Consider the following 71,754-nt stretch of genomic DNA (forward strand, 5'->3'; position numbering starts at 1 on the left):
AAGTTGTGGAGTCTGGAACATGGGGTTGCTGCTTAGCCTGAGGTGATACGTCTAGAATTGTGGGCAGGTCAGGGGACTGAGTGCAGCAGATGGGGAACAAGCACCTTGAGGAGGGCCCAAGTAGTTGATTAAAGGGGATCACAGGGACCAGTTAGCCTGTGAGCCATATAAATCCTGTACTTCCTGGAACCTGCTAAGGCTTTGGAAGTGGATCACAGTAGTAACCAGCATCAAGCACTGCCACATTTGGCACTAGCAGAAAGTCAGAGGGTGAAGCTGAGATGATCCTCTTGAGAGAGGCCAGTGGGAGGTGACCAAACACTCAACCTTTGCCCTTGGAAGAGACAGTTCCCACAGGGAGGAAATACAGGGCCACCGTCTGGGGAGCCAGAAGTAAAGGTTGGAAATGAGAATGCTAGGATGAAGGAATAGATGTTTTAAGAAAAAGTTAGGAGAACAATCTGAGTAGATATGGACACATTCTTGAGTACCTTAGGTTCTGAGGCTGTCACTGAATTTTTCTAATATTCAAATTACTAGCTCCCTTCACATTTACCTGGGCCTTTTTTAAAGAATGTTAACCACTTTTCATTTGACTCTGGATTCCTCTTAATTTCTATTTCACTTTCCTAGTTCTTTCTGCATCCTAGAGTTCCCTAAACCACAAACTGGTATTCTTAAAATTTGTTTCACATTAAGTAAATTGTTCTCTCATCTGCCAAACCCATTTAAAATAGACTAAATTGCCTCAGAAACCAGACTGCACCTGTGTACAAGGGACCAGACTTTGCTGAAGGGCTCCTGGATTTTATTTTTGCTGGCAGTGTCAGGCCGGCCAGGGTGGTAAGTGGCCAACAGTTGAGATCTTAGGTGATCTAATCCTTGGTAGATGCTAGGGATAATCGACAGATTCTGCACAGAAACTAGCGCTTGCCTGAGAGAGGCTCTGCCAGCCATCAGGTGCTTTACCTAGTAGCTCTGAACTCACAGACCACAGCTTCTGGGCGAGGAACAGTCCTAGTCACTCTACATGTGGTTAGAAGGCTTGTGTGATCAAAGAGTTCAGGTAACCTACATGCTGTATGGAAACACTTCCCAAAACATTGCATAACCTGAAATATAGAGTGAATGATTTTCCAGTAAATACTGACTTCATCAGCACTTTTAAAAAATCAAGTAATGGTATATCTTATAAAATGGGAAAACTAGCAAATGAAACATGAGTTGTTATAAAACCAGGATTTAGTAATGTTTAATTTCAATAATGGTCATACAGGGTACTTTAGATGTGATAGAATAGGGTCATGATAGAATCTGATACAGAATGGAAAAAACTTCTCAGAAACACTGGGCCCTAAGTTGTCTTAGGGTGAACCACGTGAATTTAATGTAGAAAAATGACAATTTCATTTGGTTCAAACATAGATTTGAAACCTTTGTCTTGTCCTTATAAAGTTCAGTTCACAGTATTCCAGTTAAAATTGCACCGTCGGTATATTCCAAAAACTAAAAATGAAAATAAATTTGAGTTGAGGTATTCTTTTATAGTCTTAGTACTTTAGGGAATAAACTCTTCCTAGGTATAAAATCTCAACACTACCCTATTGCCCCTACTAGGAACTAGTTTTCATGCCCTATAGTACTTATGAGAACCTTTAAGTTTTCCATTTATCAAAATGGCTGTAATTGTCTCTAGAATTAACACTGAAAGAGCAATTTTTAGTGATTCTAACTTGTCTTCAAACTACAGTCGTGTCCAAGCAGTGTTCCTACCCCCCCCTTTTTTTAACCTTTGACCACTCAAGATGTGACAGCATTTCTGCTTAGTAACTGGCATATTATTACATGGTACAAACTATCTTAGTGATCTGTCATAGTTTTTCTCTCCTTCTGCACTAATTCAGATTATTTCTCCTAATCAACAACTTACCAAGAACAAAGTTAAAAGATCTGACCTTAGGTAGTGAATTAAGGTGGATGAAGACACAACAGCACTACCAGGAGTGATGGAATATTGCGCAAGTGCAGTGACCAGGGTCCTAGAGAAACCTGATGGTGGTCTGGTACATCACATGGCTTGTTTAACATCACCCTCTTTATAACAACACAGTTCTACCTCCTCTTATTCCATCTTCTTTCCTGTTCAGTGGCTTGAAATCCTCAAGTAACTCATGTTCTGATTCAACAGTATTTCTCTAACTCCTTTCTGTGTTTTACCTTTTATCTTCCAGTGTGCTTTTTTCCCCGGTTGGTACAATAACACACAATTCCAAAGTGCCATCTAATGCACTATGCCACTGAGCACCACAGCCAGTGATTTTAAGTGTACTAAATTATCTTCTGGTTGAAAAGAACATAAGCCGAAGAAATAAATGCCTGTTAACTAAAGGCAACGGTCAAAGAAACTTTTGAATGGGTAGTCGGAAAATGCTTTCAGGCCTGCCTATCAGAGCGGACTGAGAACATTTGCGCTAAGCAGAGCCGTGATGTTATGTGAGCAGTGAGAAGATGCACAACAGCCACGTATTTTAATTAAAATAGAGTTTATTAGCTTTTCTTTTAATATAAACATGAGGAAGAAAAACCACACAAGTTGTAGCATTCTTTTCAAAATAAAACTGCAATCGATACTTGAATCTTCAAGCTCCATAAACAATATTTTTTGAGGTGGTAGACTGTAATATTTTATATCCATTATTTATCATTTATGTCTCTGTCCTTTAAAAATGATGGAACCTGTGGCACTCAATATAATGTGAAGCCTTGCTATAAAGAGAGAAAGTATTTCTAGCCCAGAAATGCTTTGTTTACAGGCAAAATTCCTAGGATTATGTTTGAGAAGGTAGGAGAAAGATTTTACATAGTTGAGAACACTTTTTTTTTTTTAATGTTTCAAGTTTAGGTGACATCATTACCAATTTCCTAAAAGACTGATTACTGGACCTCCCTGTCTTTTAATGGGCTTCCTGGTGGCTAAGTGGTACCCTGTGTTTTAAAAAGCCTGAGGTAAGGGTTCCTAAGATTTACCTTTCCTCAAGTAACAACTTGAAGTGACACACCTACAGCCAGGTTAACACGCAGAACAGAAAAGCTGTTTCATGTCGCTTACTTTCCTGTCACTACTACTAGGGTCCAGTTCCTTTCAGTTTATTACCAAGAACTAATGCTATTGTTCATTATTCCTTTACCAAACCTAGAAAAAAGAAACTTCCGTGTTCAAGCAGATCAACAGCCCAGCCAGGCAAAGGACTATTTTAAAAAGAGGAGGCCAGGTCTATAAAGATACAAGATATCCTCCTGAAGTCTTTGTGCAATTTGAAGCTTTGATACTTGTAGAAATATAAATGCTACAAACTTACAAAACATCACCTGAGAGTTTACTTGAATTTCTTCTAAACTCATTTAGTTTTGTAAATTTTAAACATTAAGCTCTTAATTTTAACCTTTTCTTTCAGCCTATTGTTTGCCATCTTCAAGAGGGACTGAAACAAAAAATTCAAATTAAAAGCTTAACATCTAAGATTTACAAAACTAAATGAGTTTAGAAGAAATTCAAGTAAACTTTCAAGTGACACTTTGCGTCTGTAGCATTTATACTTCTGCGGCAGTGTCCTGGAGTGTCCAAGCACACTGTATTAAAGCTTAAAATTGCACCAAGACTTTTGGGACACCTTCTATTTCACTATCTGCTTATTCCTGGACTAATAGGTTGGCTAGAATTATGAAAATATCCTTTAATACAAGTATTTAACAAAGAGGAAAATCATCAGAAAATGAGAAGCACCATTAGAGTTAACAAGAAACGCAGCTCGGACCCAATAGAGGCAGGTAACAACATACTTTCTCTGCTTGTGATCCCAAACATGCTAATAAGCAGTGCTTGCAAAAAAACTGAATGACAAGTGTTATTCAGCAGCTTTTTGGTTTAAACTGATTGCCAAAAATGACTAGCAGCTTCAATGAAATAGGGAGGAAGAATCCTTCAAAACCTAACAGTGCTACAACAGTCTGTTCCTAAGTGGCTTTATGAGTCGTCAGGAGTCCCGTGTTTGAACGGCAATACTGCATTGATTCTAAAGGAATATGCAGCAATATGGGCGAGAAAAATAGGAAAAAGTAAAAGTTATATAGTTAGTGTCTTTAAAGTCTAAAAATTTAAACTATTAAAAAAACCTCACATAGTTCACAGTTATCGGCCTACACAGTAAGCAAATATCTGTGGGTGGGTTGGGAGCTTTTAGCTTTGGAGTGGTTTTTGTAACTCTGTTTCCATTAAAAAGGACAGAAGAGTGTGTTGCCTTGACAAGGTCCAGTTTTTTCCTATGACCATAACGTTTGCTGTCTGCAAGTCTCTTGAATTCAGTGTCTTTCTTCTAGGTGAAAATACTAACGTTGCTGGTTTCTGAGCAGGAGAGGTGGTATTTCTCCAGTCCTTGTTGCGAGGGGTTCATGATGTTACAGCCCCTCACCTCTCTGTTCATGAGAGGATGGCACTGGAGCGCTGAATACCAATGGAATTATCAGCACTGAAAGACCTTCTCACAGCAACTCTGCCCAAGTCTTTGTATTTGTCTTCACACAGTCTGGAGATGGCCTAAGAAAGTCAATCAGATAGAACATAAGTATAATTGGGGGGGGGGGGGGGGGGGGGAAGTTCCAACCTTAAAGAAAGCAGCATTGATAAGCCACACATCTGCATTCATTTAGGTTGACAGTTGCTGCTACTTTGGATAGCTCATATCTACACTGCTGATTCCCTAAGATAATATTCTTCAAGGGCTATGATGAGATTGCTGGGGCAGGGAGGAACATATTTAAAAACTGGGTTCCCAAAATAGGCCCCATCTAACAGCAATATGATGTTAGCTACATACTAGGTCCTTAAGCATAATGAACACACCTGAGCAAAATCAGTGTTTACCCAGCTATTCAACTTCTATTTAGTCTTCACTATTTACTACACACTGAGAACATTTTAATGAGGTAGGTGTGTGTTGAAGGCAAGAAAGGTCTGGTGATGAAGCACTACAAGGTGCTATTTCACATGCATGTAAATTATTGTAGAAAAATGTCTTATTTCTAAAGTACCAAGGTACCAGAAAAAGTGTCAACTTTATATGTATTCATTTCAGTTGTAAATTTTGCTGTATACCCTCCAGAAACCACAAACTACTTCAAATTACTCTTCAAATCACTACTACAAATTCCTTCATCCCATGTCTGTTACCACTCCCATTAAAAACCCACCTACTTTCTACATCCAGTTTCTGAACCCACATTATAATTTCCAAGTATAGGTCTCACAGGTTAGCCCCTGATGCTTCTGGTCTAATAAACTCATGGGGCTGAACTGTGATACACACAAACACAGACTACAAGCTCAGGCAGTTAAGAGTGGTAAGTAATTATCAATGTACATATGATTAGGGATACAATTATAAGAAATTATTCCTGTATGGTTATATGTAAGTGTGGAGGTTCAAATGGAAAACCATTAAGAACAATTAAATCTGATTTAAAATATTCTGAATTATGGTTACATAAGAGATATCTGTAATTTTTTTTTAAAAAATAATGTGATATCTCTGTCTAACCCATAAAAGACACAGGGAATAAGATGCCAATGGGTTAATAAGCTCTTCAAACTGTTAGTCACTGCGTAGTGTAAGTCAGCCACAGATGCTGGCTTTGGTGGCTGACAGAAAACCCAGTTAGTGAATCCCCAGTCTTACCTCTAGGCTCTGTGCTCTTTCTTTGCTAAGAGGAGCAATTAGAAAACTCAGGTTGTTGTCATCTGCTAAGGAGCAAAGGTCAAAGTAGTATTTGGCATAAACACTGGCGGAAACATTAATATTAAACTGAAGGAGCTCCAGAAAGTGCCTTTCCATCTCATTCCTGGGGGAGGAGAAGACAAAACCAACATAGGACAATTTTAGTCAACTGGGCTATCTTCAGAAACCCCATTCTGTGCCACAACAGCTCTAAATACAGTTTGGAAACAAATAATGGCTCCCCAGCTGGATTAATACACTAATGTTCAAACAAGGTACAGCTCTTTGTGGTTCTTCCTGCGTCCTGGCAGTTGGAGTTTGGGACAAGGGGGGGAGGTTACGGCCCTCTTATGCACCCATGCTGCTGACTCGGGGGCTCATTCTTCAGAGTTCCATTAGTGCAGCTGTGCATTCATGCTCCACGCTCACTCACAAGGCCCCGCTATAGTCACCAGATGAAAGGAATGATGTATGCTGTTTATTAGCTCTGGAGAACTTGCAGACATTTTCACTGATAACAGGAAGGGGCTTACTGAAGTAGAGACACGCCAACAAAAGCAGTAGGCACATCACCACGGCAACAAATGGGGCCATGGAGAGCCACTGCTATTATCTCTGAGGGGAGAAGACTCTTGAGGCAAGAAGGATTCATCTCAGATAAATAAATAAATAAGCTACACTCGATGTGAAAGGGAATCCCCTCCCCCCCGCTCCAGTGCAGGGGACTGTGGCAAAGGGCAGAATGCAAGTTTCTGTTCCTCTTAATCCCAGTAGGACCAGAAGGTGTTCCTGGGACAGGATGGGATACACTTTTTAAGCTATGGGAGGCAGTAGGATTAAGGGGAGACGTCTTGGCTAGACTAAATGCACCTGAGCAATGACCCCGATGGAGCAGTTCCCCCTGTGCTCCGTCCGCCGGCCCTGACTAGGACAGAAGGTGCATAGGCACGCAGGGGGCAAATTCAATGAAGTGGGAAAGTAGGGTCCTGGGAGCAGGTCTTTCCTGTGGGACCATACACAGTCATTAGCTTGTCTAATGTTTAAGTAAATAAAATCAGAGTAAGTCTTACCACTTTCACAGCAATCACTTTAAAGAGTTAATTATATAAAAATGATAAATACCAAGACAAATGAAAGTGACTTATTTTTCAAAATATTTGTTTCCTGGTTTTAAAGTGTTAATATTTTATCCACTGGTAAGTCATCAAATGTTTAATGTTCTCCTGCGTGGAGAGCAGTGTGAGCAGAAATGAGGTTTCTCATTTGCTGAACTTTAAACCTAACTGAACCTACCTCCAAAATTAATTTCCTGTTCATATGGCCGTAAGTCTATAGAAATGTAAATCAGATAATGTTTTGATAATCAGCTAATCAGGACTTAATTTACTACGGGAATAAATGCACTTCACTATCCCTTTTATATTCTCTTCCACTAATACATTTTAATTGTGTGGAAATACAGTACTTCATAGGATTAACATGTCTATTAACAGAGCTTTACTTACTGAAGAAAAAGGCATTAGGACTACAGAATACGCTTCTGTTTTTTTTTTTTTTTTTTTAATGACTAGATGACTGAAGAGCATGCCATTTATAGGTGCAGCAAATTTTCTGAACAGCAGCTGCTCAATATATTCAAACAAGATACATGGATGTTAGAAAACTTTTAAGGAAAAGCTGATAGATGCCAATTTTTCAATTTAGACTCAAAATGAGACCATTACAAATAGCAGCCAACAGCAGGGGGATGAGACAAATATGACTTGAACACTTGGCTGTAATGCTTTCCAGTTTCCAAAGATCATAAACAAAAGCAACCTATTACGAACATAGCTCCTGGTGATTCTGTTGTACACAGAAAAGTGCTGTTTACAATTAGCTTCTTCCTGTAGCTAGACACTGCCATCAGTGCTATTGGGCTCACATCTATGAACATCCACACACTTCCCTGCATGTTCTCTGATGCTGTAACTGGACCCAGAGCCCCCATTAGCTTAGCTGCAGGTTCTGAGAAAATTTCAGCTGCCATCATGGCAGACCTGGTGTTTATGATTACACATTTTCCTTCCTTCAAGGAACCAGTTTAAAGATGGATGATAGTGGTGCTCAATGTCACCTTACTTCTACAAATTCCAAAAGTACTTCTACTTATCTCGAATTATCTGCCGTAACACTAAGGTGGCTACCAGCATTATCACCATGACACTTTTTATCATCAAAGTGGACATTTTCACCAAAAGCCACTTTGACAGCTACCAACAATCACTGGTCCCTTCTCTTAGTCACAAGCTTCTTTGCTTCAGTTGTAAATATGCACTTTGGTAAATCTGAATTAAGAGTCAGGGGCAAAGGTAACAAAAACAAACTCTTGCCACTGCCTGCCATGACCTTGATCGTCCTCTGCTGTTCACTATAATAAAGAGGTGCCCCTTTACGTTTTCCTAAATGCCACCCACAAGGACATTTTTGCTGTCAAGTGAGCACTTCTAGAGTCTGCTGCAAATACCTCTCTGGTTCCTGCTGCCTCCCACCCTCGGGGCCCTTCCCTGCAGCCAGACAGCAAGCCTGATGTTTCACGCCCATGGGAGCATGCCATCTGTGAGGAACCCCCCAAGTTAACTCGAGGCCCCACCAAGTACCGCTGTGGTTGCTGAGTGCCCCGGGTGAGGCCCCACTGACACTTCCTGGGCTTCCTGGGCTACCTGAGACAAAGGAGTTTCCTAACTCAGCAGACCTACTTCTAAACATGGGGAACACTCCTGACAGTGGAGGAGACAGAACACAGAGATCTGAAACCTTTCTATTTGGTCATCTGTACATCATGGTTTCCGTAACAACAGAACCTTAGAGACAACCTCAGATTACAAAAGAAGAAAAGACCTGCAAAAACAAACATACAATGTGTGACTCAAGTTGAAGTTATAACCTCAGTAGTCTGGAGGTGCTAAGACCTCAGCAGTGACCACTTGACTTCCAAGGCCAGACATGTGTCTCTTAAAAACAGACTGGACCTGGTAGACAGCTTTAAGAAAGACACGAAGTTATTTACTGCATCATGTTGTTCTGGTAGTGAGCTTGTAAAATGGCAAAAACCACCAGAAAAGTAATTTCAATTTATCAAGCAGAATATTACAACAGTAACACACCAAGATTTAACTAATGAATGATGGGAAATACAAATGGTTACACTACAGCTAGAGAGAAAGAAGTCTAATTTTATATTTATACCTAATTCAGCTCTCTGCGCAATGTAACCTTTCTTAAAATGTAACATTTCTTAAGCTGTAAACTTCATGGGAGCAAATAAGGTATTGGAAAATGGTTAGACAGTTCACCGTAACCTTACAAACTCACATGTCCTCAACTGTAATGTCCTTTAGGATCTGGGAGTAGTCCACATTCCAAACAGCCTGATCGTCCCAAACCTTGGAGGCAAGAAGAATGGCTCCCAAAACAATTCTTTTCCAGTTAGTGGGGCAAATGTCGATCTCAGCATAAGTTAAAAGCCTTTCTAAGTAAACCTGCAAAAGTAGAGGACTGACCTTTGATTTTAGTTCAGTTTAAGGGCTGTGATAGAATTGTTAGGAATGATAGGTTTCATCTGTTTTTAACATGTCTTTTATTCTTTGGTTCTACAGAGACTTTTGCTCGGCCAGCCAAGGCCAAAGGCCAGGTCACAGTTGTAAGGCAAATATTTCTGTCAGTCTGGTATTTCTACTCTGCCCATGTGAATTTCCAACCCAATTTTGGTCGCAGGAATGAAAGGACATCTCAGCATTCTAAAGACAGGCATTGTGTTATTACCTTCCCACTTGTAAAAGGCAGCACGTATAGCCCAGCATCGATTCAACCGTTCAGTAAATGCTTGAGTGCCTACCGTGTGCAATGTACCTACCATACTGGTGGTGGGTACGTGGCAATTTTACATAAAGCTTGAGTATGTAAAACTCTGGTAAGACTGAGCAGTTCTTTATCTTCTCTTCAGAGGGTGAACTTGAAGGTAATAACTGGTGGTCAAGAGAGCCTCCCAGGTCAAGGAGCCTCCCTGCTGTGCCACGCAGGACAGGCAGCACAAAGCAGCTGTGCTTTACATTTAGTGTCTTTTTAGGGAAGATTCATGCACAAAAAGAGCTTTTTGTTCATATCCCCGATTTTTCACATCTCCATTATTTCATAACTCATTGGTCTTACATATTCTGCAACTTAGTCAATTTGTTTGGTTCTAAGGTGGTTAAGAGCTGCCGGTGTCTGAATCCCTGGGGCTCCTCTAAATCTGCCAGGTAGTTTGTGGGATGACTTCATGGCTTCTTTTATATGTGTCAAATGGCTATTCTATAAAGAACCAGACCAAGTTAACAGCTGAGTAAAGATTAAAGACCTAAGTTGTGATGGTGTTACCTCTGCAGAAGAAAATATATGCCATTTGACAAAAAGAAAAATGTCCCGTTATCAGACTGACAGCTCCGATCTGCCAAAGCTCTCCAAACTCAATTGTGTTTCAAACACGGTTACTGAGATTATATACCCCTAGTGAACTTCTGCCCCCGACTCCCCAGAGAACTCCGCATGCGCCAGTACTCTCTAAGAACGAGTCTCCCACAGGGTCCGCCCTTCTGCTGTATTATGGCACTGACAGAGGCAGTTCAGCCTCAGGGGCAGTCCCTCAGCTTCCTCTCAGCTTCACTAGAGGCAAACCTGGTCTCATTTACACCACTTGCCCTCCTGTCTCAGTGGAAGTGACATCTCTTTCTTTTCCCTGAAGCTAACTCTTCTATGAATGAAGTCAGTCCCACCTCTCATTTCTGCAGAACACTGTTCCCACAATTCATCTCTTCTTGAACAACCCCCCTTTTCTGTCAGAGATTTTCTCCAATGTTCTCTTTCTTACATGTTCTCAGCCCATCCGTCACCACCCCTTAGAACACTTCCTTCAGGAAATGCTCTGACACTGGCTCCTCATGACCCATCCTCTCCTTAGCCCATTTAGTCTGCCCCTGGCCGCCGCTGCCCCGCTGAAACTACTGAGGCATGGTCACTGCTGCCTTCATGACAAACAGCCAGCACTCTTCATCACAGCGCCCCATTCCCCAGGCCTGCCCTCAGAGCTAAGAGACACTGCCACACGCCTGGCTGCCGGGACCAAAGACCTCCACTTGAGTTATCTCACTACCATCTGTTGGGAATTCTTATCTCCACTTTCACTGGTCACCTGCCGGCTCTGCTCTTCTGTCCGACACTTCTGGCTTCTATCACTGCCATTGCCTCCTAACTTCTCTGCTTCCACTGACCGCCAACCACAGTCTGTTCTCCCCAGAGCACCCGGGAGAGCCTCTCAGATTAAGTGCACTTCACGGGCCTGCCCAACATCTGCCAGGGCTCTCCCATCAAACAGGTCACTTCTGTGGCCTGCTAGTTACGAGGCCCTGTGTGAGATGCCATCGTCCTTCTGTGCCCTCATCGCCTGTGCCTTCCCTTATTCCCTACTCTGATCACAGCGGCGCCTTGCTGATCCCTCAGCACAGAACCCGCTCCTGTCTGCGCCTCGTGCTCTGCCCCCCGCCTGTGCTATCAGGCCCCTCATCTTCCTCAGTCCAGCCAGGTCCTGGTTCAGATCTCACCTCTGTAAAGAGGCTCTTCTGGTCTTTCTAGCGTGCATGCGTTAAGTCGCTCAGTCGTGTCTGACTCTGTGACCCCATGGATCCGTCTGGCTCCTCTGTCCATGGGGAATTCTCCAGGCAAGAATACTGCAGTGGGTTGCCACTCCCTTCTCCAGGGGATCTTCCCAAACCAGGGATGGAACCCAAGTCTCCTGCACTGCAGGCAGACTGCTTCCTGTCTGAGCCACCAGGGAAGCCCCTCTAATCTCTCCATCCCTTTACCTTGCTTTCTCTTTCTAGCTTTCACTACTACTTCAAACAGTCATCTTTTTAAAAATACTCATTTTTAAAAGTCTTACACTCTGTGGTACACCCGATACTTACACACACTGTAAATGAACCATACTCCATAAAAACTAGAGAAAAACAAAACCCTTATGTCTGCTATACTTACCTCAGAAAGGCAAGAACTCTCCTCTATGCCCAGCACTGAGAACCGTGACACGGGCAGGCATTTGGTGCCTATGTATGCCCTAAGGAACTCCTTGGCAGCACTCAGCACGTGCACCATGCTCTCCTTCTTCAAGCTCTCCTGGCAGCTCTTCTGATTCTCTCCTGGGTTTCCTACCACTCCGAGTGGCCACTCCTCTGGGGATGTGTCCTGTAAGTGCTGACAGTCCCCACAGATCTATCTTCTCCTCAACTTTTATTTAACGTACTTTCTCTGCATTTGAACAGCTACACGTAATTCCCTGCCTCTTGCTCAGCTTCAGGCTCCAATCCCATACAGTCAAATGACTGCTAGACACGGTCACTGTGCTGTCTCACAGGTCCATCGGGCTTCACTTGTCTACAAAGAAATGCCCCTCTTCCAACCCACATACTCTCTCCTGCCTGCATTTCCCAGCTCTCCACGTCCAGCGCCACTCCTGCCTCTCTCAGGCACATGCGAACTCAGCACTGTAACTGGCTCGCAGCTCCAAGAAAAGGCCTGCGTCTGACCCGGGGCCCACTGAGGGGAAGCCGCCTCTCCTACACTCTGCCTGCAGGGGTGCAGGCAGCGGTGGACGTAGGCCCTCCCTTCAGACCATGCAGCTGACCTTCCCCTGTAGGTTTGCTATAGGGAGGAGTTAGGCAATCCCAACTACCTCTCAGCTGAATATGATATATTATTCAAATGATAAAATCTTACCATAGGAATTCAGTATGGATGACAGAAAGGTCCTCACATAGCTGGAGCTCGGCAGGCTAACCTGAGTAAAGCCTGTCCAAGCACTGCTGACACCCCAGTCCTGGGTACCTTCACACGCAGGCACCAGGGGACAGCAGAGATGGTTAACACTGTTGTCCAAGGTCAGGGAGGAGAAGGCAGTCGGTCTCAATCAAGACACACATCACAACTGCCTAGGCAACACAGCCTGAGACTCAGAAACACACTGAATCTACACCTGCCGTGGGCCAGGAAGTTCAGTGATCGCCTCCATCCTACCACCCAGCACACTTTGCCGGTGTGTACCTGTGTGCACTGTGTGTGCATGCATCCTGAGGTGTGGAAGGAGAAACCAGAAGTCTCTCCTGCTGCCTTTAACATCAACTGTTTTGTGATGAGAAAAGCAATGGCAACATTTTAAATCATGATGATTACTAAAGCTCAAATCTCTATGTTTTAATTCTTTTTGATACATTTCTCTTTAATAAAGTTCTGATGATCATTTCAGGAACCTACTTTCATTTGAAAAACAGGCCCATACCTTTTGTACAAGAAAAAAATTTCTAGAGATGCTTCTATTAAGAGAAAAATATATTACCAAAGTCACTATTGCACATTCAGCAGTCAGCTGGGCGGCACTGAAAAGAGTATGAACAAATCTGTAAATGAATTTGTGTTCAGGATCATGCTTAAAGTACTCCTCCGGAACCCTTTCTCGCTGAAAGAAGAAAAAAACACAATGTTAAGTATCCACTGAAGAAAAATACTTAAAAGTACCCTCAAGATAGCAATCTTCACACGTGGGCCCACGTGCTACTTAAAATAATTTTGACTAGTTGACATATCTTGTAGTCTTTTAAATATAAACAATTGGATCCTAAAGTACCATAGTGATTCAATACTCACTACCATTCATTAAAGAAAAATGCAAGCACAACCTCAGAAAATGTATTTTCACCTTCTTCCCCAAAGAATTCTAACCAAATGCAAACTATTTTTAGGCTCAAAGTCTTGCTGATCATTGTACGTCATCATACTTTTCTGCAGTCAACTATGAAAACACCTTCCCAGTGTCCTGTAACCAGAGACTCTAAGAGTGTGCTCTCTTACACAGCGGTCACCAGTCACATGTGTCTACTGAGCACCTGAAGAAGTGAGTTTTTAAACCCTGTCATTTTAATTAGTTTAAAATTTAAACAGTTTTTAAATTTTCTCCTTAGAGGTCTTAGATGTGTTAGGAAATGTTTATATTGTGTGATGCTATGGAAAATCATCCTTTAAAAAGCTACATTTTCTGTTACTTGGGTATGTTTACTTACCTGCTCATTCGTCATACAAAGCGTAAATTGGTTCTTATCAGTCACACCCCTGACACAACATGCTTTTGGTAAAATTATTTGACATAATATGGGGTGGGGGAAGAAGACTTAAAGGAAGACAATCTTGGCTTTGAGCTGGAGGCAATAATTTTCTTCTAGTGATTAATTTCAAAGCAAATCAACATGAAATAAACACAACTGTAATAAAAGAAAAATACACCTTCAATAAAAGTGACACTTACTGTGAGTGGATGTGATCTCTCATCAAAAATGTCCAAGGACCTATTGGCATCTCTATAAAATAAGAATGTGTATTTTAAAAATTAATTCAGGAGTTACTAGCTTAGTAAAATATCTGCTAAAAGTAGAGAGAGGAGTAGAGGAAGCTTAACCTTAATAAAGCAAACAGTTTTACATATTCTCCTGGATTCTGCCATTAGAAAAGTTTTCTGACCTATTTTATACTCAGCACACCAAGTTGCATGAAATCTCTTCTACAACCAGCCAGAGCTGCCTTTACCCACACAGACCCCTTCTAACAGGCAATGTTCGTAGACCAATACATTTCCACTTCACTAACCTCACAATGGAATATACAAGAACATTTTATAAAGTGGTAGTAGTGGGCAATAAAGTCTTCTAACTTCAATGAATGTAAATATGAGATTCATGATTTTTTCTTGTCTCCACCCCCTTTTGTTCTTCATATTATATTCTTATTGTTTATTTCTTCTTGTCTCTTTTAAATAGTTTGAGTTAAAAATTTTAATTGTCTTTTAAGAGAGACCAGGCTTTTTCTTTTAAATTCCACCACACTACTACACTGTGCCCATTTAAACAGCAGTTCTGCAAATGTGGTCTATAGGCCTCTGGGAATCTCCCCTGGCCCCTCTTCAGAAATCCTGTAAGTCCAAGAGGTCAAAACTTTTTTAAATAAAAATACCAAGACATCACCTGCCTCTACACTGTTTGACACTTAACTATGATTGTATAAAAGCAAAAGTGGGTAAAAATTGCTCATTTCTGAGTGTGAATCAAGGCAGTGGTATGAAACTAAATTAGAAGTCATTCACTTATTCCTGGCCAAATGAATGTAAAAAATCTGCTTCACTTAAGAACATCCATGATGAAAGAGTAAACATTAAGTGTTCTTAAACCTTTACTCTTCTTCCTTATACTCTGAGTAAGCGGAAAGTATGCATTAAGCACTTGTATGGACTGAGATATGGCTGTGCTAAGGGAGAGCACTTGTAACTTACCAGGAACCAAGTCACCTTTTTCCCCCTAGAACATCATATTTAAACCACTTTTTTCATGAAACACCAACTGACAGTCATTTTTTCAAAAATGAACAAAGTGAGCCTGTCACTTCAAAGAAAACTCCAAACTATTTGTTGCCAATGATAAAATTCAAACCATCAAGCTAAAAATATTAGGATTTTTGGAAAATTTGTACCTTCCAGTGTGTTATTTATGGTGAGCTTGATTTATCAATACTTAAAAGACTTTTCCGATAAGACTGGTAGTGATACTAACAAGAGTGAGTTTTTGACACTGTCTGAAGACATGTGAACCAATACTTTGCAAATGACAATATATAATATTATAAAATCATGTACAGATAAAAAGATCCACTCAGTATGCATGACAGATCAATGGGCATTAATTTAACATAGTATCTACCTCAAGTTCACTGATAATGACTTGGAACTCCATCTTAACTAATTTAATAAACTGGCACATGTGGATTTTGGGGACAGGATCAAAGAATATGTCAAATTATCTCAAGGCTTTAAAAATTCACCTCTTCCCAACTATATGTCTGCATGTAGCTGGATTTTCATATTGCTTCTTCAAAGCAAATGACTGAAGACAATGTTGACATGAGAATCAACTGTCTCCTATTAATGAGATACTATCCTCTCCACTATTTTGTTGTGGAAAATGGTTATTTTTCACTAAAAAAATGACTTATGTTAAACACTGGGGTCCCCAGTCAGATGGTGATCTCATCCCTCAGGAGACAGTTCTCCTGTCCTAATGTGGAGAGAAGCAGAACACCTTACTTGCACCTACAGAGCAGAGGCCGGGGTGCTGCTAAATCCTCCGCGACACACAGGGTGGCACCCCACACCAAAGCCTCATCCAGCTCAAACCTTCAGCAGTGCTAAGGAAAGCCTGCTTTAACATACAGTGGGTTTAATTTTTTAAATTTTTAAATTTCAATTTCTAATACAGTAAATATCCATATAAACCACATAAAACTTAAAGAATTAAGAGTCCCAAAATAAAAATAAATGATTCACTTCAATACTGTAATGAAAGCACTCTAACAGTAAAAGCTTACTCTAATACTGTCTATTGTTATTAACACTAAACTTGATACTGTGTAAATTAATTAGCTGGAATAACAAGACAGGTTTTAAAAGAGCTCACCTGTTCTTTATGTGGTAATATATTGCTAAGATCACACTGTGGAGGAAAAAAAAATATTGTAATAATTGGTTTTTATCACATTAGGCCTGAAGACATTTTAAAGGGTTGGCAGAGAGGTAAGACCATCCAGATGCCCAGTGGCCCCCACACCCCCTAATTCAGAGCAGTACCCATAGGTGGTATCCCCCATGTTTTAGGTTCTTTGGCTTTTAGCAAAATTAGGAGACCCAAAATATAGATGTGCTCTTAGAAGACATGTTTGGGTTGATTATTATAATATATAAATTATTATATATTTCCCCGGTCATTTGTCCTTCTATGCACAGAATCTTTCATCCCATACAAGTTACATCATCTATCCACATGGTTAAATTTAAGCCATACAGATTTTGTGTGTGTGGCTTTTTGTTAGGCACTGCATTTCAGTTGATTCAGTTCGGTATTCCCCCTAACACATCTATTTTCCATTATTTCTCTAAAAGTAAGTAATACAAGTGCTCCATATCAAATAAAATGGATTTAAAATCACTTTCACACATAATTATTAGAAAATTTAATAGCAAAATTTTATAGTCACAAAATTGATGATAGGCCTAGTTATCCTGAAATAAGCACTGCTAATAAGGCAGCACAATACAGCACAGTACACTATTAATGACAGGTATTTCCACATTATTTTAAATAAAGTATTAACTAACCAACAGGTACAAGTCCTCAGATAGTTTTTACATTACTATAGCCCTAAGTTATTCACAGATGCTGTGTATTAGGCAATTAAGAGGTTCTCTGGTTAAGTTATTTGCTTCCCTTTGTTCTCAGTATCTAAAATGAAACTCAAAATAATAGAGAGAAGGCAAATCTGAATTTTGTAACTCGTCTATAGAATCTTAGCATTTGCAGAAAGGCCTGTAACACTGTTAGCATCAAAGATGGATACTTCTATAGTGCTTCAAAGTTTCTTCAAATTGATTTTAAAGTCACAGAATTAAAAGTTACATGATAAAAAGGGCAACTGAACCTAATATGATACTTAACCCATTTCACAAATAAGAGAATCAAGGCTTAAAATTGACTTACTCAAGGTCCCACCAATTATCAGAAGTAGTTCTCTTTCTCCTACCCTCAAAGCAGAGAGTGGTTCCCAAGGTCAGCTGCACACTGGATTACCCGGGACGCTTTAAACACTGCCTGGCTTCTGCTTCAAAATGTTCTGATTTAACTGCATTAGGTACGACCTGGGCAACAGGATTGTATTTAAAGCTCCCCAGGTGACTGCAACATGCAGCCAAGTCTAGGAATGACTGAGTCAGGGTTAAGATCAGAATCTCTCAGGATGCTTTTGTCTATGAAATCATGCCTCACACATCATTCCTCAGCTTGTCAAAAGGGGTGTGTGTGTGAGAGAAAGAGACACAGGGACAGAGAGGCAGAAAGACCCACAGACTGTGTCTTGAGGGCAGGGAGGAAAGGTGGAATTCATGTATGTGTTCAGAGACATACATCTTGAAAAAATTGCATAAGTGATTCTAATAAGGCTCACCTACCCCAAATGAAAACTAATCCCATCGTATTTTTCAAAATCATTCCTAAAAGCCAATTTGCCCTATTAATTTTCTCAGTAAACCTTTATTTCATCAATAATGAATGTGAATGGTCATTTTTAAAACTTAATGAGAAAAAAATTTACTGTATTTCCAAACACTAAGACTAGGTTGAGAATAAAAAGCATGAAACCTACTTGTCTGAGCAAGGTTAATCTTTAAAACTACTTCTGAATTATATACTGGAACATCAGGCTCTTTTGAATTCAAAAGAAGCTGTGAGTCTAGCCACAGTGAGAGTAGTTTTTAACCCACAGATTTAGAGTCTTGGCTGAATAAAAACATTCAGTGATTACGAGAGAAGTGCCAAAACTCAGGACTTTAAAGAGCAATGGGGCTCAGTTTTTGTTGAAAAACGATTTGACTGAAACTAATATTATAAGAAAGTTACATTATTATGATTGTGAACTGGTTGTTTTTAATTAAAGTTAGAAGTTACTGATCATTTAAATAGCTAAAAAATAAAAAGCCTTGCACATTAAAAATTAAATTTATAAGCTAATTATATTTTTAAGACAGAAAAGTAAAATTAATGATAAGGATACTAATATTTTCAAGTAGCATTTCCCAAACTGTTCTGGAAAGTCAACATTCATATGCTAAGAAGACATTAGTTAATGTTCCATGGACAACCCCAAGGGAGGTAGGAAGGTCTGCATCCTGTTTGGTTTTTAATTCTCTCTCTTAAATAAACTTGAACATTCCCATGATTAGGGCGTTTTGGACTGTGCATCTCCAATTGTGGACTAGGGGCGTCCAGAAGTTGAGGAATAGTTTTCGTCATCGTAACACTGTTCGTGTCTTCTTAAGTATAAGCCTTGCCACAGCCTTGTTTCTGAAACTTCATTTCTTTTTTTGTTCTCTGCTTTGATTGATACAGTGTGTTAGAGATACACATATATAAACAAAAATTTAAAAAAAACAAAAACAAAAATTAAATGTGTCTATTAAGTTAAAATCTCAGTTGAACAAATTTCATATATGGAGAAATTAAGCTTGAGAGTATGCCCCTTAAAACGGTTTTGATATATTTTCCCCCTCTTTGGTGGAGAGGAAGCAGAAGTAAAATTTCCTACAGAAATATTGCAGGAAAAAAATGCACGGTGGGATAAATCTGACCAAGTCCAGTTAAATTTAACTGCAGATTCACTTCGGTGCCAGTAGGGGACAAGCTGTTCCTTCTTCTAATGGTAGCTTCCAAACTAGTATACATAGTTGTAGGACTCTCCCAACTCATAAAGAAATAATTTTTTTCTAGAAACATACAATAAACAGGTAGGTACCTCTGTTTCTCATTATGTTCAACATTGTCTTAACAATAGAAATGAATCAAATGAGGTTTACATTTTTCCTGGGATTTCTCACTTGCTAACTGACTTTCCCTTCTATCATGTACTCTGTGATTAACATGGAAACTGAAGACTCATATTGAGAGGTTCTTGAAACCAACATAGAGTTGACACCAGTTTCTTAACCTGATCACTGAAAAAGACAAACCAAACGAATGAAATTATGTATGGCGAGGATGCTTTCAGCATGAAGGGGGTCTGCCACTTAGCCTTGGCAAGCTAGCTGTACTCACCATTTTATTGTGGTTCTAAGATTAGGCTGGCTGACTGTGCTGTCATCCAGAAATATGGTTGGGCATGAGCTATACTTTTTAGTAAGCTGCCCTGGAGATACCTGAAGGGGAAGGGAGATAGGAGAAAATGTCACAGTAAGTTAAACCTATAAAAGTGTGTTTTTTCCTTGGTTAAAATGTCAAACGATAAAACATTAAGATTTTCCTTATACTCCATGAACTGCTGAGTGTTGCATCACGTGCAGCTCCATGGGAAACCTCTGTACTCTAACTTCCACAGGCAAGATCTGAGAAATGTGGTATAAACTGCTGCTCTTGAAAAAGGACCCACAAATGAACCTGGAAAGCACCTATTATAAATTGCCTTTATAGTAATGAGAAAGCTTTTAGTAAGACTTCAGTGTTTCTTCCTTAAGCAATGAAATGCAGCAGAGATTTCTATTTCTATTCATTTACTACAATAAAATGCAATGCTTTATATAATATCGATGTGAGAGCATTTCATTGCAGTAAATGAACGCCAACCATAAATGTATTAGTTTGGGAGACAGTGTGAGGAAACAAGCGTTTTTGAATCAGAGGCTGGGCATGCCAGGGCTGCTCTATCACTAGTGACCTGAAGCCCATAGATCTCTTTGAGCCTCAGTTTCCTTATCTAGAGGATGAAAGGGTATAGCTTTAAGATTCTCTCACAGCCAAGAAACAGACAGAGCAGCTCTGAGAATTTCACGGTTAAGTAAGACTGCCACTATATTACACAAGGGAGAGCCTCAGAGAATCCTTTCCACTCATCTCACAGTTTTATTAATTCTACTCTACATGTTATCTGCCACTCATCATGGCACTCTGCTGCCTTGCGCATGCTGCTCTCTGCCTGCAGTGGCTTCTTCCTCCTCCTTGTCCCAGCAAGCTTGACCCCATCGACCTCCAGCAAACCTCAGCCAGCAGCCACACCACCAAACTTCTACCTTTCTGCACACTTACACCTGTTTCACCACCTGTTACATGGTCTCAACAGCTTGCCTGGTATCCCCCTCCTAAGTAAGCAAGCAAGCTCCTCCAGGTGACAGATTCTTACTGCTCCTCCTCCAGCTGCTGAGAACAGAATCTGGGACAAATTAGGAATCAAGAAGCATTTGACCAATTATTTAAGATCAATTACAACTGGAAGGTAAATCATGCTAATGATACACATTCAAACTATCTGCAGTGGTGCTGGGTAGGTGAAAAAGAGCTTTGTCAGACCCTCAGGAGAATAAGCTATCTTTAAAACACTTTAGAAGTATCCATTTATTTGTGAAGAGCCCAAAACACAGCCATAGTCAAATACTAAAACAGCCTGAACTATGTGAGGACAATTCTCTTCCTTTAAGTAAAGGCCAATAATCAAATCCCAGTCACTGTCAGTAGCTCTGAGTAATAGCATTCTTTAATACCACAGAACACAAACAGTTTTAACACTTGGTTTTGTTGGTTTTTGTTTACTAATTCAGATGAGCCTTCCTTCCTTCTATTAAAATAAAGTAGTTTTCACCACGCTGTCACACTCTATCAGTGTCCTCCACAAATGCATCAAAGGTGAAACAAGGAGAAAATCTAGTCAATGTTTTTTTTAAAATACAGAGCATTTAAATAAACATTGCCAGTAGCCAATAATAAGAACTATCCAAATGGGTGTATAAGCCACCGTTTTGCTTGTTTCAGGTATTTTATGGCAAGGCCACTTACTCCTTATTAACAAAAAGTTCAACACATAACATACCCGAAAAGTACCACAATTGGGAAGAATTTCTCCTTCAGGCTAGAAATGATTTAAACTGAAACTCATATATTCCTTAAGCCATCTGGTTAATGTGTAATTTTAGAATCTCGAAAGAGACACAGCATGAAAACTGTTCATTCAAATAGTTATATTCTAAATGAAGTTATCTTTTAAAAGGCCACCACTATTAAGAGTATGACACATTACACACAGTAAAAGTCAGTTCTGACTATAAAATCTATCTATGAGGGGAATAAAAATAGTAAGAAAATGCACCAAAATATAGACTAGTTTGTAGAGCTTTGGCTTTGGGTAACATTTATCTCGTTTTTCTCTATTAAAACTTTTTCTTTATTATGAATTATATCTGTTTATCTTTGGAAATATTAGTGCTGAAACGTTTAACAAGTTTAATCAGACGTAGCCCTACAGACTATGGGTGCTCATTTAGTCTATCAGTAACCTACAGACTACTGGCTAGATCCTACCAAAGAAATAGTGAACACTTCTCCAGGCCCACTCCTGAAGCAATTCAAACTTTTGACATCTACTATTCACTAAAGGATGGCAGAATTAAAGCCTCTGAGCAAAGCCTGGATGTATTAGCTGTCAACAGATTACTTTCCCCTCATCTCACTTTAAAATTTAAGGTAACTGTCCTTTATGATTAAAGCCTTATCATCACTGGCTCAAAACCTCAATAAACTACACTGACAAAGATTAATGATATAAAATGCAAATACAAAAATCAAACAGCAAAACCCACTCACTGATAGTTTAATGTTCAATGAAGAAGAGTATTTACCTTCATTCAGAGCTAAGGACAGAACAGATGGACTTCTACAATCTTTACAAGAAGGGAAAAGGCTTACTTAGTAGACTTCAGGTTTAATGGCAAAGACTAGAAAATCACCATACTGGAAGACTAATAAGTAACAATCCCCCCCAAAACTTATCATTAAAAGTCAAGCACCTGTTGAAATTCTGCCTCCACCCAAGTGAATCTTCCCATCCTGCCTACTGCCTCTGAGTTTAACCCATCAAAAAAATTAAGCTGAAATTCACTTTTTTCTTCCCCTTTCCATAAGCTTTAGATGTGTTTATTAATAATTATTAAGACTTTAACTTAAAATTTTGTAATATTCTATGCATTAGCGTGGGGCTTCCCTGGTGACTCAGTGGGTGAAGAACCCACCTGCCAATGCAAGAGACGCAGGTTTGATCCCTCAATCAGGAAGATCCCCTGAAGAAGGAAATAGCAACCCACTCCAGTATTCTTGCCTGGAAAAGTCCATGAACAGGGGAGCCTGGTGGGATACAGTCCCTGGGGTTGCAAAAGAGTCATGTCTGACTTAGCAACAAAACAACAAGAAGTGCATTAGTGTAAACTACTCCATCCACATTACTGCACATTAATGGACAATGTGGCAGGATGAGTAGTTTGAACAGGATTCTTAATCAAGGCCTTAGTAGAAATGTACAGTATTTTAATTGTAGGTATAATAGAAAGTATTGTCTGAATCAGTATCATTAACTATACTGAATTAAAACTTTTAAACTTAGAATTTACATTCAAAGTATAAATCCAAATTTGAGTGGACCAACCACAAATCTACTTCTTTTCCCACCTTCTTTCAGAGATATCATCTCATTAGAATTAAAAGTATTTTTTTAAAAAAGCTGTACCCAAGACAGGATAAACTGCAGATGATTTTTGATGTTTGAAAGATGAAAAAATGAGATAAAGGAGTAGTAACTGACATGGCATAACAGAGGAAGCACAACCTTGGAACTACAGAGTGACTGGGCCAGGAACAACAAAACCAATCTGTCTTACAGAACCCAAGGCAGGTTCAAAATTCAGAGACGTGGTCGCCAAATCCGTGCAGTGAGGTCTGTCAGTTAGCAAAGTGATGCTTCCAATTAGATCTTAACAGACAGCGAGGGACCATCACATGTTTGAGGGAAACCTCCAAGAAGTCACAGATCAAAGCAGGGAGAAGGAACTGATGGGAATGATAAAAATCCAGGAGCAAATAAAAACTTAAAAAAAAATCTTCAACATCTACAGAAGGATGAGAAATTGCATCAGTGAAAAAAAGAATGAAAGGATGGAAGAGAACTCTAAAAAATAAGGTAGACAAAACAATATATTCAATAGAAGGATTAGAGCAGAGTCAAGGAAACTTCCATGAAGTAGGACAAGAAGACAAAATGGAAAACAGAAGGGGAAAAAAATCTGTGCAGAAATATTGCTCTAAAATTTTCAACATCTAACAGGAATCCAAAAGAAAAAAATAGAAAATACCAAAGCAGCACACAAAAAAATTCACTAGAAGAAAAGATGTTCTGCATGTTTAAATGCCCCAATAGCGTGACAAGGTCTATACCAAACCATGTTATGAAATTTCAAAACCCCACAAAGACAGAGGGTACTACAAGGTTCCACAGGAGGAAGGAATGGAGAAAAGACTAACTTGGTAATATACAATGTATCAAATTCAATAGATTTAAGAGCAGCACTGTAAATGAGAAGACAAGAGGGAAATGTCTCTAAAACTGCAAAAATTAGTTTCGACCTAGAATTTTACACTTTATCAAATAGAAGGAGTTTCACAGAGGCTAGGTCTTTATAAAATTTTTGCTCATGTGCCTTTTTCCAGGAAAATGTGCTCCAGTAAAACAGGACAGAGGGAAACAGAATCTAGGACATACGGGATCCAACATGAGAGAGCAGTGATGTGAGATCCCAGGTGACTTCACACAGATATCCCAGGAAAACAGGCACAGAGCCAGTCCAGGAATCATTAGTATGTAGGGGGTAGGAAGACAAAAGGTTGGCGAAGAGTGTCTCCAAGAAGAAATGGAACAGATGTGGTTTTGTGGATGGTAAATATTTTTGACAGGCATGTGACAAATGTTACAACATTTGGGGGAAAAAACAGCTGTTAGAAAACAGGCAAGTGAATATAGTCAGGAAATTAATTCCACAGAAAAAAAATGAAGAATGTGAAAACAGGGAGACTGGCCAGGGAGCTACTCAACTATGTTGGGCTGTGTGAGATCATGTTTGCTAGAAAAAGCAGAATTGGATTATCCTGAGAAGTGTGGAAGTGCTCAGATTTCATTAATATTGAAGAAAAAGAATGAAAGGTGCGTAAGGAGGTGGCACAGAGAACTATATGGCTCAGCAATGAACAACACTTGCTTAGTCATCATAATGTAAACAGGGATTCCGATTTAATAAAAACTGATGCATGTAAAGGGAACAGAAGGAGGGAAATAAAATCACGGTGGACGAGGAAGTTAAGCTTTCACCTGTTGTGCCAAGAAGTCAATGGACGGTGCTAAAAATTAAATTACCTATTACACTTTTATTACTTTGGTTAAAAACTAAGATAAAAAATTTAAGGCAAAAGAATTTAAGGTAGATCTTTATGCTATAACCATATTATTGAAATTTAACTTAAATGTCAGGACCCTTAAAAAAAGAAAAGGGTACTACTAAGTCAAAAACCTTTCTGAATATACTTGATAATTAGGAACTAGAGATTCAGAAATTTTATAAATAAGAGGTTAATGCTAACAGTATTGGATCCATCATACTTTTTAGGAATCATGGCAGACATGCTTTTAATTAATCAAACTATTGATTTCTTAACTTTTCAACTATTTACTTACATGGTTTAAATGGTTGCTCTTCCTCTTTTCTCGCACTAAGAATAAAAAAAAATTAACTGATGAATTCTAATAAAACTACCATAGAAAAATAAGTCACTAATTATCTGATGGATTACCAATATACACAATGAGTTAAAATTTCATTCTGTTTTTTAAAATAATTTCCAACAAAATATATAATTTAAACCACCCAGCAAAATGAATCCTATAAATAATATCTAAAAACTTAGTTTTACTATTTGACTAATACTAACAGATACTCTGTATTAGGTACAAATCAAAGACTCTCCATTTACAAAAGAAAAGGACAAAGTAAATTAGGCCAGGTGAGATATTTAGCTAATAAAAAAATTTACCAGCTGCACAGTATGTAGTATTTTCTAGTTCTACATGTACTTTCGTCACCAGGATTAACAGATGACAACTCTAAGTTCCAGTTTCTGGTCAAGCACCCGTGTCTCTGGAAGCATCCTGAACCACTTATTGGTCACCTACTCAAACACCCAACTTAAAAAATACAGGTCCTTTACACACTGGAAAGTAATCTATAAATTTTAACATACGTGCTGACCTTACTGAACATACATCGACAGCACATAGAACTGTTTTGCTCCAACAAAGGCCAGAAGAATATAAGCTCAAAGAGGGTCTTAGGCCAAACACTTTCCCATGGCATCACAAGCACGAATTCCTTTAGACTGAGGAGAGACAGGGGCATGGGACAGTGTTTCTTTTACTCTCTCCACCGCCTCTCTACAGTGTGAGCAGCTCATGAGTCTGGAAAAGACTGAGAAATACAGTAATCCTAACTAAAAATAATTGCCTCAAGGCAAAGTACACACACTTTAAGAAAATGCAAACTAGAAATCCCAGGAGCTCCCAGGTTGGAGAACATGTGGTACACTCTGGGCCCTGCCCCCATGCCTGGCCCTCTTCTGTCTGGCTGTTCCTGAGACAGACCCTTGGATAAAAATCAGTAATCTAATGAAAATAAAAGAGGAAAAGAACCCTCTATTTTTTACTGTGCTGCATTACTTCAAATATTATAGAACGTTCACTTCTGGTATTCCTGCTCTCATAAACAACCTAAAAACCTGATCATATATGGCTTTTTAGCAAATAAACTAGGATTTAACATATATTAAGGAAGACAAGCAGGAGTGCAAAAACTTCTGATTCTCATCTTAAAACAAGCAGGACACTGGAAATTTACACAAGGTTTCCCATACTGAGGATAACCTTCTGGAAAATCCCATATGGCAGGCACATTGGTCTGATTACCCTGACCCAGCACTACATCAGGATGAAAGAACTTTGAAGAGCTAAAAGTTCTTATAAGAACTTTTAAAAGAACTTAAAAATTCACATGAATCTGGATGTGAGAGAGGTTCACCCGGTTGAGCACTGTGTAAAATGGTGCCGAAATCACAAGCCTCGACTCCCATACATAACAACTGATTATGCAAACCTAACTGTGACCTAAACCGTGTCATTCATCTTTAACTCATGTGCTCTTGGAGCAAAAGGAAAAGGACAAAGTAGCATGGAAAAACAGACCACAACTAAATCATGTGGCAAGCTGACTGCTGATAAAGAAATAGCAAAGTGTATAAACAGATGGTCTAGGTGTTTCTCCTCATTAAAACAGTGACACCTAAATGAAAAATGTATCATCACATATTAAAACAAAACATCACATATTAAAATATTATCACATATGAAAAAAAAATATTTAAACCATTCTAAGTGCTTTTCTGTATCTTCCTATAATACACAAAACAAAAACAGTTTTCAATCTTTTTCTTAGTGGGGGAAAACACTGTCTTACCGTCCGTTTGAGATTTGCTCAGGAAAATTGTGCTTGCCCTTGGGTGGTCAGAAGGGTTTGATTCCAAAGCTAAGTCTGCACAGGAAAAAGAGAGAAAAAGGTGTGACAATTTAGTTGAGTAGAAAAAGACATGACTTTTAAAACAGCTACACGCTGATTTTAATCAAGTTTAATAGTCTTAAGAAGAGCATTTAGTAATGACAAGAAGGAAACTGTAGTAAAGGCAACAATACAAAAATTCTATTGGGAAACAGAAAAATTGTAGAAAGTCTCCATATATGTGGAATAAAACCAGGGCTATGTCTTAGGCTTTTTTTCTTTTTTAACTTGCACCTAATCTATGCCACTTTTAGGCGAATCATGTATGTGATTCCCCTCCTACGTATTGATTAAAAATTCAGTCACCTCTCTTTAAGCTGATATTACTAGCACATTTCAGGAAGTCTCAAGAAGCAAGTTATGCTGTAGTCAATTACTATCAGATACCAGCTCAATCAATCAAATATGCTATAACCAAATGAGCTGCTTTTGGCAAACGTTCTTCAGACAATCTAATGGCTAATTCCAACTACACTCAACAAACGAACTCATTTAGTTGGCTGCCGTTTATTCATCATGGCAGATTTAAGAGGATTATATAAGAGTTCAATGTTCTGATCCATAGGAACACTTCCAGGATAGTGAGTTTTAACTTTGCCCTCTATTTCCAAAGCTAAACTCTCACTTCTTCCTTTCATGCTGCATGATTAATAGAGGGCTTCAGTAAGAGTACTTCCTGGAGCACATCAAAGGGCTGCTTGAAAAAAATTTTGCCCATACCTACATAAAAAAGGTGGGTCTGCTGGCAGTTCACCTTGCACCAAGGTGGGACAGTCTTCTATTCAGGCAGAAATATCAAGCAAGCACAAGCTGCCATGCTGGACAGTAAGGTTGTTGTTTAAAACAAACGTAAAAGCCCTATGGGTAGTTACTTAGTGAAGTCCACCTCAAACCAATTAAACAATCTTTTAAGAAACTGGACCAAGATTTTTAAAGAGCAACAGTTAAGGCAGCATTTCCCAAACCATATAATAATTGGCCTATTTTTAAAGGGGACTTTGGTGGTCAACGTGATTTACACATTATCGCTGAGAATCAAAAGAATATATACAATTGATATATTAAAAACTAACCATGTGTTCCCCATCCCGTATGGCAAAAACTACTACAATATTGTAAAGTAATTAGCCTCCAACTAATAAAAATAAATGAAAAATAAATAAAAACTAACCAGTCCCACAGTGAATTCTGTCTGACCCAGCATTTCACAAATGTTATCTACCTAGAATCCTTTTCTTCCCCAAAGAATTTTGCATGAACAGTAATTTGGGACTTCCTGGTTTAATGGGAATTTAATTGTTACTGCCAGCACTAGAAATTTACATAGCTAAACCGACTGCTTTGTTCTTCGTGAAAATTCCTTCACTGCATTTGGAGTTTATTAAGCTGTTTTTGGAGAAAATATTCTACTCAACAGTTTTATGTAAAAGACCCATAAAATTATTTTAAAGTTTTTTCCCCCTACATATTTGAAAAGTGGGACACTGGGAAAATAAATTATTTCAGCTATACACAAAGTTGACAGGCACAGACTTTCGACCTAAGGCTTCTGAAAGGATTCATGACTACTTAACTGTACCAGAAAGTAAACAGACTACACTGGAATCTAAAAAATAAGCAGAAATGCTTGCAAAGTAGCCATATGGAATGGTAAAATTTAACAAGAGTCAATGGAAGTCCAGGAAAAATAAGTGTCGGGATCAAAGAGAAGCAAGCTTTAACACACACACACACACCCTGCCAAAGCAGGGTGTGTTACAGGTATGCTGTAAAGCAAGCTTTAACACACACACACACACACACACACACACACACACCCTGCCAAAGCAGGGTGTGTTCCAGGTATGCTATGATGTGCTACTACGGATCTATATACAGAAAGCAAGAAGGCTGGGATAAAAGAAATGACAACATGCAGGAAAACAGTAAACTTGCCCAAGTGATCAGAAAAGAGCTGGCACTCCCCCTACCCTACCCTAGAGGTTTCAAGGGTGGGCACATGACCCAGAACTGACTGATAGATCACAGCTTTCCTGGAACTTCCCAAGAAGCAGAAGAAGGCAGAGCGGTGCCCTAGGACCCTTAGCTAGTCTGGGGCTGCTGGACACTCCTCTTGCCATCATGAGGGGAAAGGCTTTTCAGGAGAGATCAATAGAGGACAGCAGAACTGAGATAGGCTGTGAGGTCATTGAACTCCTGGGTCAAGCACTGCTTAATTTACTCATTCAACTCCAGTTATATAAAAGTCAATATATATATTTTTTAATTTAAGCTATTCTGAGACATTTTCTCAAACTTGCAACTGAAAGAGACCTGGTTAACCAGCAGTACTGATGATCACAATGAAGGTGGGGAAAGGTAAAAGTCACTTGCTCATTCCTTTAACAAATGTCATGAACAAAAATTTGCATGAGCCAAAATGACCCTATTTAAAAATTAACCCACAGACTTACAACCCTTACTTTTAGTTGTTTTCCTTATACATTAGAAAAAGCTCTAATTAGTGTATAATTTATGTCTTCTTGTTACTAACAACCCTTCTACATCTGACTGTTGCATATTTACTGTTTAATGAATACACAACAGCCCATCAAGCATTATTCCTGTGCTGGACTTAGCCAATCCCCTATTGCTGGGGTTTAGGTACTTACAACGTTCTATTCTTTGATGAGGAAACTTTTCATCTATTGTTATACAGCTTTTTAAATAAATAATGGATTTATCTCCTTAGCAAAGATCTTCAAAAGTGGGATGTCTAAGCCAAAAGGTTAGATCATTTTCATGGCTCAAGGTACAGTGCTAAACTGCTTCCTGAAGAAGGTGGGGCCACATTAATGTATAATATTACCAATCATGACAGTTTTAGTTCCGACCCCTGCTCTGTACAGTTGAGAGGCGGGGGGGAAGTCCTACTAATATAAATAAGGAACAGCACTGTAGATCTAATCTGTATTTCTTTCGATTACACAGATTTTACTACTTTCCCATAATTATCAGCATCATTTCCACTTTGGTGAGCTGCCTATCATTCATACATACTAAACATACCAGGGCCTTACTGCTGTCAATTTGCATGAGGTTTTCAGAAAATATTAATCTTCTGTTTACAGCCTATATAACAATTTTCTATACAACTTGCACTTTTTGCCAGTGAAAACTACATCACTATTTTATAATAGACTTGACAGGTAAGCCATTAGACAGTAAACTCATACATACACACAATATTTCTGCACACTCCATTAACTGTTTCGCCAAGAGTCTAAGGAGACGATGAAAAAAATCTACCGTAATCTTCACTGTCACAAAGGTAAGACTGTCAACTCTGAAGCAAAGCATTACCACCCACACTTCCCCTCATCCCCTCTCCCACAAGCACACACAGTAATGTTAGAGGTATTTTGAGAAATTACTGTGCATCTTATATGTGAATTCTTCCTAAAATTACTTCTCTAGAAATCTTTAAGAATGTTTTAACCCAGGAGAAATATTCTTGAGCTTATGATTAGGGGTTATCATTAAAGTTATATTTTAAGACCCATCACTTTTATATTACCAATTTAAATTGCAACTTATTTGACAGCATGATAGACTTATGTGGAAAAAGGATGACTAAAAAAATTTAAGTTCGGGTCTTAATATAAACACTCCCAGGAGGAAACCTGCAAAATACCAGGTCACTGAACATTACTTTTCCTCCAACCTAACATTCTATCAATCATGAGATCCATCTCAATTGCAGATGTTAAAAATATGAAAATAAAGGCAACTTAGGACAAACAAGATGCATTACTGAAGCCTAAAAGTGTTAAAATTATGCTGTCAAACTGTCAATAAATTATTTTTCCCTGTCAAAATATCAGAGAGAGGGTAGTGACCAAGAAATCATCTGACAGGAGGAGACTAATGCCAACATACTGACTTCAGTTCAGTTCAGTTCAGTCGAGTCCGACTCTTTGCGACCCCATGAATTGCAGCATGCCAGGCCTCCCTGTCCATCACCAACTCCCGGAGTCCACCCAAACCCATGTCCATTGTGCCGATGATTCCATCCAACCATCTCATCCTCTGTCGTCCCCTTCTCTGCCTGCCCTCAATCTTTCCCAGCATCAGGGTCTTTTCAAATGAGTCAGCTCTCTGCATCAGGTGGCCAGAGTATTGGAGTTTCACCTTCAACATCAGTCCTTCCAATGAACATCCAGGACTCATCTCCTTTAGGATGGACTGGTTGGATCTCCTTGCAGTTCAAGGGACTCTCAGGAGTCTTCTCCAACACCACAGTTCAAAAGCATCAATTCTTTGGCGCTCAGCTTTCTGTATAGTCCAACTCTCACATCCATACATGACCACTGAAAAACCATGGCCTTGACTAGATGGACCTTTGTTGGCAAAGTAATGTCTCTGCTTTTTAGTATGCTGTCTAGGTTGGTCATAACTTTTCTTCTAAGGAGCAAGCGTCTTTTAATTTCATGGCTGCAATCACCATCCGCAGTGATTTTGGAGTCCAGAAAAATAAAGTCAGCCACTGTTTCCACATCTATTTGCCATGAAGTGATGGGACTGTATGCAATGATCTTAGTTTTCTGAATGTTGAGCTTTAAGCCAACTTTTTCACTCTCCTCTTTCACTTTCACCTGCATCAAGAGGCTCTTTAGTTCTTCTTCACTTAATATATTGCAATTAAACAGGACTGTCAGCATTTTCTGGGCCAACTTCTGGGCTCCAGTTTACTTAAAGGTTTACTCCATTTACTGAACTGCCCTATCACCCCTAGTAGTACAGTATATTAGTTTTACGGCTAACAACACATTTCATGTCTTACAGTCATCCGGTGATTTCATCTGAGTCCACACTTTACACCCTAGCCAAGCGGTTCTTGCCAGCAGATGCTGACCTGGGCTGTCTCACCAGAGGGCACACAGCATGCTCCTGCAACCCCCTCAACTGACCTGCTTCCCCAGTTTCTGACCAACCTGGCTTCCAAACTGCTTCTCAACTTGCCTCTAACTTGGTTCTCAGTCCTGCTTTACCTTAATCCTCAATCAAGTGCTGTAATGATGACCAAGAGATGATATACAGGTAAGTATACCTGGCTTAATGTATTTCTAAAGAGTACTTAGCTCGGGCTTCTTGGACTTTTAAGAACCTTTCTGGGTTGCAAGCTACGGTGATTTCATTTCACATCATACAATGTTACTGTTTTAACTCTTCAAGTTTTATTACTTTAATACCCTAAAAATAAACAATTTTTCTAAAAGGGGCGAGAAAAAAGGTAGTATTTCAAAGCAGAGCACAAAATGACATCAATAAATTTTATCCCTATATGTCATGTATATGGAATTTACAGTCCTGATCTATCAAGGTTTTAAAAATGAGTAAAACCTTGGACAATTCTATACCTCAGAGAAGAATCCCTACACTGCCTAACTCAGAACATGATAAGAATCAAATGAAATTCAAGAGCAATCCATACACTATAGCTTCACTGAGTTACACAAGCCCCTTCACCATGACAAGGCTGCAATCCATGAGGGGATATACTATATAAAGCATAATAAATGACACATCACAGCTTTCACAAATTAACTCAAAAGCCAAAAGTGAACATTTAGCATTTCATAGGAAAATTGATGTCCACTTATCACCCTCAGCCAAATAACATCTTAAATAAATAGTGCTTTGTTGTTGTTCAGTCACTAAGTTGTGTCTGACTTTGCAACTCCATGGACTGCAGCACGCTAGGCTTCCCAGTCCTACACGATTCTGTTTGTGCAAACTCATGTCATTGAGTCAGGCCACCCACTAAAGGAAAGAGGATAAGAGTACCCAAGGGCAAGCATTTCTCCTAGTGTTCTTCCTTTTTCTTCTTTAATAAGCAAATACATATCATTTCTCCTGCTTCTGTCATGGAGATTAGTGTATATTTTCTCCCCATTTTTTTTCAGGTTAACATCCCCTGGAGATGAAGTCATTAACAGTGGAGAGAGCTCCTTCACAGCTCCCTAATTCTTCAGTGTCTGGATGTGCTAGTTTACCAGTCCCTTATTGGACATCTGAATTATTTCCAGTATTTTGCTACTGAAGGTCATGCAACATATGCAGCCTATACCTTCAGAATAAATTCCTTTAGTAGAATCTCTGGATTAAGTGAGACTGTGCAAACTTCCCCTTCAAGGGTTGACCAATTTCCCATTTTTACCAGCAATATATGAATGTAACTTTCTTCAGTATCACCAAAGAATGCAGTGCCAAGTTTCTGAATTTTCTCCCAACACAAGCTACAGTAGTTGTATTTTCATTTCTCTTATGTGTGAGGATATGCTTAAAAGCCATCTGCATTTCTTTTTCTGTGACTTATCCCATTCATATTGTTGTTAGCCTACTTTTAGATTCACTCAGTTTCTTCAAGTCAGCCTATTTTAGGCCCTTATTAATGTTGCTTTTTTGTTCAAACCACTGTTGGCTCTCAGCTGAGTGACTACACCAGCCTCCTAGCTTGTCTCCCTGCTTCATTCTACCCCTGCCCACGTTAGAGTAGCTCGTCTGATCTCCCTCCCCTCTCCCCACATCTCCTTCGCCTTCTTTAAGAATTATCACCATTCCCTTGCATATAACCTTTCAATGGTTTCCCATTACAATTAGACTAAAATCCGTATTTTTTCTTATCAAGGTCTACTAGACACAAGGCCTTAACCCCCTGATATTCCTCCTGGCATTCTTTCACTCAGCTGCAGCCACCCTCTTTCTGTCCTCTGCCTACACCGAGCATATTTCCTTCTGAGGACCTCACACGGCTCCCCCTCACTCCTAGGATGCTCACTGTCATTTAAGGAGACCACCCCCAGTAACACTGCTCCCTCCCCAGTCCATGACCATCATTTTCTTTCTTCTCAGTGTCTCGCTACTTGACATTATTCCTGTGTCAACAAGCCCCAGGTACCTCTAGGAAGTAAAGACCAGAGTTAGGGTTTGGGTTTTGTCAGTATAACCTCTGTTTGTCCTGCCCCTAAATGGTGCCCAATAATCATCCATTTCAGTGTACCCCCAAATCATTTATGCTTCTCCCAATTTTCCTTCATCATCTAAGATTTCTTCTAATGCTGTCCTTTGATGTGTCTGTCACCCAAGACCAGCATTAATTTCAGATCTCTTCGAGTGGTAGTTTAGTTACTCAGACTCAAAGACACCGACAGGTTACCAAGACCCACAAAAACCTGAGAGAGGAAATCTACTGTTCAGTGAAAAATCAATGGTAACTTTAATTTGGGGAAAGAACACTTAATGTTAAAATACCTTAACTACAAAATGACTCACCCTATGAATTTAATTAAGAGGTAAGACAAAGCCATAAGACCAGAATTCTACAGGGAAGTACGATACATCACTTTTTATGTCTGTGCCCAGATTAAAGCAATATGATGAGATTATAAAAGACAATCATAAAGGGTGGGTAAATGAATGATGCTCCAACCATTAAACAGGTGGTAAAAAGCAGACTGCACAGCTACATGCAGCTGCGTGGAAATACATCCTGGAGCACGCTTCAGGTGTCAGCACGGTTCCAGGAGCTTCCCGTCTTCACTTTACAAGAGAAAGTTACAACGTGGCACACAAAGAACAATCTCATACAATAAACACAACATTCTGTTTATTCGTATACAAAAGGTTCAGGAAGAACCAACACCAAAATATTAATGAAAATTCTGGATATTCTGAGTATGAGTGAATGACTTTTTAGTATTTTGCAAATCTTTTACCTCAGATGTTTACTGTTATCAAAAAAGTAAAAAAAAAAAAAAAGTGTTTATAATAGCTACTGAAAGGAGGAAAAACCTGTTGCTCAGAGGTTTTCCCCCATTACGTTGTCAATTCCTTCCCTACCCACTCCTTGGAGGATGGAAGGAAGGAACCACTTGAGAGAGCAGCTTGCACCAGAGAATGAGCAAAGTTCCTGAGAGGAGAATATCAAGGCTGTTTGAAAAGCTGATGCATAGTAGTAAAATCAGATAACAGGACCTCAGCACCTTATTTTCTATTATTGACACGAACATCAGCTACATTGGATACACTGTGAAAGGCAAGATAGCGACAAAATTCTTTTGAGTCTATCTGATATTTATACTAGGTTCTTAGGAGTTAACTGAAACAGCTTGAAGAAACCATGTTCTTCTCAAAGGTTTCCGAAGAAAAACACACAGCATCATTTATGTTTGGTTTTGTCTAAGTAACCAAATAATTCTTCATTACAGAAAAGCCAAAATGTTTTATATCAATGCAGGTATTTCTCAGTTTCCAGGGAAACTGATATAAAATTGTCTGAAATAAAAACATTAAGAGCAAACTTCCAATGTGCTTGCACTTTACATTCGTGTTCTGACCTCATATCTATGGAAACTTAATAATAGGCAAATGCTGAAATTGAGGTCTCTCTCATCACTTTATGGAATGCCAAAAAAGAGAGACAAATTTAAGTAAAATTTTAACAGTCATGTCAAACATAAAAAGGTAAATCCTGTGCTCATGAACTCTCTTTTTCTAGTTCCCGACTCAGCACTCCCCCTCACTAAATGCTTCGTACCTTACCTGCCCGCTTACCGGTTTCTCCTAATGGCCCTCTGTCCAGGGCACTCTTGGCTTCAATTCGAGTCAGCAGAACAAACTCTTTAAAATATACCAACATGTTTACCTGACTGGTAAATTGAGGCTATTTCACGACTTCTTTTATTCCTATCCATTGTAATAAATGTACAGACACAGAATGGAGAGGTATGTGTTGCTTCTGAGTTGTGAACAATAAACTCAAATGGAAATAACCAAACTGAAGTTGAGTTAGGCCTATCTTATGGATAAATTATAAAATAAAAAGTGCATTCCAAACTTTTTTTTAAGCACCCAACAACTGAATTTGGTGTATCTACCACTCTCAAGTTTGTCTCTTCTGTTCAGTAGCTATGTTACACAGTTATTTCAGAGCTCTAAGTCTTGGCTTCTTCATTGGCATCACAGGGAGAATATTCACAGGCCTTATTTATAGATGGAAGGGTCAGGTGAAATACACCCGAAAATATGTTGTAAATCGTAAAAGAATCACACAGAAGTCCAACTTTGGTCTCCCTACACTAGCCTACTACTGTTTTTTAAAATCACTTAGAGGCTTACCTTATAGCAACAAGCTGAGCAGTTTTCACAGGTATGCACAAGCTTTGTTTTTAAAGCTACAATTAATTTACATAATTTGTTCTTTCACAGTATCTGACTATTCTGAAAAGGGAGTACTTTCCACTTACAAAGCCATGTCCATCACATGGGTGAGTTCACAGGCTTACCTATTCTAACTTTGAAAGAAATTAAGTAAACCCAAATAAAATTTAAATAGAAGAGCTATAAGACATTTCCTCTATGAAATAAAGAAATACTCTCTGGCATTTAAATGAAACAAGTGGGCCAGTGGGGCTTTAACATCTTCACGGCACAATGTTTTCTACTTTAAAGAACACAGCCTTTATTAATGAGCCACAGTGTCATCCAGAATCTTTTTTTTTTAAAACCTAGAGCCGTCCAGTTTCAAAATTCTAGAGGAAAAAAAAATCAAACATTTCCTCTCCTCTCTCTCCTCTTCTCCATGACAACCCTCCCCCACCCCCAGCCACTTCGTCTTCAGAATTTTACCTGAACATTATAAAAGTTGAATAGGATTCCACTGGCAGGAGGGGGTTGGAAGGAGAGGTAGCCATGGAGACAACTTTCCTGCAGGATCTGCCATCTTAACTGCCAAATCTTTGTATTACAAATTAAAGTCTGAATTTCTTTTTTCTCCTTTGAAACTTTTGACCAACAGTCTCAGGAACCACCCCCAATCCTCCCTTAGAAGAGGCAACATGCAAGTGAAGTTGGTTAAAGCTGGGGAGCTGAAGACATTTTTGTGTCAAAGTGGGAATCTTAATCAGAGCTCCGTGGGATAGTCTTTGGGTAAAAACAACAACAACAACAACAAAACTATTCCCTGCAGCCGTTGCAGTAACGTTTCACACCGTTCAGTTATTTTAAGACCCCCTCTAACCTTTTTCTTTCTTATCGTTTTCAAATTATAGTTAGAATAAGGTCGCTTCAATCAGGACAACTCTAGACAGAATATTACTTAACGCCACACTAACTCTGTCGATATCAGTTTTGATTTTAAATAACAAACCCTAAAATCTGTCTTAATTGTCCCGAGTATCAACTATCCTAACGAGTGGAAGTGTATCTAGATCCTTACCTCGTTCCTTCTCTTAGGTACCATCTGAATAGGTAAGGATAGGAAGATGGGATGGATATCGCCGAAGTTGGGAGTATTTAAGTTTTCATTGAGAAAAGAGAGAATACATCAGAAAGTCTTTACAAAGTCCCACAAGATGTTAAATAGAATCACGAACAGGAGCCACAGACTTGAGGGTCTTGGGTCGGGTTGCGAAAAGGGAATGGGGAAGAATTGGGCGTTCGGGTAGAGAAGAGGGAGAAAGACTGGCCGGACGCGACGGAGAAAGAATAAGGGGTGGGGACGCCAGGCAGGGCCAGCCTCCGTCCCCGGTGCCCAGCCCCGAGAGAGCCAACTCCAGGCAGGAAGGAGCCCTAGGCGGCGGCTTCCTCCCGGGGGACCTGGGGGTCGGCGGAGGCCAGAGGTAAGCCCGAGAGCAGACGGCGCCGGCCCCGCGAGGGGCGAGGCGCGCCGGCCGCTTCCTTACCTTCGGGCATCTCCCGGTCGCTGATGTGCTGCAGGTGGCGGCCTTCACCCGCTCGGAAATCCAACTCGGTGGGTTCCACGGCAGCCGGCGCCGGTGCTACGGCCACCGCGTCTCCGGCCGCCGCCTCGTAGACCTCAGACTCGTAGTCTGGCTCCGCCGGCCCCGCGCGCCGGCCCAGCTTGGGGCTGGCACTGGGGCACACGCAACAGGTCAGCGTGTTCCCCATGGGGCGCCTCCGCTCGGCCCCGGACTCCGCCAAGCTCAGAGACCGCCCCCTCCCCCAACAATGGCGCGGCGGGCACCGGCCGACCCGAGCTATGCCGGGGCTGCGCCGCACATGGAGACGCGGCCGCGCCTGCCTCTCTCCTGTCCGCCCCGCCGCCGGGCCCGGGGCAGGGCTCCGGGCCCGGCCGCACCCGCGCTGTCTCGCCGCCGCCGCCTCCCCGGAGTCAACCAGTCTGTGAAGGCGGCGACCAGCGCGGCTTATTTAAAAGGGGTGGGGACCCGAGGAGCGCTGAGACGCACAGCCACTGCCGGGAGAGAGCGCGGCCGGAGCTCCTCCTCCTTCCGCCGCCGCCTCCCGACTGAAGGCCGCTCGCCTGGCTGGCCCTTGCCAACCGGAACGCGTCCTTCGGGCACCTGGTTACCGCGGACCAATCACAGGGTTTCCTCCCAGCGCCCGCCTCAGAGAGCAGGCACGTGACCCACAATGCCCCGCCCCCACCCCGCGACTGCTCCGCCCCTCGAGTGGCGCGCCCCGGACTCCTGTTTCCATTCCTCGTGCGGCGCTCGGAGCTTTCCGGTCCTTCGGGAAGCATTGCGGGAGTTTGTGAATCGAAGCTAGAGAGTCAGTGGACCCTATAGAAGGCTTGTTAGTAAAGAGTCAGTTCCGTTAAGCAACTCGGTTTCACCGGGTCTGACAGCTGACTCATTTGATGCATTCCTCAACAAACTTAGTTACACCCGAGTTGTTGACAGTTTTTGGTAACTAAATGCTCCTCTCAAATTGACTTCGAAAGAGTGTTAGTTTCCGCCTTCAGTTTAACCATAGCAATGCCCCGGGTCCTCAATAAAGAGCTGTGTCCGTGTCTTGAATGAGACTCGAGGACGCGTCACCCCCCGCTTCCTCATCGGTAAATTAGGGACCGAACTCCTCCCTCCCAACTCTGAAACGCTGGGATTCAGCAACTCGATTTTCTCGCTGTTTCTCTCTTCCACGGCACGAGTCTCCAGGTTTCCCTACTTTCACCGGTCACATAAAGCATAAAGCACGATTTTCTCATACAAAACTGAAGAGTCGCAAAGTGAAGTACCACGGTTTTGATTTAATGAAGGTGATGGTAAAGATATGTTCCCAAGGTCAGGGTATGATTGCTCAGGGGTATGGCCAGGATTTGGTCTCCGATTGTTTGGATCCGCAAAGGCACCTTATTGTGATTATAAGAAAATAAAGGTAGAAGTCAAATTTGATTGGAAGTGGCATAGGATTTTCTCTAAGGGAGAACAATTTTTTGAAGTGGATTTTAAAATTCTTTCCCTTCGTTCAACATTGGTTAGTCCCTCCCACTTTCTAGGCACTGTGTTCCTGCAGTAGCCCTCCGTCAGGCACATGAGAAAACAAAGGCTTAGAAAGTCCAGTTGTCTGAGGTCAGTCAGACTGCTGCCAAGTACTTGAACCTGAAATTCAAACCTAGATCTGTCTAACCCCAAAGTAGGTTCTGGGGTAAAGAGCTTGATTTTTTTTTCCCCCCAGAAACATGAAAGCCTTTGAATGTCGTGACGTTAAGGAGTCACAGTCAGGTGGTTTCTAGTGAGGTCACTCTGGACAATAAGGAGGATTGATGGAAGAAACAAGAGCAATGAAGAGACTTTATATTCATCTAAGAGCGGAGTGAGAGTTTAAACTAAAGGCAGTGGCAGAGACTGGTGTGGTGGGAAAGGATTTGAGGTCACTTGGTGACTAGATACGGAGCAATAGGGGGAAAAGAGAGGCAAAAGTGGCTGCTAGGGTTCTGACTTAGGGAACTAGGGAGAGCACAGTGACTTTTTCCTAGATAGTGCAGAAAGAGGAAGAGGTTTGAGGAGGAAGATCATTTGGGGCTCTGTTAATGACAGCATGGAATTAGAGCTCTCCAGTTGAAAGTTAGATGTAAACTTCTGTAGGCCAAGTCCATTTTGTGATATCCCATCTTATGTTTTTGAAAATAACACATACTAAATCAATTTTAAAATGTAGTTGGGGAAATCCCCTAACGCTGTGCTGACAGTTAAGACTATAATATTTTTCATGGAGCAAATTGGAATCTATGGTTTTAGTAAATGACATGTCCTATGTAAACTAAAACTGTTAAATGAGAACAATATTAAAATTGTCATTGGAGTACATACAAAGTAGTTGAAGCCATGGGTGTAGAAGTAATTGCCTCGAGAAGACATGTATAATAAGGAAAGGAATGAAGGAGGGAGAGAGGGAACTTCAAAAATAGGGAAATTTAAATGGCATTTAAGTAAACCTGCCAAAGGGAGAAGTGGAAATCAAGGGACCTGTGTATTAATCAGAAATGGCTGATCAGCTGAGTTCCATGAGGGTAGAAATCACATCTGCTCTTTTCTGGAACAGAGCACCTAGCACAGTACCTGGCCAGTAGAAGCTCTAATTTGTAATTCCCTAAACAGAGTCCAGTGTTGTCCAGAGGGCAGGAAAGTTACAAATACCACTGACCGTGGTACATGGGTAACTGAGGATGGGTGCAAACTGGAAGGCAAGCAGTGAGTAAAAGAAATAAATAGGAGGTGATAAAGTGGAGACAAGGATTTTCTTCCCAAACATTTGACTGAGAAGAGAGATGTGCCAGTCATTAGAAGGAAATGTGCAGTTAATAATTTTTTAAGATGGAAAAAAAATGTGAGTATATTTATATGTTAAAGGGTATGAGCCGATGGAGAAAAAAGGAGTTTGAGGTTAGAGGAGATGGGAAAATTGACAGAGCAAGGTCCTCAAGAAGGCAGAAGTGGATGTCCTCCAGGGCAGACTTAGATTAGCTTTGGATTGAGAGAAAAGCAAGGAAGGAAACAGGACCTGGGTGACAGATGCCTGTTCTGGGTCTGTCAGAATAGAGACATTTCTGATAGAGAAGATGTTTAAGAAGAGCCCATCTGATGACCTCTATTTTTCTCTGTTATAATAGGCTTCTGTTTGGAAAGCTACTCCAGGAAAGTGAGGATAATGTGTAAAGAAGTTTAAACATTAGAAAAGCTTGATATACCTAATAAAAAGAAAATGATAGCTTCCCTCAAAATCAGAAAAGTTGAAAATAAATTTGAGCAAAAAACCAAGGAGCTAGGGTATAAAACAGGTATGTCACAAAAGTGAATGATGGGAACATTTGTTCCTCCAAATCGTAAAAAGCAATAGCAACAACTCTCAAGGGGGAAGAGTTTTTTAAAAATTAAGGAATTACATGTAATTGCCAAAAATGTGAACTTTTACAAACCCTTTCATCACACATAAGACCAAAAGGAAAGGAAAAAAACCCAGAGGGAGTATTCTCCTTTGTTAAAAGGATACCAGGATGGAAAGGTCACCTCAAAAATCAAGGAAGCAAAGATGATTAATATTTAATTGTTTAAAAGGTATAAGTAAGGTTTGGATACAAAAACAGGCAATATATTGAAATGTGGGAAACCATGGTAGAATGGGAAAGGATTCAAAGAAGTTCAGTTTCAGTGAACAACTTCTCGTTAAATCCTTAGGACCTAGTGACTACATTCCATGACAATAATAATATTGTCTGAAGTCCTAGGAATGTCTTTAGCTACCATTTTGGATGATTCTTATAGACTTGGGACAATGCCTAAGATTAAGTTTCAAAACACTACCTGCATTTAACATCAGGCACATACAAAAATAGATAGGCATGACCTTGAAAATTAAAGAATTTTAAACTTGCTAAGCAGAAAAAATATTCAGAAGCACCAATATGAAAGTATTAATAGATTTGAAAATATTTTGTTTTAGAAGAACATTGGAGGGCAGTGAGAAAAAACCTTATCCTGTTACGACTGTGGCAAATCTGGGAGAGAAAAGGGAAGCAGAGCAGTAATGACGTTTGAATTAAGCTAGAGTCTGATTCTGTGATAGAACCTGATATTTGCATATGCCAACTGATGTATGAACATTCCGTGTTTTACATGGATCTGGAGTAAACGCATTCATTAATTCAACTTATTCATTTAATGGCTGTTCAATACCCTGATGACTCAGAAGGTAAAGAATCTGCCTGCAATGTGGGAGACCTAGGCTTGATCCCTGGGGAGGGGCAAAGAACCCATTCCAGTATTCTTGCCTGGAGAATCCTCATGGACAGAAGAGCCTGGCAAGCTATAGTCCATGGAGTGGCAGAGTCAGGCATGACTGAGGAATTAAGCACAGCATCTGAACTCTTGGGCTTCCCAGGTGGCGCTAGAGGTGAAAACCTGCCTGCCAATGCAGGAGATGCAGGTTCAATCCCTGGGTCAGGAAGATCCCCTGGAGGAGGGCATGACAACCCGCTCCAGTATTCTTGCCTGGAGAATCCCATGGACAGTGGAGCCTGGCAGGCTACAGTCCATATGGTCCCACAGAGTGGGATACAACTGAAGAGATAGCATGCACGCTCCCGAGCTCTTATTATAAGCCACACTTTTTAGGTTCAGGTTTAGGTTGCTTTGACCAAGAAAAACAAGGTCCCTGTTCTCATGAAATTTATCTTCTGATAAGGGAGTCCACAAACCAGTCTTATCCATCACCCCTCAAGCTCATGGCCCAGGATGTCTATTTATCTCCAGCTATTGTGTCTTCATTCTAGACGGTAGGGTGGAGGAGTAGAAGGGAGATTTTTTCAGAAATCCACATAGCACAGTGCTTACATATCATTGGCTTAAAGCTTAGTCCCATGGGCATACATAGCTGCAAGGGAGGCTCAGAAAATGTAATTATATAGCTGAGTAACTAATGCAGAAGGGAGAACTAGACATTGAAACTAGATATTGAAAGCACGCTTTGTAAGGAAAAATCTGTAAGGAAAGATTAGAGAAATTTCAACTTAAAGCAAGAATGATCATGATAAAATTTCATAGCCTTTTGCAAGCATATTTGAAAAAGTTATACAAGGAGTTCTATAATGATCTTTTCTTAAGTTAAAAGGACAAAAAAATGGAGAAAGACAAACTGTAGAATGAAACTAGGTCAGATGCAAGAAAGAGTCCACAATGATCAAGTAAACAGGATTATATATTATATGTGTGTGTTGTGAGTAATTGGATTCTATCCTGAGTATTACAACTTGTTGGTCTTATAAAAGAGGATTTTGTGTGTAATAGGTACATTTTTTTTTCTGGATGTAGAGTCTACCCTTATCATCATATTCTCAGTGGCATGTGTGAACAAAAAAGTTGAGAATTACTATTATACCTGATTTCATGTGGGACAACTTGACTTCTCTCATTCCCAACTTCAGAACATTATAATCCAGATTTTGGAGTAAGTGGGGGCATTAGACAATACTGGGAGTCATATTGTAATAAACTACCCCATGTCTGTTCCAGCTTTCTTCCTTCCCTACTCCTTCTGAACCGTTCTCCCACCTTCTTTCTCTTCTCACACCATCTAGGTTTCCTTCTGCCAAGTGAGTCTGTTGAGATGAGAATGCAAATTTAGCTGAAATGATGCTCTAAAAAAATGAAAAAGTCGTTAGTTTACCATACCATCAGGGCAATGAATGCTCACTGGACAAGTCACTGTCCCAAATATTGAAGCATTTTCTCAGACAAGTTCTAGGAAAAGTCTGCAGTTCTAGAAGAGTCAAGGGGTTTCCTTTTGCCTTCTTGGGGCCATCACTTTCCTCTGCCATTTAATGGTTTATTTACTTCTAGTTCCATTTGTCTAAGTATGATAGGAAATCTCAAATCTTTCTCAGCCCACCAGTGCTTCCTCTGATCACCTCCAAGCGAAGGCAGAGGAGCCGTTCTCTTCTGGAAGTACCTTGTTCAGGCTGCTGGTTTCCTAAAGCAGATGCCAGCTACTCCTAGCTCCAAAGACTGTAACAGTATGTGGTCTATACTTAACTGGTCTCATAAGAGAGCTCCTCCCCTCTATACTTACCCAGAAAATAATTCACTGCCAAATCCACTTAGAACAAGGCAGAGAGATTTTTAAAAACACTCACAGTAGATGCTTTCAGTTGTTTGTTCTTAATCATGCCAACGCTCTTTTCCCCCAGCATTTCCAAATTTCACTATTTCCACTTGTTTCCCTTGTGTGTTATCTTGGGATGTTTTAAGACGTTTATTCTCTGCACTTCCATTTAATTTTATACACTTAAAACGGAATCCTTGGCCAAGTTGCCTTATTGAAGTTAGAACCATTTTCTTGCAGTGGTTCACCATGTCCCCCTCAGTTTCTCCTAGCCTTTTTGACAACGGCCTCCTGAAACAAAGTTGATGTTAGAAACATGGCACAAAAAGGAGTTTCATTAAACTTGGCAGTAGGGAAAACTCTGAAGATGTCTTTTTCACCAAGTTTGTCTCCTAGAAACAAAGCTCATGGATTTTTAGGACATGAAATGTTTCTCATATGAATCTATTGCCCTTTTCTGGAGACAAATCAATTTTTATTCTCATAGCATGGCATTCACCCTGAAATACTTCTAGAACTTTTCTATCAAAAGGGATTAAGACAGCAAACTGGAAGGAGGTAGGGGCCAGGGAACTTGTCTGAAGAGTCAGATTTGAAAAGACAGCACACTTTGGGAAAAAAACAAACAAACCAATAACACAGGTTACATTGGGGGTGGGGGTTTAGGGGGTAAGGAGGGCTAAGGCCTTGTCCCCTATGTTGAGTAAGTTTAGCTTATGTAGGGCACTTGTTTGACAAGCCTAGTTTGAGTAAGGCCATACACCCCATGACCTGTGTTTTTCCAGTCATACTTATCATGCAGATAAAACCAAATACTCATCTGAAAGTAATACTCTGGTTATGCAATCAATGCTTTGCCCAGGAGACACAAGGAAAAATCAAGACCACAGGAACAGCTGAAGCTACTGTCCCAAAAATGAATTCACTGTTCTTTGTAGTCCTAGAATTTGCCCTGTCCCACCTTGGCCATCTGGTAAACCTCTACTCATTCTTTTGAGGCTTATCTCAAGCAGAACCTTCTCTGCAGTGCTCTCTGACTATTAAGCTAGGAAACCTCTGCATCTTCAGGGCAATCAGTTCCTTCTCTAAAGCAGCCTTATATCCCATTGTATGGTAATCGCTTGACATCCTCATTAAACTAGCCATTCCCCTGAGGACAGAGCTATTTTATTCAGCTTTTTGGTATCTCCAGCACAAAGTATAATGCCTGGCTTGCAGCAGGCTCAATATGTTTTTTCTTGAATGACTAAATGAATGATAAAAGTTGGAAAAATGAAAAAGTTGGACTAAGTGTACCAGCAATCACAGCTTGAGAACTGATACAATTATTCTTTACTTTTCAGCCTTCTCTATTTTTTTTTTTTTTTTTTTTTTTGTGTGTGTGTGCCTCTCCTTCTAGTTTCTGTTCCTCTAGAGCATTTTTTAAAAACAATCGTCATTTTCTAATGGTATAGATGACTATATTTACAAGGCAAAAATAGAGACACAGACATAGAGAACAGATATGGGGACGCCAAGGGGGAAGGGGAGGTGGTGGGATGGGTTGGGAGATTGGGGTTGACACATATACACTACTGTGTATAAATAGATAACTAATGAGAACCGACTTTGTAGCACAGGGAAACCTACTCAGTGCTCTGTGGAGACCTAAGTGGGACAGCAGTCCAAAAGCGAGGGGACATATGTATGCATATAACTGATTCACTTTGCTGTACAATAGAAACTAACATGACTTTGTAAAGCAACTGTACACCAATGAAAATCTATGTAAACAACAGTCGTTTTCTAATGCTCACAATTTTTCGGGTCCTCACGGGCAGGGCACAGTGGGGACCACCCCTCTCTGACCCAGAAGAGTTCGGGCCTCATTTGGAATGGATCTAGCTGCTGGACACGGTTCATGCAGGGTCACGCAGCTGGAGGGTCTGCTCTGGCTGTCAGCTGAGTTCCTCACTCTCCCGTCAGATGCCTAGTCTCTGAAGGCTGGGACATCTGGGTCTAGCCAGACAGCCACCAGCGCATGGTGGTCTCAGGAGAGTCAGACTTCTTACTGGATGCAGGTATGTAATCCCACTGTATTTTGCTTCCCTAGTAAGTGTATTAATCTAAAAATACAGAGGAGGAAGGGAGAGGTATGGTGAGCAACATTCCTTAAATCAGAAAAAAAAAACCTCAAAGTTAACTTATTCACCGAAGTCCATCAACCTCTGAAGATCATCCAGGCCATCACCTTATAATGTATTATGCTAAACGTATACTGTAACCAAATCTAAGTCTTATGCACTATCTGCCATTCAAACAATTCCTTTCCCCGCTTGGTCTCTGAGTTTTTTGGTAGCTAGAAAAAAACACAGATTTGTGCAGAAACAAATTTGCCATAGGTTATGTTCATTTTGTGATGTCTCCACTTATGTGTTTGAAAACAACATGATGATTGTTGTTAGTTGCTCGGTCGTGTCCAACTCTTGCAACCCCCATGGACTGTAGCCCGCCAGGCTCCTCTGTCCATGGGATTCTTCAGGCAAGAATACTGGAGTGGGTACCCATTTCCTTCTCCAGGGGATCTTTCCCTCCCAGGAATCGAATCTGGATCTCCTGCACTGCAGGCAGACTGTTTCTTGAAAACAACATATAATACATTAAATGGAGAAGAGTAGTAGGAGAAATTTCCTAAAGTTTATATGCTAAGAATAGCTTATTTTTCTAGCGATTACCTTGACAGAGCAACTTAGAATCTATGGTTTCAGAAAAAAAAAAAGTGTCCTGTAAAACGAAACCACTGATGAAAACAAAACTCCAAACATTATTATTGCTGCTACTTTTTTCCCCTTTATTTACTTCTGACTGTGCTGGATCTTTATTGCTGCACAGGCCATTCTATAATTGTGGCTAAGAGGGCTACTCTTCATTGTGGTGCATGGGCTTCTCCTTGTGGTGGCTTCTCTTGTCATGGAGCACAGCCTCCAGGCACACGGGCTTCAGTAGTTGCGGCTCCCCTGCTGTAGGGTACAGGCTCAATAGCTGGGGCACGCCGGCCTAGTTGCCCCATGGCATGTGATATCCTCTGGGGCCAGGGATCAAACTCCTGTCTCTTGCTTTGGCAGGTGGATTCTTTACCACTGAGCCACCGGGGAAGCTCTACAGCTGCTACATTTAACTAGCGATTTCCATGTGAATGTATACTGTGAAGTGTTTGATGTGCAGAAGAAATATCCACAAACCACCCCCATAATACAGTAATATTGTTCTAGCCACGCTTTCCAGGAAACAGACTCACTCAGAAGGACAATGCAGATAGTGGAGTGCAGTTTATTACGCCGGTGGGCCCAAGGCAGAGTCTCCTCTTAGCCAAGGACCCCGTCCAGCATTTGTGAAAATCTTTTATACCCCACGCGTACGTGTCTAAACCCACCCCCTACCCCATGTGTACGTGTCTAAACCCACCACCTACCCCATGTGTACGTGTCTAAACCCACCGCCTACCCCATGTGTACGTGTCCAGACAGTCAATAGTCAATAAGCCCGCAGTTACATTCCAACCAGTTAATAATCGATAAGCCTGTGATTACATCCTGATAGATACGAAAAAAGTTTATGACCTGTCCAGAGACCGGGGTGATTACGGTATGCTTCCTCTTAGGCAATGAGTAGCCTGGATGTGATCTTCAAGCTTCCTCTGTCTGGAGGGGGTCTTATCCTTCCATTGTCGTCCCCACAGGCACTAAGCAGAGAGTTCAGAGTCCGCTGGAGAGGCAGCCGAGCACGGCCAGCACGGACAGGCCTGAGATGGAGTCCAGGCCCTATGAATTCCTTCTTCATTCCCCCCTCTTGATGCTCTTAGTTTCCATAATGAGCATCACTCATTGAGATATATTGTACCTTAGCCCTCCTGTCACCCACATGAGAGAATGCTATCAACCTCTGGGTTACAAAATTCACAAGACATTGTAGGAAGCAGGGCCCACAGAGCAGTATGATTAAGATTACTATAACAACAGTTACAATGGTTTTCCACCAATCTCCCTTTACCCAGGAGAGAACTGAGGTCCAAAAGGGAATATTTTCATTAGACATGGCTTTCACTTGATTTTGCATATCCTTCAAGGCAGTAGATACATTTCCAGACAGTCAGGGATGTACACACAACATTCAACTTTAATTCCGGCGCAAGTCCCTCCTTGGGCTGCTGTGAGTATGTCTAATGCCATCCTATTTTGAATTACTGCCTTCCTCATCTGAATTTGTTCTTCGTTCAAAGCTTGAATGGCTTTTGTACTGTCTAAGAGGGCCTGTTTAGTGAAATTAGTTAAGGCCTCTACCTTAACCATGATATCTGTTGTTCCTACAGAGGGTACAAACAAGGCAGCAAGATAGTCATACCACTGGAATATGGATCGTGTCCATCTTGCATGCAGATAAGGCAGGTTTACTGGAGGCTGGTGTAGGCCAGGCTTAATACTGCCATGGGCGAAAGCAAATCCTAATGTGCAACACCCCACCCAGCCAACTGGTAACCATGGCCATAAGTTAAGCCCACAGAGCCACTGGGTCCCAATGAGGGCTACCCAGCGGATTCCAGGATTATATTTCCAGTCGGAACCGGGCCACTGAACAGACTGATTGGGGTGATAGGTAACTTCCAAAATTTGTTTGCATTGTTCAGGGGGCAAATAACCCATATATTTTAATTCTTTTGGGTCTAGGGGGTGGTCTCCAAATACAAGTTTCTGTTCTTTTTGTTCCCAGCAAATAGTAGCAGGGGTAATCAACTGTCCTTTCTCAAGAGTCATCCAGAAATATTCATTCCAGACCTGGTAGTATCGCTCAAGGTACCGGGAGGCCTGTCCCCATTTTGTTAAGGGAGCCCTTTTCCTCTTTAATTTTCATATATGAGGTATAAGCCTTTGTTATTTCCATAAGGCTGGTGTTCATGTTAAATGTAACCCTATGTCCCTGGCCCATTGATGGCTTCTTCTTACACCAGGAGAGCAAAGAAAGGTTATGGTTGGTGAGAGAGAGAAAAGTTCCTTTCTGTTGCTCTAAGAAGGAACACAGTGGTATAAAGTCCCCATAACGGAGTGGCGATACCCACCAGGGGAGTCCGTCCATTACTGACAGGGGCATGCCCCACATACCCAACAGTTGGAGGAGTTGTGGAAGTTCGCTTAAGAATGTGCCCACGAGATGAAGACGTTGTCCTGTGCAGGAACACTGGTCAGGTTCAGAATTGCGTTGATGAGGCCGAGCAGCAGGAGTCATTTACCCAGCTCCATCCTGTAGAGGGCTCGTCCGGGATCTCGTTCTCTTCTTCCTCTTCAGAATGATCTTGGTTCCCCGTGGGTCGGTGGGGTCATTCTGGGTGGTCCACTCAGCGTCTTCCGGGTCAGTGTTGTATGCCTTCTTCGTTCTGGTGTGATGGATTCAAGGGGCATTGCCTGCAACTTTAACTGCAGTAGGGGTAGTTAGAATAACATAAGGGCCCTTTCACCAAAGGGCTAGCAAATCATGTTCCCAATCTTTGACCCATACTTGGTCACCAAGTGTAAACTCATGAATCTGTTCCCCAAGGGGGAACGGCACCCTTTCTTGTACAAACTTAGTTACCCGATTTATTACCTTACCCAGTTCCATCTGCTGTGAAATCCTATCCCCCCTTACCTGAGGCAAATTTGTTGACACCTGTTTTATTATGGGAGGAGGCCTCCCATACACAATTTTGTGTGGAGAATAGCCTTGGGACTGTGGGGTCATCCTGAGTCTGAGCAGAGCCATCGGAAGCAAGTCCACTCAGGAGCAGTCAGTCTCTCTGATCCACTTGGAGAGTCTCTTTAAGTGTCCAGTTGGTTCATTCCACCATCTCAGAACTCTGGGCCTATATGCAGTGTGCAGTTTCCATTTGATGTTTAAAGTTTTGCTTACTTGTTGTACTAAATCAGCTGCAAAAGCCGGGCCATTGCCTGATCCAATGCTGTAGGAAATCCAAATCTGGGAACCATTTCCCTAAGCAGGCACCGGGCTACTTCTGATGCTCTTTCAGTCCAGGTAGGAAAAGCTTTTACCTATCTCAAGAATGCACATATCATGACCAGCAGGTAATGGTAGTGTTGGTGAGGTTTCATTTCAGTGAAGTCCACTCCCAGGTGTTCAAGGGGCAGTCTGCCTTTCAGCTGAATACCCAGAGGATTTTGTCTGAATACCCGAGAGGCAGCATTAACCTGAGAGCAGGCAGCATGGCCTAGGTGGGTCGCTTTGTGTGCTTGGCTTACCAGAGTGTGTGCCAGCTCCTCCGGTACCAATAATTTGTCACTTGACAATCCCCACCATCTCTTTTCAGTCTTGATGGCCCCTTCTGCTCTGGCTAATCCAACAGCTGTTGTCCTTGTTTTATCAGGCTAGTGCCATCAGTATATAGGACCCAATTAGGGTCTGGAACCTTGAGCCCTTCTTTAAAACAAACCCCAGATACCTTACCTCCTCTTTGTAGATTGTGCCTTCTTTTTCAACACCCGGTAACCTGCTTCCATCAACAGCTGGAGCAGTGCATTTGTCCCTTTCCAGCATTTTTCCTTGGTCTCAGGCAGCCAGCAGCAGGTCATCCCCGTATTGTAGGAGCTGACATCCATACTCTTCTGGATGGAATGAGTCCAGATCAGAAGCCAAGGCTTCCCCAAAGATGGCTGTGGAGTTAGCCTTTGTTATCTGATGCTCCCGACTGGATCTTCCCATTCAAAGGCAATGATGGGCTGTGATGCTGGGGCGAGGTGTATGCAGAAGAAGGCATCCTTGAGATCTAGGCAAGTGTAAACTTTAGTCCTCGGTGGGAGGAGGCTAAGCAAGGTATAGGGGTTTGGAACAGTGGGGTGTAAAGTCACAGTAGCCTGGTTGACTAGCCTGAGATCTTGTACAGGCCTATAGTCCTGTCTTCCTTCCCTTTTGACTGGCAGGACTGGCGTATTCCAAGCCGACTGGCACTCTACTAGAATGCCTGCTTGTTTCAATCTATTGATGTGGGGCAATATGCTGGTTCAGGCCTCCATCCATAGCGGGTACTGGCACCCTATAACTGGGATGGTGCCTGGTTTGAGTTCCATTATCACTGGGGCATGATGTTTAGCCAGCCTGGGGGGAGGGGGGGTTGTCTTCCACCCAGACCTCAGGGAATAATTGAGTTAGCTCCCTCATGCTCTTCTGGCCCACCCGGTTCTGCCTTCAGAGGCTCATGCAACCTCCACTCATCTTGGGTTTGCACTGAGAGAGAGGGCAAATAAGTCATAGAGTCCATGCAGAAGGTGGGCCTCTCCTCAAGGGAGAAAGTCACTTGTGCTCCTAGTTTGGAGAGCAAGTCTCTTCCCAACAGGGGTACTGGGCACTCAGGAATGTAGAGGAATTCATGAATCACTTGGTGCCCCCCCCCCCCCCCAATCTGACATTTTCTGGGCTGGCAAAAGGGTTTAATCATCTCTTCTTCTGATACCCCAGTTACAGCGGTAGTCTTTTTGGACAGAGGTGCCACAGGTTTTGTTACTACCAACGGTTCTGCTCCTGTATCTACCACGAAGTCAAAGTTTTGGTCCCCCACTTTTATGGTTACCATGGGCTCTCAGGGACCTGATATCTCTGAGCCCTGGCAGCCCTAGTTAATTTCCAGGTCAGCAAGCCCCACAACTGTGGGAGCTTCCTTTTCCTTCCATGCCTTAGGGCATTCATTCTTCCAGTGACCAAAAGCTCGCGGCACCGGGCACACTGGTTTGGCTGTAACGGGCCCAGGGCCTCCCTTGGGACTGGCTGAAGGGCTGTCCTGTCCCTGGGGCAGATGAGGTTTTCTGGAGGGCCCGAGTTGCACTGTAAGTCTCTTGTCTGTTCTCTTTCGTCCCCTCCGGCTCTCTGGCAGAGTGCAGTCTCTGCTTAATTCCAACGTCTCCCTCCCCCTCTTGTCAGTACTCACCGGGAGAGGCTGGTATAGCTTGGGCGGTTCGGTTGGAGCGGGATCCTGGAAGTGTTGGCCAGAGGCTTCTGTCACCGGGATCGGAGCCTGCCCAAACGGTGGCTCTACGAACTCCGGGAAAGCTGGCGGAGGAGCAGCGGCTGCTGCAGGAACTTCACCTGGCCCTGGATCGGGCATTAAGGCGGCCTCCGGTCCTGGTGAAGCACTGGGAGGCAGGCGTGTCATTATCCAGCATGGGGGAGGGGTCAGGTCATCCCCGTCCAAATCCTGTAGAATTTCCTTTTTTATCATCAGTCAATTTTTGTGCCCTTAACATTTTTCCCTTTCCCTTCTGGATACAGAACCTTGTCCAAGTAGGAGGGTCTCAAGCTAACCCTAGCCATGAGTCAATAGATGGATATTGATCCAGGTGCCCTGGCTCTCCTGTGACTACTGTATAGATTGCTTCAGCTATTTTTAACTTCACGGTGTTCTCTGGTGGCCATCCTGCTCCCATAGGGGGCCATTCGACCTCACAGAGTATGTGGAGGCAGTTAGGCTTCATCTTCACCCCATAGTCTCCTCCTAATCCCTTCTTTAAATTTTTAATCATGCACTCCGATACAGTTGCCTTAGATTCACTTTCCCCCATCTTGCTTACCTTCTCAGACCTTCTACTTTTTCTTTTCGTTCTGTCTACGAAGTTCTCAGTACCCTATGTACTTCTGATATTTCCACTCAGTGACACTTAAATTGCCATTCTGCCTCCTTCCTAATTGGGGTGAGAAGAGCCTTACCTGCCATATCCCAGAGGGAGAAGGGGGATCGGCGTGTCTTCACCTGCTGGTCAGCACAGCTGAACCAGAACATCACATGGTCCGAGACTGTTTCTCCCTTAAAGTCCATTCTGCCTTGGTGGGCTTGATCAGGTGCGGATGAAAACACAGATGGGTTAAATATCTCATGTCCCAGGCCATCTCCGGAAAAGCCAATTCATACTCACTTCTGTTTCCCCCTCCTTCTAGCCTAACAATTCCGGCGGGGGGTGGGGGGGGGGGGTCAAGAATTTCACAGCAGATGGAACACCTCCTGGGGGAGGGCAGAATACGAGCATACAAGGACCAGTTTCCTATCCTAAAAATCCCCTGGCGATCGCTTGGTAATAATTTTCCCCGAGATGGCATGGACACACCTCCTAAAAGTCCTTCACAAATTTCCTTCCTAAACCCTAGCACGCTTGTCGACCTGTGTACCAAGCAATCGCCGCCTGCCTATTCCAGGCTCCTGTGGGTCCCCGCTCCTTCTAGTCCCTTCCAGGGGGGTGATCAGGCCCCCTCTTCCACCCTGCTGGGTGGGTTCCTCCTCACCTGAGCGCTCAGTTACCCTGCTGCCGTTCACTACCTGCCAAAGCGAAGAAACCGGGCTTTGAAAGGCTGAATTCTTCCAGAGGGGCGAGGCGCCTTCCCCCCTCTAGGAGATTCAAGCCACAAAGCCTCGGGGTGGCCTCAAATGAGACCTGTCTCCTCAAAGTGAGGAGTTTCCCGGCCAACGCACCAAATGTTATAGCCACGCTTTCCGGGAAACAGACTCACTCAGAAGGACAATGCAGATAGTGGAGTGCAGTTTATTACGCCGGTGGGCCCAAGGCAGAGTCTCCTCTTAGCCAAGGACCCCGTCCAGCATTTGTGAAAATCTTTTGTACCCCATGCGTACATGTCTAAACCCACCACTTACCCCATGTGTACGTGTCTAAACCCACCGCCTACCCCATGTGTACGTGTCCAGACAGTCAATAGTCAATAAGCCCGCAGTTACATTCCAACCAGTTAATAATCGATAAGCCTGTGATTACATCCTGATGGATACGAAGAAAAGTTTATGACCTGTCTGGAGACAGGGGTGATTACGGTATGCTTCCTCTTAGGCAATGAGTAGCCTGGATGTGATCTTCAAGATTCCCCTGTCTGGAGGGGGTCTTATCCTTCCATTGTCGTCCCCACAGGCACTAAGCAGAGAGTTCAGAGTCCGCTGGAGAGGCAGCCGAGCACGGCCAGCACGGACAGGCCTGAGATGGAGTCCAGGCCCTATGAATTCCTTCTTCGCAGATGGTAAAGAATCTGCCTGCAATGCGAGAGACCTGGGTTCGATCCCCGGGTTGGGAAGATCCCCTAGAGGAAGGCATGGCAACCCACTCCAGTATTCTCACCTGGAGAGTCTCCAAGGACAGAGGAGCCTGGTGGGCTGCAGTCTATGGGGTCTCCAAGAGTCAGACACGACTGAGCAACTCAGCACCGCAGAGCACACCCCGGCTGGGCGCAGGGGAAGGGCCGTGCGAAATGGAAAGCACAGTCCTCTCTCTGCTGCGGTGACAGCTGTCGGGGCAGAACAGTGTCTGGTTCCCAGAGTCCCCAGGAACCGTTTCTCAAACGAGTGGACATACCTGGATTCTCAGAATCCTGAGACCACAAGCTCCAGCTCATGAGGGAAAGCTCCAGCTGGCCATGGGGCAGGAGCCACAGGGCCCCTGGGCCAGGTCTGCCCCTGGCAGACACGTCCCAGGGTGCTGCCCTGCCTGCAGGGCCCCCAGCTGTCATAGCAGGTGGGTCAGTGAAAAGGGGGCCTTCTGGGCTGCACCCCCAGCAGTGATGGCAACCAGACCCCCCGGGGGCCCAGCAGATGAAACCCTGCCACAACACCATCCAAGCAGCCTCAGGAGACACTGGGCCAGGCCTGGCATCCCAGAGCCATCCGTGGACCCTGGAGAGACCACTTCCGCCTGACACGCTGGCTGTTGCACTTTCCTAATGGGGCCTCAAGCTGTTTAATGTGACCTCTGCTAAAAAGTGATCGGGCCCTAATTTATTCAACTTGTCAGCTTCCATCTGCCACCCACGACTTCAGGCAAGTGTGCCAGGACTTCTGGAAGCGAGAGCGGAGCCTTCTCCCCGCCCCAGGGCAGGTTCCTGGAGGGAGTCTGGGATGACTGTTCTCCAGGGGACGCAGGGGCCCAGGCAGGAGGCCAGCCTGGGTTCTGGAGGCAGAGGGACACCACCAGCCGCGCGGGGACCAGGCTCTGGCTGAGGGGCACAAGCAGGGCCTGCCCGGGGTGTGAGGGCAGATCGGCCCTGGCAACGGGCCCAGAGAGCAACCAGGTCACCCCCTCCCCCTTGGCAGGCGGGGAAGCCAAGGCCAGGGACAAGAGGTTATAGTGCATGACCCACTCCACCCAGGAGCCTGGAAGTAACACGGCGTCTGGCCCCGGAGAACCGGATTCAGGTCCTGACACTGAGACGGTAACAGGCAGGAAGGCCAGGGGTCTCCAAACAGAGGAAAGAGGCTGCAAGTGCCAGACATTTTTCTCTCTCTTAAGCGGCAGAAAGAAACAAACCAGCGATATGTTTTTCCTTCTCTATACAAATTTAAAAGGAGGTTTCTCTTAAAATGCTGTGTTGCCATGACACCTGGTCTCACCTAAAGCTAACTACTCTCAAACCTTGAGTTAACCAATACATTTCTTTTTCTTATGGAAATGTTGTCTTAAGTTATGTTAATGTACCCCAGACTCTATCTTCAAGTTGGTTCCGCCAAACGGCCTAACCTACTTACTCAGGTATTGTTCCCCTAATCTATGTAAATGAAACTACTTGTTGGTATTCTGCCCTTTTACAAGATTCAAGTCAATCATTTTATGGCCAGGGATGATTTATCTGGTGCCATTCTAAACTTTATGACACTCCTTTCCTTTCATTAACAGGCTGTGAGTGACTATATAACATACAGCCTAAGACAAGGAGGGGGGTACTCTTTTGCCCCCTTCTGATGCCTATGTCAGAAGCTTTCTCTATCTCCTTTATACTTTAATAAAACTTTATTACACAAAAGCTCTGAGCAATCCAGCCTCGTCTCTGGCCCCGGATTGAATTCGTCTCTTCCGGAGGACCACTCCCTTGGCCTCACCAGACCCTCCCCCTCACGGCTTCATGCCCCCTCACTGACACTGCTGTCCCCTGGGAGGGACGTTACTCTCCAGGCCACTCGGCTCCAAGGAGGAATCGTGTCCCCCAGAAGTGACCGAGAGCACGCGCGGTCCCCGAGGCTGTGCCAGGCAGTGACGGGAGAGAATCACAGCCCTTGTTTTAGGAGGGCACATAAAGAGCCTGCGTGGTCGGCGCGCCCTGCTGCAGCCACGCGGTCGTTAAGACGGGAGGCCGTATTTCTCTCCATCTCCCCACAGGCCCCCCTCCATACGCAGCACGGCCGGGTCATCCCTCCAAGCCAGCCCGCCCTCCCAGACGGCACCGGCAAGCAGCTCTGCCCGGAGCAGGCCCACCTCCCAGACTGACCAGGCAGCATGGGCAGCGGGCAGCGGCGAGGAGGAGGAGGAAATGGCGGGGCGGAGGCTGTTCCCTCCACGGTACAGTTGCTGGGAGACTTTGACGGGAGCCTGAGAATAAGGGCCCCCTAGCAAAATGGATGCCGGGGCTGAATAAGCACTGTGTGGTCAGCCCTCACCCGCCCCACACGCAGCACTCAAACTGCAGTCTCATGTTCATCCAGTCTGACCTCGTTCCTTACCAACTGAGCTATCAGGGAAGCCCCTTACCTTGTTCACACTTCAGCAAAGCCCAGGGTGTGAGGTGTCACTGCCCGCACTTCACGGATGTGGCAAGTGAGGCTCAGACAGGACAAGAGCAGGCTCAGATCACCCAGCTTGTGCATTCACACTTAGACTATCTACAGTCTGATTCTCATCCATGCCATGAGTAAGGGGCTGGCCAAGTTCAGTGGAGATGTCACCTTGGATGCACAAGACTCAGGGTCTCAGAGGCTATAACTTAGGAGCTGAGCAACCCTCAGAAGTGAGCCCTGGAGACAGGAGGCTGGACATTTGTCTGCCCACTCCTGGCCCACAGATGGGGCCCCTCTCAGGGGCAATGACCCCTCCATCCTCCAGGCTGCCTGTGTGCAGGCTGGGTGTCCCAGGGACTCCCAAGGACAAGCATGAGCAAGCTGGTAGAGTGCCGGGCAAGAAAGTCCCCTCCAAGGGGTCCCATGGAGCCTGCCTCTGACCAACAGTGCATGCTCCAGCCGAGGGGGTCCCCCCTCTGCTTCTCTGCACACAGACACTGCCCTTGCAGGCCACTGAGCCAGGGCATCCACCCACCTTCCCCCACTAGTCCTGCCCTGGGCCTCCAGCCTCAGAGTAACTGTGCTCAAAGAGTCCTTGGCGGGTGCAGGATACTCTGCCTGCCCTAGTGGTCATCTGACCAGAAGTTGGTTGCCCAGCATCTCTATACCTGCGACAGCCCCATAAGCGGTCTGCATGCCCAGTCCTGCCCTTTGCTGCCCCGGGCATCTTGTCCGCCTCTGAAGCAGCCGGCTCACGGCCAGCAGCAAGTTCCGGCTTCTGGTGGTGCTGTCCGTGGTGCTGACTCGTCTAACCCTGATTTCCTTCTGAGGCTATCCAGTGGCCGATGTCCACCCTGCCCGGACCCACCAGTGAGAGGTGGCGGCCTCCACAATTGCTCCCTGGTGTTCTGGAAGAAGGCTTGGCAGCAGCCACCCTCAAAAGCACTGGAACCTGACCCTCTTTACAGGGTCAAAGAGACGACTCAGAACACAAGACAGCCGACCAGGTGGGGCTTTCATCTCCCTCTCCAGGGGCTTTTGCTGCAGAGTGCTGCCTGCTGCCAGCCTGTGTGTCTGACAGATCGATACCCCTTTGAGACTGTATCAGAGCCTCGCAGCTTGATCTTAGAAAGCCTTGCTCTTCTGCAAAAGGACGGAGCGGTCCCATTCCTTTTCAAAGCCCCAAAGGGAGGCTATGACCACAGCTCTTAGAAGGGGGTGTGCAAACACCAGGCCTGGCCCTGGTGCCTGGGACCACATCACACTTGGGGATGGGACCCCAGAAGCCTCACCAACAGAACTAGTTAAATCCAGGAGACTTTTATATATTAAGTGCCTTGAACCTGTTATAAAGTCACAACAAATGTAGAGATTCCCAGATCTGCAGATAGGGAGATAGGCTCAGAGAGACTAAGTAACTTACCAAAAGCCACACAGTAATGATTGGAGGACCCAGGGCTGACCCAGGCAGCCAGGCTCTTGGTCGGGGTTTCTGTCACACCAGTGATAGATCAGATCCGGGACCTGGTCCCCCAGCATTGCCCTAGAACCCCTCTGACAAAGCCAGCACCAAAAGGACCTTTGGCTTCCTCAAAGAAGAGCTTCCTAGCTCAAGCCTAGAGTGTCTTTGGATACAGTGGGCCAACTCCAAGCTAAGAGACACCCTCGCCCACTTTCAAGTGCCAGGGCATCAACCCCAGCCCCTCCAAGCAGCAACTTCCATACCTTCAAGGGGGCCTTGTGGACACAGTCCCAGCTGGGCTGGTTCTCCGCTCGGGAGCCTCAGGAGAGCCCTTTAAGCCCTCACAGCCTCAGTGTCCTCATCAATAAAATGGGCCTAAAATCACAGAGCTCAGAGAGTTGGGGGGAGCGGGAGGAGGGGGGCTTCAGGAACTTGGAATACCTTTGTGTTGTTTGTGTACAATGACCACAGACACACTCAGACAAAAGCATGTGCACACACGCATACACGAGCACGCACACGGGCCCACATCTGCACACCCTCACACGGGCACATGCGTGTTCGGCCTGTGCCCATGCGTGTTCTCATGCCCCGGTATTCGCAGGTGTGGCCTCGGGCAGGATTAACAGACATCAGACGCAGTACTCTGGTTATAAGAAAATACCGATCAAATATTCCAGTTAATAAGCTGAATTCAGACCCAATAAAAATGAAAACACAGAAGCAACATTCAGCACGTGAGACGTGCAGAAAGCCCTCAGGGTCTCCTCTGGGTCCCGGAGCCCACAGCTGCGGCCCGCCCCTCACCTCGCAGGTACACCGCCCAGCCTGACCTCCCAGTAGCGAACCCAAAACAGACCGGTCCTGGCGGGCAAGCTCTGGGCTGGGCCTGGGTGTCGGCGAGCAGGGGTCTCCCTCCTCTGCTCCCTCCCCAAGCAAGAAGTGGCAGTTTTTAGCAAGTGTCAACTTATTCCCAGCTGTTGTTGCCAAAAAGGGAAAAAAAAGAAAAAACTCTCCTTGGTTTCAAGGAAACTCACAACAACTTTAGAAGACCGCGTGAACATGATGGATGCGTTCATTCCCCTGAATATGCATCAAGGCCAGAGGCTCACATTTGTCACATGCGGTTTGGAGCCGCTGGAAGTGGGCCGGGCGGGCCGGGGCCCTCGTCCGGGCCTGGCATTGTTCCCCCGGAACCAACGCCAGGGTTCATGAAAGGCAGCATCTTTTCTTCCTCTTTATTCCCAGGAATAATGGCTCTTGACATAAATGACTCCCGCTAGCAATTAGCGGTGATTAATGTAGAACTCGCTGCAGAAGTGGAGGAAGTTCACTGGAGGGGGTGGGCAAAGATGGCATATTCATGGATTTGTGACAAACGCGTGTGGAACGGAAGGAGGGTGTTCCTGGGGGCTTTCTCCAGCGCTCTCGGGCCTGGGAACCAGAGGAGGCCAGTGTGGCCAGGGACTGATGACCAGGCTGGGGTCAGAGGACACACACCCCTTCCCAGGAAGCTGGCCCATCACAGACCCAGGTGCCTCGGGCTCCAGGCGGGAGGCCTCAATGGCCAGGGGAGACCAGCCGTCCTGCGGCCGGAGCCCGGCTAAGCTCAGACGCACGTCCACCCTTTCCTACAGTTACAAGCTGACCCCACAATGTGCATCCGTCCCTCTGTCCCACAGAAGAGGAGACCAGGGACCAGAGAGGACAGCGAGCTTGGCCTCGGCTCAGGGCCATCAGCGGAAGCACGGACACTGAACCAGGAACCTGCTGGTCGCTCTGCCCGCCATGGTGGCAGACCTGAGTCTCTCCAGCTGGGAGAGTGGGGGACGATGAGACTGCCTGGTCTGGGGCTGGGACGCTCTGGGGAGGGCCCTGCCCTCTCTCCTTGGGCCACAGGAGCCAGCAGAATGACATGAGCCTGAACCTCAGAACACCCTGCAAACTTCCAGCCCCCCTGCCCTCATTAACAACCCCCCACCGCCCCGGCCTGTCCCCAGGATCCCCATTAACTCCATCACGGCGGGGGAGAAGGGATGCTGGCGGTCAGCTCCTCTTCTTAATTTAATTTCAGGGCTCGTTAGCATTCAGTAATTAAAGGCCATGAGAACACTCAACACCCCGGCAACAGCCCAGCACTGGGGCCTCAAACGGCCCTCAGCAGCTCCTGCTGGAGACAGTCCCTGCCCCACGGAGAAAAACCAGGCTCAGGCCAAGTGACAGAGTGCCAATTTCACAGATGAGAAGCCTGAGGGCCTACCAAGCCAAGGGACTCCAAGTGCACCCTTCCTCGGCCATTCAAACATCTCAGCCAGCACCAGGCAGGTCCTCCTTCAGCACTGAGCCTGGGTCCCCAACACACCCATCTGTCCAAGGCCTCCACTGAGCTGAGCCTGCCGCCACCACTGGGGTCCGCCAGGCTCCTCAGGTGGCCTCCTCTCCAGCCTCCCCACCCCGGGGGATAGAAGTCCAGCTTTCCCGCTGCCCCTGCCCAAACCTCGGGCCTCCCTGACATCTCTCCTTCTGTAACCAGGAAGTTGCACTGGAGCCGCACCCCCTCCCAGGTTCCTCTTGCATTTCCAGCACGGCTCATCTGGATTATTGCAATTGCCTCTAGCTCTCCTGGGCTTCCCTGGTGCCTCAGATGATAAAGAATCCACCTGCAATGCTGGAGATCTGGGTTCAATCCCTGAGTCAGGAAGATCCCCTGGAGGAGGGCATGGCAACCCACTCCAGTATTCTTGTCTGGAGAATCCCATGGACAAAGGAGCCTGGCGGGCTCCAATCCATGGGATTGCAAAGAGTCAGACACGACTGGGCAACTGACACTTTCAATTTTTAGTGCCTCTGTGGAACCCGCGCCCAAATCTATTTTCAACCCATAACAGCAAACTGATCCTTCTAGACGAGTGCTTCTCAACCTTCCTTTCATTTTCTGCCCCTCAGCACCTAAGGAGTCTTTTTAGACATGTCTTCCTAGTTTGCCCCTCTCGAAATTTTAAGACCACAGATGAACTGTGCATCTCTGTGTGTGTACTTTATGTGTAGCTGTGCTTCAAACATAACAAGTAAGATTTCTTCACTGAAATCTTAAGAACCAGACTTAAGAACCCCCCAAGAACCAGATTTTCCCCTTGGGGGTGAAATCAGCACCACTCCTATGAATGCAGGCTTTAAAGAATTATGAAACGCTGCCATTGCTCTGCTCCAAGCCCACCAAGGAACAAGCCAAAGTTCTGTTAGTTCGGTCCTACACAAGAAACGGGTGTCCTTCACCTCCTGGGCTCCCCTCTTCACAGTCTGCCCCCCATCCCTTCCCTGGGGTCTCTGATCAAACCCCTCTCTGGTGGCCTCCCTCCCCTACCTGCCTGACACCCCTCGAGCCTCTCTGCAGCCCTGGATGGGAGCACACCCGGGGGCCTGCGACCCCCACGCCCAGGGCACATCGCAGAGCAGAGAGGCCGTCTGAAAAGGAGCAACAACAGCTCAGCGACTCCATGGAAAGCAGCAGAAGGCGCCTGGGGCCGGGACAGGAGGGCGGTGGGCCCTGCAGGACAGCGGACGGGGAGGGCGGTCCACACCCTTCTCCTGCCACGGGTCCCACAGAACCTGCCTCCACGAGGCCTGTTCACAGCTCCCTCCTCTCGTTCTACAGGGTCTGAGGCCGGGGACCTGGGCAGTCACACTCCAGGGCCGGTTTAATGCTCTGCTGTTGTCATCCTGCTATTTTCCTGATTTTGAACAAGGGCCCCTGGCCTCATCTGGCTCTGGGCCTGCACAGTCTTGCCTGCAGAGGCTGTATCAACCGGGAGGCGCTAGACTGAGCCACGGGAGGAAACAGCTTCCGAATCTCAGCAGCTGGGGCAACGATGGGCGATTCTCACTCTCGCTGCAGGTGCCTCCAGGATGCAGGACGGTGGAGGAGGCACTGTCCCCGGGGCCACGGGTCACGGGGCAGAGGAAGGAAAGCCTCCTGAGGGTCTTGTCCCAGCAGGAAGGCCTCTGGCCCCAAAGAGACACATGTCACGGTGACCAGGACTTGCTGGCCAGCACTAGTCGCAGGCCCCACCTAAACACAGGGGGCCTAGAGAGCAGGCCCCACGCAGGGAAATTCCAGAAGCAGGAGCAGGAGACACTGGGTGAAGTGCACACACCAGGGACTGCAGGGAGCCGCTCCGCCAGCCCACAGGCCCAAGCTCAGCCTTGACCTGGGCTGGGAGCTCTTCATCAGGCTGGCTCCCGCAAGCCTCCACCCAGCCCCCTCATTGTCATTCCAGGCTGCGCACAGGCCGCATCTAAGGGGGAGGGACGCAAAGTGGTCCTCGCAGCAACTCAATTAATCCTCTATCGGAAATTCTAACATGATCAATTTGGGGAGCCGGCCGACATCGCAACACAGTAATTAGGAACACGTTTCAACTCCCGGCTTCCTTTGAAGATTGTAATTGCAATTACTTAAACATTCTCACTGTTCCTCAGAGTCTGCTCCCGAGGAAACTGGAGCAGAGGCAGGGGGTGGAGGGGCCCTGACCCCTGGTCCTAGCAGTGCAGGGATCAAATGGGAGCCGTCTCCTTGGACTATGGAAGGACATGGAGTCTCCAGTCTCCCTGGGAATGCTGTGCTGGCTGGAAGGCAGAGGGAACCTGCCTCGGGTTCCGAGCTGACACCCCGACTCCTGTCCTCCCCCGGGGACCCCCCAGGATGCCCAGCTTCCCTGCTCAGCAAGCTGACAGACCCCGGTCACATTCATAACATTCAGAGCAGCCCCCACAAGCAGGTTCTAGGGGCAGAGGTCCCGCGTGACCTCTGACGGGTCACACCCTGCCCCACGTGCTGCTGTACCCGCGGTGGTGGGGGTGTAAGTGACCTGGCGAGGCTGCTGGTGCCCCGAGTGAGGGATGTGGAGAGGAGGCGTGTGCTGGGCTCCAGGGTGGAGAAGGACAGAGGAGATCCCCCCTGGGTTAAGACAATGGGAGAAGGCTAGCTGCCAGAGAGTGGACAGTCCCAGCGGGAACAGCTGGCCCTCTGCAGGCTCTCACTGCATGCCAGGCTGACCCAGGGGCCTGAACAATGAGCTCTCCCACCGCCCCCCCCCCCCAGTGTCCCACCCAGAGGCACCGTGACGTGCTCCCACCTACCACTGAGGACCTGAGGCCCTAGATACGTGCTGACCGAGGGCTACAGGGCCGGTGCACAGAGGACCCAGCTTTCTGGCAGAGGTATGTTGTCTCCCGGAGCCTGGGAGGCAGCCACTGCCCACCCCAGCGAGTACCAGGGCCCAATGTCACAGCAGTCAGCCCTGACACAACACCCACAATATTCAGTGCAGACCACCAGGCTTGCCTCTGAGAATACAGCGGAGTCTTCCGGCAAGTCAGAGGGGGTGAAACGGTCTGCAGCATTCAAAAAAAGGTGTTTCTCTCCAATTTCCAAAAATAATTGGAAGCATCATTTTTAAGATTTTATCCCCTTAGCCTAAGACTCGAAAGCCAGTCCAGGATAAAACAGCGAGGCCAGAAGTTAGAGGCGCCCTATCTGGGAGATCATGCCCGAGGAAAGCTAGGGCAGAGAGGCACAGGTGGGCTTTGAGCTCCCTAGCAGCCAGAGCAAAAAGGCCAGGCCAGGGCTTCATGGCTCTGTCTGTGAGGAGGGCAGCAGGAGACCCTGCATCCCAGAAGGGGCTGCCCAGACACTCATCCAAGGGGCAATGAGCAGAGGTCCTGAGGTCTCCCAACACTCCCCGCCCCCACAGGTTTCTTGATGCAGGAAGTCTTCCACCCCTGAATGCCCCACCCCCGCACTGAGTGGGTGGTCAGGAGACAACTTAGATGATCAACCTTGCTTCACATGAAAGAGTAGAGGTCCCGCTGTGGCCATTTCTGACCCAAGCTTCTCTCCAGGAACAGCGTACTTAATTGGAAGAGAAAATGCATGATTTAGCAAAAAAAAGTCAACCCAGGGGCCACACCCCAGGGCTCACACCTCCTGGCTGTGATGGACATGGGAGTCACCTCCCCAACATCCCTTCCAGTCCCCTCAAGCTGATCCAGGATACCGTTCCTGCCCTTATTCTTAGAATCCAGTCAGGGTAACCCCACCCACTGGTCATAGGGATTGGTTCAGGAAATACATGCCTAGGTCAGTGAGTACAGGATACTGTCTGATTTAGGACTAGACACGTGACCCTGCTGGACCAATGGGCCATTCAGGGAGGCTTCTTGGGGCTTGAGATGGATCCATTCTTCCATGAGAACTCTGGGAAGTCAGTGACCAGGGAGAATGAAAAGTCAGGAGGCGCATCAGGCATGCTGTCATCATTAAGGAAGCTAGTCGGAGAGATAGACCCAATCTTGAGCTCCTGGATCAAACCTTACTTGAAGCTCAGCTTATTTCTGGATCTTCCAGTTACATGAACCATTCTTTTTAACTTTCTCCCATTTAAGCCTGTTGTAGCCAGGCCTTTCGTGGCTATAATGTGGAGTTCTAATAACATGCTGGCTTATGCTTTTGGACACATCCCTTCCCCTCTCTAGGCCCCAGGGCCCTCTTCCACCCACTGACCTCATGGAACTACAGGGCAGATGAAAAGATGCAGTAAGCATGAAAGGGCTTTGGGATCCTAGAGTCTTGTGGGAAAAGAGTCTTCCCCATAAATGGAAGGCTATTTATCAGACAATGAGAGTCTCTTCTTGCTCATTGTGCTCTGGCCTTGCACCCGCTGCTTCCAGTCCTGTGACCTTTGAAGCTTTATTTTTAATTGCTCAGCCTTTGCACAGTCTGTCCCCTCTGCCTGGAGCCCCCTCCCCAAAAGTTCAAGTGACGGGTCCTCCTCACTCTTCCAACCTCAGATGTCACCTCCTCCAAGAGGCCCTCATGACCACATTGTTTGAAATAGGACCTGTCCTTACTCATTTTCTTCATAGTACTTACTGCTGTTTTTATTTTTTTAGTCATGTTTGTTTCTTTAGTAGGTTACTTATTTGGTTACTTATCTTTCTCCCCTTGGTCAGTACTTCTCAGACTAGAGGTGGTAAAGGGCCACATTTTTATTTCCAACATGTCATAGACAGATACTTCCATGTGTGCATGCTAAGTCGCTCAGTGGTGTCCGACTCTTTGCGACCCCATGGACTGTAGCCCACCATGCTCCTCTGTCGATGGGATTCTCCAGGCAAGAATACTAGAGTGGGTTGCCATGTTCTCCTCCAGGGGATCTTCTGGACCCAGGAATCAAACCCGCATCTTTTATGTCTCCTGCATTGGCAGGCAGGTTCTTTACCACTAGCACCACCTGGGAAGCCCCAATACCTCCATGCTGCTGCTGCTAAGTCACTTCAGACATGTCCGACCCTGTGCGACCCCATAGATGGCAGCCTACCAGGCTCCTCCATCCCTGGAATTCCCCAGGCAAGAACACTGGAGTGGGTTGCCATTTCCTTCCCCAATGCATGAAAGTGAAAAGTGAAAGGGAAGTTGCTCAGTCATGTCCAACTCTTTGTGACCCCATGAACTGCAGCCCACCAGGCTCCTCCGTCCATGGGATCTTCCAGGCAAGAGTACTGGAGTGGGTTGCCATTGCCATAAACTACATTAAAAATACATTTCTAGAAAAATTTCTATTTAAGGAATATACTAAATATAAACTCCAAATTCTTATCACACTTTACAGTTATAAAGCTACTCTGGCACCTTATAAAAGTTTCTAAACAGTTCCTCCTGATGTATGCTGTTTTTGGGTGAATTGCAGGCTCGGTCTCCACAGCACAAGGAAGGCAGAGTTTAAACACTGGCTTCCCCGTCCTGGAGGCGGGCTGGCGGTGCGGCAGTCCCCATGCGGTCTCCCGGGGTTCCCAGAGGGGCTTCCATACACCTGCGGGCCTACCTAGCTGCACAGCCGCCCCCCACTGGCTTCCTTCCCTTCTCTCTCTCACCTCCTCACTCCCCTACCTATGTTTCCGAGGGTCACCTCCCGCATCAGTCACCTGCACTCAAATCCACGTTTAGGGCCTGCCTCTGGGGAAACCCGAACAATTAGTATTCAACACAGGGATATTGATAGAATCCCTTAACAGAGTCATTTCTGTTACCCTGTCAGGATTCACATGCATGAGGATTGCGGTGTAACCACCGCACATGTCTATAAAATTGGAGAGATGGGACCAATCTCTCCACCAATCTCGCCACAAGTGGAAAGGAACCTGGAGCAGGGTCAGGGGTCTTGTGGGGTCCCCACCAGAGAAGGGGGAAGCTAAGGACCCCTCTTGCAGAGGCTGAGCCCCTGTCCTCCAGAGCTGAGCATTTCTTGTCACTGGTTCTCCTGCACACCAAGCAAGACTTTGGAAAAACCATCTCTGCCCACCACCAGGAAGCTATAAATAACTCCCGGATTAGAAGAAAGATAAAAAAAAAAAGCTCCGATTCCATCTGTACTTGAGTAAGAATGCGCCCTCCAGCCCCCTGCCTCCTGCACGCCTCGGATCCAAGCCCCCAACAAGAGGAAAGCTGAGCCTTGGCCGGCAGGTGGGAGAAGAATGTCACCCGGGCCCTGCGTCCAGCGGCTCTGCCCGGCACCAGGAGTCCACGATAGACTGGCCTCTGCCAGGGCTTCTCACCTACAGAGGGAGACACCCAGGATGGAGGCCAGGTCACCAACGGCCTCAGCCGATCTCTCAGCCCCATAAGAGGGGTGGGGGTGGGAGTGGGGGGCAGGAGGACCCTCTTCTCTGCAGAGCCAGCACAGAGGGCTGGCAGGAAAGCAGCGGCCTGGGGACTGGGCTCCCCGTGTGATGCTTGTGTCCTGGCGCCTGTTTCCCCATCACATCCTCCCCGCCCCCTCCTGCCCTGTGCTCCTTCCCTCCCATCTCTCCATCCGCGCCCCTCACCCGACCCTGATGCCCCTCTGTCCTGGAAGACAGGACCCCTGCTGAACTTGCAGTCACAAGGGAACCAAATCGCAGGTGCTCCCAGGAGCGCTGGGACCCAGGGTCCTCACCTGCAGCATGGGGGCGCTAATGCCCACCAAGAGGCTGTGACCAGGGTCCCAGAGGGCCACCCACCCACCCCCCACTATCCCAGGTCCTCTCCCCGCCACGAGGGCCACCCACTCCCCCCCACTATCCCAAGTCCTCTCCCCGCCACGAGGGCCACCCACCTCCCCACTATCCCAGGTCCTCTCCCCCTCACAGCTGCTCCCGGCCTAGCCAGCCCATCAAGGCTGCCACTCTGACTTCCCGCCTTGATTCATTAGCCACTTGGGACAAAGTGGACATCCCACAACACCGCGGACCCGGCCCCCGGGGCTCTGCTGGCACCAGACGCCCGCCCAGGTGTGTCTGGCAAAGAGCCTCGGGGCGGGAGAAGCAGAGGCATTGCACGCTTTATTGACAATCTCGGGACTGCGCTAGCCCAGCCGGGGGGCACCCCCGCTGGGGGAAGCGGCCTCGGGCCCAGGGAAGGCGCTGCCCGCTGCGCCGGGCGCGGGCGCCAGCAGCACCCGGCCGGGCCGGGGGCCGGCACCCGCGTGCGCGTAGCTCAGCGCCAGCTGCTCCAGGCGCCGCTTGCGCAGCGCCGCCTGCGCCGTGCTGTGCAGGGGCCGCAGCAGCGCGGGGGGCGGCGCGCCCGGGCCCCGCAGCAGGAAGTCGAAGCCCGTGCGGTCGTGCGGGTCGTAGAAGAGCGGCCCGCGAGCCGGGTCGGGCCCCGGCGGCCAGGCGAACGGGAAGGGCAGCGTGAAGTCCTCCGTGAGCACGCGGATGGCGAAGTCGTTCTCCTTGCCCAGCGCGCGGTAGGCGCGCCCGATGCCGCGGAAGTGCGCCTCCCACAGCTGCGCGTCCCCGCCGTAGATGTCCGGGAACGGGGGCTCCTGGGGCGCGGCGGGGCCTGCGGGCAGGGATCGCGGAGCGGCCAGAGATAAGCGACTCCCGCAGCCACCCGCGCTGAGCCAGAGAGGCCAAGGGGGCCACGTGGAGACAGCGAGGGGAGGGGTACCGGAGAGGGAGACTAATTTCCAGGGACAGCGCTAAGGAGCTGTGAGCGGCAGAAAGGCCCGGAGGGGTGTGTTAGAATATAGCCACTACATACTATTTGGGCGGAAAGTTTCAGAAGGGGAGGAGTCTGGATAGCTTTGGATAGCCTGCTGTGGACCTGGGGTCATCCCCAGAGAGCAGGGGTGACCTGATGACTCTCAGTGGAAAGTCGATCCTGGGCCTGGGCAGAGGATGGACTGCGGGGGAGGGAGACAGAGCCAGGTGAGGGTGAATTCGAAGGAGGACCCAGCAGGGCCAGCATGGAGGGGCCAGAGCCGGCCTTGTGTCAACATATGGGGGGAGGGGGGAGCCCTGCCTGGGCACGGGGATCTGGGACCCAGGGGGGGGCTGACCAGCTTGACCAGCTTCACCAGGGAGAAGGATCCGGTTGGAAGCTGGGCTGGTGCTGTGTCCGTGGGACACCCCCTTCCCCCTCACTCCAGGAGCACATTCCAGGAGAAATGGGGACATGGCTGATCGCTGACTCACACATGGATTCCCAGGAGGCGGGGGTCTGGTGAAATTCAGGGGTCCGCACTCAGATATCATGTGTGTATGGACGCAGCACTGTGCCCCTGGGTGGGGGCCTCTGCACCCGTGAGGCCCATCCATCCATGGTCCCAGGCAGCAGCCCAAGCCGCCACTCCAAGCCCACACCTTCTATGAGCTGCTAGGAGAGACCCTTCCCCCTTGCCCCCTTCCTTCCTTCAGCAAAGTGCTTAGCTCTGGGGACACTGAACTCAACGATGCAACCATGGGCCCTCCCTGGGTATAGATAAGCCTCTGGGGACACAGGACCACCTGGGCAGCTCCTTGGAGACAAGGCAGGACTCAGGGGGAGGGCCTGGGAGGAGGTGATGGATGAACCCATACAAGGCTCTGAGCGTGAGTTCTTAGGTCCTCCCCCCACACCCCTGTGAGGGGCAACAGCACTCAGCCTGTTTTCCTGGTGAGAATGCAGACCCAGAGAGGCCCGCCCTGAACTGATGGCCGCAGGCGCGCCCCCGTGCCCACCCTCCTGCTAGGGGCCCCTGGACGATGACTCTCCTCCCCTGCTAAGTACCCTGGGGCATCTGCTGTGTGCCAGGCTCTGCCACAGCTGTGTACCGCACACACTCGGCTTCTCCCAGGCCAGGGACAGGAGCCAGCAGACCTGGGTCAGAGGTGCTTCCTTCACCTGGGAGAGCGTGGTCTGGGTTCTGGATTCCCTGAGCCTCAGTTTCCTCATCTGAAAAATGGAAACAGTTGAGCCTGTTCTGCCATCCTTGTGGATAAGGAGGTCATGAACCTTTGTGAACCTCTTTGTCAGGTCCTCCTGTGACCCGCTTTATCAGTGGGAAGTGCCTTCCTAGCTCAGCACCAAAGCGGTTGCTTCCAGAATCACAGACCCCAGTGGACTGGCTCTGAGCAGGGTGTGAAGCCAGAGGGGCTGGCTCGGGGCCCACTGCACTCAGCACCTTGGACAGGTCCGAGGCAGCCTTGCCTGAGCCTCAGATTTGGATGGCAGAATGGCTGTGCCCCCACCCCGGGCAGCCTGTCCTGTCCACCGGGACACCTCCTCCCTGAAGGCCTCCAGGGTGAGTGGCCGGAGGCACAGCACTGCACTGGTGTCCACAGCACTGGCCTGGCCTCACACTTAGTACCAGCAGGCGGTGGGCTGTGCAGAGGCGCTTTGGGGTGTTGCTGTGGGCCAGGGGTGAGAGTTGTGGAGAAGAGGGGAGGGCCCCCGGGGGGCAGGAGAGGACTGACCACCCCTGACTGGCAGTTAGCCAGGTGGGTCTGGTGGTTGCAGAGCAGACAGGTGAGGGGTAGGGGCCGCCACGCAGACCACAAGGCGGCCAGGGCAGCAATCCAGGGCAGAGGGGCTGGGGGCTCAGCGGAGAGAAGTGCTGCTTCTACATGTGTCTTGAAGATGGAGCCCACAGGCTCTGCCGATGGAGGGGCTGGTGGGGGAAGGGGAGGGGAGCAAAGGGAAGACTCGCAGTTTCTGGCCTGAGCCACTGGAGGAAAGGAAGCCCCATATACTGAGAGGAGCAACTTGGGGCTAGGGGCTCAAGAGTCTAATTCTGGACCGGTGATGCCTTCAGACAGGCCGGGGAAGAGGTGCAGAGGAGAGTTAGCTAGAGTCTTGGCTTGAGGTGGGGGGCTCCAGGCTGAAGACAGACAGACTCCTGGGAGATGGTGGCATTTAAAGCCACAGGGGATCCCCCGGTGGTCCAGTAGTTAGGACCCATGCTCTCACTGGCGCAGAACTGGACGTGATCGTGAGACAGAGAGGGAAGAAGCCTGAGCAGCCGGCCTGGGCCCCCAGCTTCCCCAGGTCAGGGAGAGAAGGTGAAGCAGCAGTGATGGGAGAGGAGAAGGGCAGGCTGGGGCTCTGGGAGTCAGCGGGGAGGGGCCCTGGGCCCTGAGCTGCCCCTTCAAATCCACCGCGTATGTCTCTCAGTCGTGTCCGGCTCTGTGCCACCCCATGGACCCTAGCCCGCCAGGTTCCTCCGTCCATGGGATTCTTCAGGCAAGAATACTGGAGTGGGTTGCCATGCCCTCCTCCAGGGGATCTTCACAATCCAGCGATCAAACCCGCGTCTCCTATGTCTCCTGCATTGGCAGGCGGGTTCTTTACCACTAGCACCACTTGGGAAGCCCCTGAGCTGCTGATGGTCATGTCAAAGGGCACCTGAGAACTGACCTCAGGTTCAGCAGCATGGAGGTCACCCCTGACCCTGACCAGAGCTGCTGTGGCCAAGTCCAGGAATGAGGGGCTGGGTCCACTGCATTCCAGAGCAAATGGGAGGGAAAGACTGGGAGGCAGCACGTACGTATAAATAACCTTTTCCAGGAGTTTTGCTAAAAATGGGGAGCAGAGAAATAGGGCGGTAGCTACAAGGGAAGTGGGGTCAGGAGACAGGATGTGTAGCTGCATGCTTTTATGTCGATGAGAAAGATCTCGTAAAGAGAAAATGTCAGAATGCGGGAGAGGAGGGTGGAGAGGTGCTGGAGTTACGGCCGTGGGCAGGTGAGGCTGGGAGGGGGTGGTTCGTGCAGGAGCAGGCGGGGGAGCACGGGGCCCGCGGGCCCAGGTGCAGTGGGCGGCTGCCGTGCCCGGAGCCTGTGGGGGTCCTCTCTCTCCGTGAGAGCAGGAGCAAGGCCAGCAGCTGAGCGTGAAGAGGGAGAGGGGGGTGGGCGCTGGGAGCGGGGGTGCGAGACAGTTGCTGGGAGAGAGGAGGGGCTGGGCAGGAGGAGGGATGCAGTGGGACTCTGGCACGCAGCCCCCCCTGCAGCTCGCCGCCAGGAATGTAACGGGAGCATTAGCCTGGTTGAGTTGATCCCCAGCTCCGCTCAAGCTCAGCTGTGCGGGTGCCCGCGAGGAGTAGGCAGAGAGCTGGGGCGGGGGGGTGCCATCAGATGGGAGAGGGCACAAGGCAGGAGGGTGTGGTGAGGGTGTGATGATCACTGCAGAGCTGGATGGGGGCGTGAGGGGGTGGGACCGGGGGGAGGAGGCAGGGAACAGGCTGCAAACAGTGGGCTATGGTTCTGCCCACGGGGTGCTGGAGTCCTGGTCCCCAAATTGGGGTCAGCGCCGGGCTGCAGTTTGGATGCTGGCGAGACACGACCACCGCAGGGGTGGCTGGGGGACACGTTTCCGAGAGGTGTCTGGGGGACTGAGGGGCAGGAGAAGGAGAGATCGCCCATGTCATGGCAGCACAGGTGGAGACAGGGTCAGTGTCCAGGTCCCAAAATCCACGGGGCGGGGAGGGTAAGAGCCCGCCTAGTACGCGCAGTGGGTGTGCACCTCCTTTTGTTGTTGTTGCTGACCACGTGGCACGTGGGGTCTAGTTCCCTGACCAGGGATAGAACCCACACCCCCTGCATTGGGAGTGCGGACTCTTAATCACTGGTCCACCAGGGAAGTCCAAGAGTCTACTTCTGA

At 45.7% G+C, this 71,754-nt stretch overlaps 2 protein-coding genes across 3 annotated transcripts in view; both read right to left on the reverse strand.

Annotated features, from left to right (window-relative positions):
- Positions 1–2,524: 2,524 nt before the first annotated feature.
- LOC133047023 (cyclin-Y-like protein 1) lies at positions 2,525–37,949 on the reverse strand. Of its 2 annotated transcripts, XM_061130075.1 has the most exons (10): positions 37,611–37,949; positions 26,788–26,862; positions 24,960–24,994; positions 19,517–19,617; positions 16,334–16,369; positions 14,140–14,191; positions 13,177–13,296; positions 9,126–9,292; positions 5,733–5,895; positions 2,525–4,594 (listed from the first exon to the last, which is right to left on the reverse strand). In XM_061130075.1, the coding sequence occupies exons 1-10, from the start codon at positions 37,834–37,836 to the stop codon at positions 4,478–4,480; spliced, it is 1,092 nt and encodes a 363-aa protein (XP_060986058.1). In that variant the 5' UTR covers positions 37,837–37,949; the 3' UTR covers positions 2,525–4,477. The 2 variants fall into 2 exon arrangements, with proteins under 2 accessions (XP_060986058.1, XP_060986059.1); XM_061130076.1 differs by lacking the exons at positions 14,140–14,191; positions 19,517–19,617 and having other exon boundaries at positions 37,611–37,947.
- A 29,252-nt stretch (positions 37,950–67,201) lies between these two features.
- The window catches only part of LOC133047043 (uncharacterized protein C8orf90-like), a 4,954-nt gene continuing 401 nt past the window's right edge, over positions 67,202–71,754 (reverse strand). Inside the window, exon 2 of the mRNA XM_061130081.1 lies at positions 67,202–67,677. Coding sequence (XP_060986064.1) covers positions 67,202–67,677 — 476 coding nt within the window. The remainder of the gene's footprint in view (positions 67,678–71,754) is intronic.

Source organism: Dama dama, chromosome 26 (assembly GCF_033118175.1).
Source record: "Dama dama isolate Ldn47 chromosome 26, ASM3311817v1, whole genome shotgun sequence".
NCBI lineage: Eukaryota > Metazoa > Chordata > Mammalia > Artiodactyla > Cervidae > Dama > Dama dama.

Bases quoted from the DNA above. Each gene is read 5' to 3' on its own strand.
- LOC133047023 (XM_061130075.1), bottom strand. From the start codon at position 37,836: ATGGGGAACACGCTGACCTGTTGCGTGTGCCCCAGTGCCAGCCCCAAG. The intron at 13,297-14,139 runs GTAAGTGTCACT...TTCTTCTTTCAG, and splicing joins AGAGATCACATCCACTCACA to CGAGAAAGGGTTCCGGAGGA. The intron at 5,896-9,125 runs GTGAGTTTGTAA...CTCCTCCCCCAG, and splicing joins GACATTACAGTTGAGGACAT to GAATGAGATGGAAAGGCACT.